Raw genomic sequence first — 72,089 nt, forward strand, 5'->3', positions numbered from 1 at the left:
TACGATTTTCTTGTGGAACTCAGGCAATTCCCTGTGTCAAGTATTTTGGCAAATTTCTTAATTGGTTCTTTTCTAGTTTTAATTTTTGCAGCTGGCAAGTGTTTTTTGCCAATTCCCTGTGGTAAAAACAGCCAGCTGCCCTGGAGATCTCCCCTTCCTAGTGAAGAGCCGTTGCCAGGAGATGGCTGTCCTACCAGAATCTACATGTCTGAGTCTCATTCCTAGCATTTAAGAAGTAAGGTCACGTGTCTGAGTTCTGGTCAGTGAAGTATGGGCAGAGTCGATGATCACTATTTGTAAGTCTGGCCATGTAAAACAAAACTACGTGTACAATCCTCTACTCTTTTCTCATGCCAGATGGATGCTGCCTCCCAGGGTAACCTCTGGAACCATGTGTTGAAGGTTTGATCAGTCTGGAGCCCTCTGTCCTGAATTCCAGCTGTGGATTGGACTTCCTGTGAGCAAAAAAAATTCTCTATTTAAAGTCATTTGTGTCCTGCTTATGATATGGCTGTATCTTTTCTTATATAATCAGGTATCCTTTTGGTTCACAACAGAATCCACTTCTATTTCTTTTCTGTTTTGGGGTGATGGGAGGGAAATCTTCAGCATGTAAGTCTTCTCTCCCCAAGCATTCAACCCAAATCTTAGGGCTCCAAAGAGCTAACACATTGCATCTGTGTCTGTAAATAGCATGTAGTCAATGGTGTGGAACTGGCCTCAGATTCTTTAACAGAGGCAGATTCCTGATAGCCTTTGTAAGACAATCCTAACAAACTTAGCAATCATGTGAGGAGACCCCCTCCCCGCAATTCATCAACAAAGAATAGGGATTCAACTTCAAGAAGATCCTGACTACACAGTAGTTGTTCTCTAAGGGTCATTCACAGAAGGTAGTGGTAGCCATTATACAATTTTAATGAGACTCTAAGACACACAAATAAAGCAAAGAGTTTTTTGGATTTTTAATTTTCTGTTTTGCTTTTTAGGTAACGTATTTTTTCCTCGTAAGCTTTAGAGAAATGATAGAGCAAGGGCAAAATTGGCTTATACTTGTTATCCAAATGTACTGTATTCTGAAAAGATATGAAAAGAAAAGATTTTACTCCAATAAGTATCTACAGCAAAAGGAAAAACTAACAACAAATAATTCTGCCAGCCACGGCCTATTTTCCAATCACAAATCATGAGACATATTTAACAGAAGATATCTAAATGATTAACTTCACAGTGAGTGACAATGTCCAGTCAAATAGAATAAACTTAAACTACGGGACAGAGAGAATGCTCAAATCAAGAAGAAATTGCAAAAGCCACTGCTGTGGATCTATTTTTGCAGGATAATTAAACCGATTTAAGGAAATGATGGGATTAAGAGACAGAAATTGAAAGGTCATCTAATCCACCAGTTTTTCAAAAGCCAATGCTCTGATCTGTGCTGGTCTGAGATTGTGTTTTCACAGTGAATGACCAAATGAAAGAAATTAGGAAAATGAATGAGTTCTTTCATAAACTATTCAGCATTAATTATCGCTCTTTCTCCTACAATTATGTGCTTCCTAATTTTTATGCTAAAATGTCCTTTCTTTAAAGGAATTTTCATCATGATATTTTTATTGATTGTTGGTTTTGTTTCTTAGTGTCTGACCAATAAATAAAGTATCCTTTGTTCCTTCATTAAAAAAAAATTATACTGTTTTCTGAAATTCTAGAAGCCATTCATCAAATTCATTCTCTGCATTCAAGAAGGACTAATTTAAACTTGAAAACATAGAATCCTACATCATATTTTTTCAGAAATGGAGGAAATTTTAAAACGTCCCTGGATAATACATGTCTTTGTTAAAGACATTCCACCATTAGAAATGCTTTTTTTTTTCACCTCTAATATTAATCCCTCAAAGGAGGATTAAATTACAAAAAAAAAAAAAAAATTTTCCTGTCCAATATCATAGAAGTTTAGAGCTGAATAAGACACTTAAAAACATCTACTTGAACTGCTTCCTTTGATGTAGAGATGGAAATGGAGGCACCCAACAGTGAAGACTGAATCTGTATTATATGATCGGGTAATTATGCAAACATGTTCTTTTAAGTCTCATCCACACTCTTTCCCATATAACATATGGGCTCCTTCCTTCAGTAGCAGATTCCACTTGCCAGGCAAAACCTTTTCAAATTTTGGCAAGCTTTGGTTTAATCTGAGTTTTATCTAGACCATGTCTCTATTATAAAAATAATAATGCTTAATAGAAATCGCATGTCATTTGAATATTAAATTAACCGTATACTCTTATACATATCCCATGTAGAGAAAGCCTTCATCTGGGGAAATTCTTGCCAACAGGGGGATGAGGATGCCAGTGGAGGAAGCTATCACTGTGACAGCTGGACTTACTTCAAGTGTAGAGAAAGGAGGAGAGCCAAGATAAAAACATTTTCTTTCTTAAAATAGCTTACACTTTGGAAAACAGTAATTTCTATTTACAACTGATACACAAATTAGAACAAGATATGGAGGAAAACAATTGTATACCATTTTTAAACAAACTGCACTCTTCCACATTTCATATTATGATAAAATTTCAAGATTTTACAGAAAATCGAGTTCTTCTAAAACATGATCCAACTGAGATCTGTGTCACTGGCAGTTCTGAGTCTTTAAAAGATAGATATTTTTTACCAAAGACTCTGGAATCTGATTTCCTTTCAACTGTATATGTAAACACAGAACTGTTATAGGAATATTAACCTAACACAGTTGATGTTTACAAATTAGAGAGGGGACATAAGTGGAAAATATGAAGCAGGAGAGATAAAAGTGGCACAGAAAATAAAATGGGAATTTGCTGTAACACTTTTCTCCTCAGCTGCTCATCTGTGAGGGTGGCGAGGGGGCCTGGGGAGAAGACTAGCTATATACCATGTGGATGCCAACATTGTACTTTGCCTACTTTGAAAATTAGTGCATAAACTTCTGGTAGATCACCAGTTGACACTTCTGACATTTATAAAACTTGCTTCAGTGGAGCATCCTATTAGCATGAAGCAAGTGTTAAAGAAATGAAAACTGGGCTTCCCTGGTGGCGCAGCGGTTGAGAGTCCGCCTGCCGATGCAGGGGACACGGGTTCGTGCCCCGGACCGGGAAGATCCCACATGCCGCGGAGCGGCTGGGCCCGTGAGCCGTGGCCGCTGAGCCTGCGCGTCCGGAGCCTGTGCTCCGCAACGGGAGAGGCCACAACAGTGAGAGGCCCGCGTACCACAAAAAAAAAAAAAAAAAAAGAAATGAAAACTTTTATCATGCTACACTATACACGTACATTGGTATACAAATGTATAAAGAATATGTGTATGTTTGTTCCTGTAGCTCATCTGTAAACCATGTCTTTAACTGAATACACCTTTGCTCTTTTTCACTATTATTATGCACACCCACACAAGTGTGTTAGGGATAATTTGTAACACTGGTCTATCTACTCCTGCCCCACTTATTTCAACTTCCTTGCGACAAAGTCTGAGCTCACCCCATCTCACCTCTTGCCAATGTGCCCCTTCCTCTGGGTACTCACTGCCATCAACAGTGTTTCCTGATGTATGAAACTTAACTCCTTGCTTCCTGCCTGGCCAACCAAGCTCAAAATGTCTAGTTCTGTCTGTAACCCTTACCTTTCCAACTCAATCCCTTATCAGAGTTGAGATTTTTCTCTTTTCCTCAATAACTCTCCCCATTCTTCTGCTCACATCAACTGTTATGTTCTTATGGAGATAAGACTAATCTTTTTGCCTTTTTTTTTTACCTTTTAAAATCTTTATATTAAACAAAAGTATGCAATTTGGACAAATAAGTATGTGTAGGTTATTATTCTGGACAGCATTTTGTTCACATTTGGATATTTAATTAAGAATTTCTCTGTAAAATCTGAACTAAGATTTAGGTAGGAGCTGCATACGAGTACAATTACATGGAAACGAAAATAATGATCCGCAGCCTTGGCACTGTGTGTTTTGTTTGGGAACTGAAAATGTCTGCTCTCGGCTGACTCATTTGCTAAAAGCAAGGTAAAAATATTGAGCGGTTTTTGTTTTGTTTCATTTAGCAGATCGTCTTTTTGTGGACAAATACGTTCTGACTTAATGGAGGGAAGGTTAGAATTGTTTCAGTTCCTAGTTCAATCTCTGCATTCCCTCTGCATGGCCACTAGCAAATGTTTAGTAAATAGCTAATTCTAGGAAGTTTGAAAGGCATGCTTTTTATAGTAACATTCAATATATTTAAGGGCAAAAATACACCAGTTGCCAAAATTAACTTATAAAGAAGTAAATATTATTGAGACCCACAGAGCATCTCTTTACATGTAGACATCAGCATCTGTTATAATGTTTTCCAGTTTCTGTTTAAAATCGACTGCTTGGAAGCCATGATTTCATAGAGTTGACATCACTAGGCTATTCAGTGAATTGCGGCCAGGAATGGTGGTCATGCGTGCGTGTTTTCTGGCATCTGTAACCACATTTTAGAAGTGTGACAGCATGCTTCTTATCAGTCAATGGGCTGAGGGAATTCTCTTGCTGTTCTGAAATGTCTCAGGCAAACGGTGGAGCACACGCATTCATGGTTCGTTGTATTCAAGTTAGCCTGACTTGCGCATGAAGATGGCTGACTACGAGATACAATGAGACAGGCTCCACAAAATCCCTTGACCAATTTCTCCTCTCTTTGCTTCTTACCCTAATGAAAAAGGCACTGACAAGGTACCAGCCTATGGAGTAAGGCAGCAAAACACAGTGGTTAAAGCATGAACTCCAGAGCAGGACTACTGAGTCCAAAGTTCAGCTCCATTACATAGCAGATGTGAGGCTTTGATCATATACCTAATGTCTCTGAGCTTCGATTTCTCATGTCATGAAGAATATAATAGTACTTGATTATTGCTGTGAGATAAATATGTCAATATATACAAGTATTTAGAATAGTGCTATCACATAGTCTGTACCATTGTAGTTATTATTGAATGTTTTTCTGGAGAGAGAAAACCGAGATATCCAGACGAATTCCATTGGTCTAGTCCACTTCAGTTTCTCAATGCTAGAATTAAAGATTCATTTCTTTAAAATAAGTTTTGTATTCAGGATTTGTCATGGAAAGGTCACTGCACTTATTTATATGGCCCAAATCCCTATTAACTGCAAATATCTTTAAGCATGTTATTTTTTTTCCAGGTGTATGATATGAATTACTTCATTTAATCATCAAATAATGCTCTGAACTATGTATCATTATTAGTTCAATGTCCAGATGAGGAAACTGTTAAGAAGTTAGAGATATTATATATCTTATCCAAAGCTGCAAAAAAGTAAATTGGCCAAGGTGACTCCAAATCTTATTAACCAGCCATTCTTACTCCAAAATTTATAGCCCTAATTCTATGAACTTATGTCTCATGACCTGGCATAGTTTTTTCCTTTTGTAAATGTATTTATGTAATAAAAATGTCACCTTTATATATATATGTGTGTGTGTGTGTATATATATATATATATACACACACACACACACACAATTGCTTTTATTTAAAGGAATAACATTAAATGTAACACAGGTAATACAACCCATGCTGGAAAATCTGGTCTGTGATAGATACCTAGGTACCCAATAAATATTTATTGAAGAAGTGAGTGATACCATCATCTTTATCATCATCACCACTGACATTTCTGAAATGTTTATTATGTGTCATGTACTGTTCTAAACTCTGCATTTTCTTTTTTAATTCTCAGAACAAGCCTTCTGTTTTATATAACAGATGTGGAAATTGAGGCACAAAGAAATTTAGTAACTTTCCCAAGTTCATAAAATTAGTAAGTGATGGAGCTGGGGCAAAAAGCCAGGTAGCTCTGCAAACATTGCTTTTAACCAGTATAAAAGAAGAGCTTATGTCACGACTCTTTTGGTGAGGAAATATCCCTAAGCATTGATTTCAGCACCATTAAGCACAATTTGACATTTGTTTTTGCTTCATTATTTAGGTTTGCTATTTCAGCACCTCCACCCCCCTGCCATCTTAGCTGCTGTTCCAAAAATGGGAGCAAGATGTAAGAATTCCATCTTACTTTCTGGCTTTCCTCAATCATGAACATTTTACTCTTCTTGAAAAATTTTTAGTGAAAACAGAACTATTTAGAAAAATAGATCAAGTAAACATATAACAAGGGTTTTTAAAGGCAATTTGGAAAGCCTTTCAAAGACAAAATAAATACAATTTAATTTTGTGCTTTTCCCAGTAGCACTCTCCATTTCCTTTACTAGTTTACCCTAAATCCCTCCCAGCATGAAGTTCAACTCAATGAAAGATTTTCTCTCAGTAACTGGGTTCTCTGCATTTTAGAAAATTTTAGAAAAAATTCACCTATATCTTTTGAGCTGACCTTTCTAGTTATAACATTCTGAGAAAGCCTATTTTCTTCTTCAAAGAGATTTTGATTCTTTGAGGGTAAGAGAGTCGTCTTATTTCTCTTTATATTCCCTGCATCTCTTACCCTCAAACGTATACAAAATAGATAACCAATAAGGACCTACTGCATAGCACAAGGAACTATATTCAGTATTTTTAAATAACCTATGAAGGTAAAGAATCTGAAATACTATATATATATATATATATCTGAATCACTTTGCTGTACACCTGAAACTAACACAACCTTGGAAATCAACTATACTTCAATTAAAAAAAAGTTTTAAAAAACCAAACTGTTCAACAAATCCCTGCTTAAGGAATGAATGAAGAAAGTCCCTAATAGGGTTATCACAAGCATTGACAAATGTTAAGCTAAAATTAAAAAAGTTAGAAAGCTACATATAATATTGTACCTTCATTTTCCTACTCCACTACAATTAGTTTTTACTAACGACAACTCTTCAACTTTCTTCTTTTTAGCTTCTCCCCTCTACTCTTAATATCTTTTAAACTTGGCAAGATGACAAAATGTTAGCATTTAGCATTGAACCCATCCTTTCTTCTCCAATTATCTCTTTCTATCGGTTTTCCATGGTCAAATATTTCTTTGAAATCATTTTCTCAAAGAGTCACTGTTCCTAACCAAAACAAAATATTCTAAATAAAACTGAAACATAGCTGTTGAACAGATGTTTAGTTCAATGTCATGATATCTAGAACAAATTGAAGGAAAGCAGCACCTTGATGAGAAAGCTTAAGCATGACGTAACTTCCAGTAATCACAATTCCAGAAACAAGAATTTTTGGCGAGTGAAAATGCAGATGTGTCTATCGTGATGTCTGTGGATGTAAAAAAAAAAAAAAAATATATATATATATATTAATAGGTAGCATAAAAAGAATTAATACCTTGCTTAAAATAAAATATTATTAGCACTAAATGAAAAACCAAAACAGATTTGGGTTCTGAAAGCTCCATATTCTTTATAGAGAAAAATAAAATATTTTACAGGTTGTTTGCTAATTTATTGACACAAGACTTGTCCAAAATTTGGACTCTCCCAGGAGTCCCGTAACACATGTGACTTAGAGATGGGAAGTATTTTAAATGGACCCCTCCATGTTCTCCGAAACAATTTTGACTCAGCTCTGCATTTTCTTATTAAACTCATGTCAGTTTTGTGGGTGCCCAGACAAGAAAGGAGCAAATTCCTGAAAAGGTTGTGGTACAGGTCTACTAGCTGGTACAGGTCTACTAGTGAACCTCAAAAGTAGGGTCACAGACCTGAGAGAGAGTCTTAACTTTATGTAGGTTAGAAAAAAAAGTAGGGAACGCAAGGTGGAACGTAGGGACATGGTAAAATCTGGAATAATAGGCTCAAAGGTGTAGAGCAGGATGGAAACCAGTGTCTCGCTGACCTCTTAAATAGAAAAGGGAAAAGCAATAAGCAACAGAAGACTCTTAATGATGGGAATAGGGCCACAGACGCCTGAGGCTGGGCCTATTTCAGGCCAGTGATGAGCTTTTGGGCTTGTGGAGTCATTTACTTGACACAGCAGCCTGGAGCCCAGGAGCGCTGTTCATTAGGAAGCAGGAACTTTACCTCAGGGTTGTTTGTGTTGGTCTTTCTTGCCGGAATGAATTGTTCATTAGCATCTGAGAGAAAACCACCCTCTCTCTATATATAGATAAATGGTTTCAAATAACACTTTTTGATTGGGGTTGGGGTGGGCAAAAGGAAAAGGTTGCTAAACCCCTTGGATGACAGTTGAGGGACAAATAAATCTGTGCAGCATACATCAATTCCAATCAGTAGGAGTAACCTGATTTTATCATTAAAATGGCAAATTAACTTGGCCCTATGTTTGGTCCAGCTCTTTGGTTTGACTTAAGGATATAATTGGATAAACCAAGTGGTCATCCACTTGCTAATGCAACCTATGGACTATTAGTCCTGTTGTATAATCATGGCACCTAACCACCACCATCAACCACCCCAAGGATTTTCTTGCATTGTGGAAACACCAAGGGCTGAATAAGCGGATGGATGGTTCTAGAATTTGGAATTCCAAAGGCTTGGTGGATATTTGAGCTGTGTAGGGCCTTCTATTTTGTCCCATGTGGTGTTATAGTAAAGAGAACTCTTGCTTTTTAGGGAAGCATTTGGATTTAATAGCATTTTAGGAGTGATAGTTTTCTTTCTTTCTGGAAACTTTGTTTGTAATGGCGTGAAAATGTTAACATGTTTCTTCGTTTCTTCTTTTACTGAAATTCCTCAGAAAGTAATTCAGAGCGTTGAAAATATATGTTGCCTAGACACTATAAGAAGATAATTTTAAAAAATAAAATGAGGGGCTTCCCTGGTGGCTCAGTGGTTGAGAGTCCGCCTGCCGATGCAGGGGACACGGGTTCGTGCCCCGGTCCGGGAAGATCCCACATGCTGCAGGGCGGCTAGGCCCATGAGCCATGGCCACTAAGCCTGGGTGTCCGGAGCCTGTGCTCCACAACGGGAGAGGCCACAACAGTGAGAGGCCCATGTACCGCAAAAAAAAAAAAATATATATATATAAATAAAATGAAATGAAATAAAATAACCAAAAATAAACTTTCTTTCCAGATGGAGATTTTCATAGCTTGGAATGAAGTACACAGAAAGGTTTATATAACTGTTTAGTGACAGGAAGTCTCAGAAACAAATCTCGAGCTACATGAAGTTTGCTGCCAGTGACATGGGCAATTCAAATTTGACTAACACTCTCACAAAGCGTAGAAGCAAGTGACTGTTGAAAATCAGAAAATCAGCTTTGTCCTGGAGGTTCCTTTTGACTGAGGCTAACTGCTATGTTGCCTTAATTACTGTTTCCCTAGTACTCCGAGCAAATATTCCACTAGCCCTGACTTTGTCAATATCCATTGAAATATTGTAAAATTACCAATGGCTGAAAGAGGGAGTAACACATTAAGAGAGCCCCTTAAAGATTGGATTCGTTCTTGTGAGGGCCCACTGCTAATGATTTCTCAGAAAATTGCACTGAGTGATTTGAGCAGAACATTTCTTTTTCCCAATATATTTGGACATGGAGATATACAGATGCTTTCACAACCTAACATGGCAAATTAATAACTGTTTAGAGGTGTCCTTTTTTTCTCACCTCCTGATGAGTTTATTGTTCCTTCCTTTTTTTATTAAAAAAACTCTCTCACCACCAAATCTGCCAGGACCAAGAATCTCAAACCTTTAAACTATTTCTAATCCTAACAGTATTTGGAACTACTAAGCAATCAGGAATGCCAACGTGAATATTCATTGATTGTACCCACCAGCTGCATGAACATATTTTTCGGGAGCATCTTTTGCTCCTGGTTTTGACATTAATGTATTTCCAGTGCCTTGCTTCAAGCGAAAATCCCTTATTTCTCTCTGCCCTAGGTCCATATGAATATATTCCAATGAACAATATAACTATTATAACTCTTGGAAAGTATGATATTTTGTGAACATACATATTTTGTGAATTGATGTAAATTATTTTTCGTCAATTTAGCTCTCCTCAGTCTGTTTTACTTGGCTTAAAAGAAACTAAACTACCAGTGCCAAGCTTAGCAATTGGACCAGACCACCTACAGAATCAAATTAAAGAAATGAGAAAATGATAGGCATTTTCTCCAAAGCAAATGTTTACCATTTGCCCACAACAGAGAATAAAGTTATGAATCATCAAAATTTATTATTTAACCTTGTAACTATTTCCAAGGACATATTTCCTCGGCCGTGCCACACCTTTCTGATATTGGTAATTTATGAATTTCATTTGGGACTTTTATTATGAAAAACAATATTTAGATCATTTGAAGGAATTACAGAATGAAGATTCAAATTGATTTCTTTTCACCAGGGGCATTTTCTTGGAACACTAATTTCTCGACTACTTCATGTAGTCTCTGGATAATTGCCATTTATTGATTTCATACCATGTTTTCAAAACCTTAAAGTTTAGTTGTGAATTAATAAGGAATCTCCATAAGAAATTGAACAAGTATGAGTATCTAGGAATAAGTATTGAATTGAGCACTGCTTTTTCTATGATTGTTGAAATGGTGGTGTTTTCTACTTTTAAGTCTTTTAATGTATGAATTGCACTAATATAATGCCATGTAATGTCATTTATCTATTTTTTGAGTAGTTCCTATGTGATCATAACACATTATGCTTTTACAAATTGTTGAATTTGGTTTCCTAATTTATTATTTAGATTTTTACATCTATGTTTACAATGATATTAGTTTATATTTTTATGCTTGTACAATCTGCACCAGATTTAGGTATCAAAGATTAAACTAGAATCATGCTTTGGAAAGGATGGATATCCCTCTTTATTTCTTCTTTGAGCCATTTCAAATAAGACAGAAATCATGTGTTGCTTGAAAGTTCAGTGAAACTTGCCAGTAAAAAAGTCTGAAACTGGTGTTTATTTGTAGTGTGTGTGTGTGTAGAAAAGGTATGTATAATGTGGGTGGTGACAATTTACTATAAGTTCAATTCTCTGTTATCATTTGTCTAATCAATTTATATATATATTACATAATAAAATATAACTAATAATTTTATAGGTAAATCTGTACATTTACCTATGTTTGCAAATTTATTGACATTAGTTTTTTCATAGAATTATCTTTGGAATTAAATCTCTACTGTATTTGAAATTATGGCACTTTTATAATATTAATATTGCATCTCTGTGTCATCTCTTTTCTCTTTTACATTATTTCTCCTAGAGCTTTGTATATATTTTATTTATTTATTTTTTATTTTTAAAACATCTTTATTGGAGTATAATTGCTTTACAATGGGGTGTTAGTTTCTGCTTGATAAGAAAGTGAATCAGTTATACATATACATATGTCCCCATATCTCTTCCCTCTTGCATCTCCCTCCCTCCCACCCTCCCTATCCCACCTATCTAGGTGGTCACCAAGCACCAAGCTGATCTCCCTGTGCTATGTGGCTGCTTCCCACTAGCTATCTATTTTACATTTGGTAGTGTATACATGTCCATGCCACTCTCTCACTTTGTCCCAGCTTACCTTCCCCCTCCCCATATCCTCAAGTCCATTCTCTAGGAGGTCTGTGTTTTTGTTCCCATCTTGCCCCTAGGTTCTTCATGACCATTTTTTTTTTAGATTCCATATATATGTGTTAGCATACCATATTTGTTTTTCTCTTTCTGACTTACTTCACTCTGTATGACAGACTTTAGGTCCATCCACCTCATACAAATAACTCAATTTCATTTCTTATTTTGGCTGAGTAATATTCCATTGTATATATGTGCCACATCTTCTTTATCCATTCATCTGTTGATGGACACTTTGGTTGCTTCCATGTCCTGGCTACTGTAAATAGAGCTGCAAAGAACATTTTGGTACATGACTCTTTTTAAATTATGGTTTTCTCAGGGTATACGCCCAGTAGTGCGATTGCTGTGTTGTATGGTAGCTCTATTTTTAGTTTTTTAAGGAACCTCCATACTGTTCTCCATAGTGACTGTATCAATTTACATTCCCACCAAGAGTGCAAGAGGGTTTCCTTTTCTCCACACCCTCTCCAGCATTTATTGTTTGTAGATTTTTTGATGATGGGCATTCTGACCAGTGGGAGATGATATCTCATTGTAGATTTGAATCGCATTTCTCTAATGCTTAATGATGTTGAGCATTCTTTCATGTGTTTGTTGGCAATCTGTATATCTTCTTTGGAGAAATGTCTGTTTAGGTCTTCTGCCCATTTTTGGATGGGGTTGTTTTTTTTTTTTTGATATTGAGCTGCATGATCTGTTTGTAAATTTTGGAGATTAATCCTTTGTCAGTTGCTTCATTTGCAAATATTTTCTCCCATTCTGAGGGTTGTCTTTTCATCTTGTTTATGGTCTCCTTTGCTGTGCAAAAGCTTTTAAGTTTCATTAGGTCACATTTGTTTATTTTTGTTTTTATTTCCATTTCTCTAGGAGGTGGGTCAAAAAGGATCTTGCTGCGATTTATGTCATAGAGTGTTCTGCCTGTGTTTTCCTCTAAGAGTTTTACAGTGTCTGGCCTTACATTTAGGTCAATAATCCATTTTGAGTTTATTTTTGTGTATGGTGTTAGGGAATGTTCTAATTTCATTCTTCTACATGTAGCTGTCCAGTTTTTCCAGAACCACTTATTGAAGAGGCTGCCTTTTCTCCACTGCATATTCTTGCCTCCTTTATCAAAGATAAGGTGTCCATATGTGCTTGGGTTTATCACTGGGCTTTCTATCTTGTTCTATTGATCTATATTTCTGTTTTTGTGCCAGTACCATACTGTCTTGATTATTGTTGCTTTGTAGTATAGTCGGAAGTCAGGGAGTCTGACTCCTCCAGCTCCATTTTTCTTTTTCAAGATTGCTTTGGCTATTCAGGGTCTTTTGTGTTTCCATAAAAATTGTGAAAATTTTTTGTTCTAGTTCTGTAAAAAATGTCATTGGTAGTTTGATAAAGATTGCATTGAATATGTAGATTGCTTTGGGTAGTAGAGTCATTTTCACAATGTTGATTCTTCCAATCCAAGAGCATGGTATATCTCTCCATCTATTTGTATCATTCTTAATTTCTTTCATCAGTGTCTTATAACTTTCTGCATACAGGTCTTTTGTCTCCTTAGGTAGGTTTATTCCTAGATATTTTATTCTTTTTGTTGTGATGGTAAATGGGAGTGTTTTCTTAATTTCACAATCAGATTTTTGATCATTAGTGCATTAGTGCATCATCTGTGCATTAATTTTGTATCCAGCTACTTCACCAAATTCATTAATTAGCTCTAGTAGTTTTCTGGTAGCATCTTTAGGATTCTCTATGTATAGTATCATGTTATCTGCAAACAGTGACAGCTTTACTTCTTCTTTTCCGATTTGGATTCCTTTTATTTCTTTTTCTTCTCTGATTGCTATGGCTAAAACTTCCAAAACTATGTTGAATAATAGTGGTGAGAGTGGGCAACCTTGTCTTGTTCCTGATCTTAGCGAAAAGGGTTTCAGTTTTTCACCATTGAGGACGATGTTGGCTGTGGGTTTGTCATATATGGTCTTTATTATGTTGTGGAAAGTTCCCTCTTTGCCTACTTTCTGTAGGGTTTTTATCATAAATCGGTGTTGAATTTTGTCAAAAGCTTTCTCTGCATCTATTGAAATGATCATATGACTTTTCTCCTTCAATTTGTTAATTTGGTGTATCACATTGATTGCTTTGCGTATATTGAAGAATCCTGGCAATCCTGGCAATCCCCACTTGATCGTGGTGTATGATCCTTTTAATGTGCTGTTGGGATTCTGTTTGCTTATATTTTTTTGAGGATTTTTGCAACTATGTTCATCAGTGATATTGGCCTGTAGTTTTGTTTCTTTGTGACATCTTTGTCTTGTTTTGGTATGAGAGTTATGGTGGCCTCGTAGAATGAATTTGGGAATGTTCCTCCCTCTGCTATATTTTGGAAGAGTTTGAGAAGGGTAGGTGTTAGCTCTTCTCTAAATGTTTGATAGAATTCGCCTGTGAAGTGATCTGGTCTTGGGCTTTTGTTTGTTGGAAGATTTTTAATCACAGTCTCAATTTCAGTGCTTGTGATTGGTTTGCTCATATTTTCTATTTCTTCCTGGTTTGGACTCAGATGGTTGTGCATTTCTAAGAATTTGTCCATTTCTTCCAGGTTGTCCATTTTATTGACATAGAGTTGCTTGTAGTAATCTCTCATGATCATTTGTATTTCTGCAGTGTTAGTTGTTACTTCTCCTCTTTCATTTCTAATTCTATTGATTTGAGTCTTCTCCCTTTTTTTCCTGATGAGTCTGGCTAATGGTTTATCAATTTTGTTTATCTTCTCAAAGAACCAGCTTTTAGTTTTATAGATCTTTGCTATCGTATCCTTAATTTCTTTTTTGTTTATTTCTGATCTGATCTTTATGATTTCTTTCCTTCTGCTAACTTTGGGGTATTTTTTTTCTTCTTTCTCTAATTGCTTTAGGTGTAAGGTTAGGTTGTCTATTTGAGATGTTCCTTGTTTCTTAAGGTAGGCTTGTATTGCTATAAACTTCGCTCTTAGAACCGTTTTTGCTGCATCCCATAGGTTTTTGGTCATCGTGTTTTCATTATAATTTGTTTCTAGGTATTTTTTGATTTCCTCTTTGATTTCTTCAGTGATCTCTTGGTTATTAAGTAGTGTATTGTTTAGCCTCCATGTTTTTGTATTTACAGATTTTTTCCTGTAATTGATACCTAGTCTCATAGCATTGTGGTTGGAAAAGATATTTGATACGATTTCGATTTTCTTAAATTTACCAAGGCTTGATTTGTGACCCAAGATATGATCTATCCTGGAGAATGTTCCATGAACACTTGAGAAGAATGTGTATTCTGCTTTTTTTTAATGGAATGTCCTATAAATATCATTTAAGTCCATCTTGTTTAATGTATCATTTAAAGCTTGTGTTTCCTTATTTACTTTCATTTGGATGATCTGTCCATTGGTGAAAGTGGGGCGTTAAAGTCCCCTACTATGATTGTGTTACTGTTGATTTCCCGTTTTATGGCTGTTAGTATCTGCCTTATGTTTTGAGGTGCTCCTATGTTGGGTGCATATTTACAATTGTTATATCTTCTTTTTGGATTGATCCCTTGATCATTATGTAGTGTCTTTCTTTGTCTGCTGTAATACTCTTTGTTTTAAAGTCTATTTTGTCTGATATGAGAATTGCTACTCCAGCTTTCTTTTGATTTCCATTTGCATGGAATATCTTTTTCCATCCCCTCACTTTGAGTCTGTATGTGTCTCTAGTTCTGAAGTGGGTCTCTTGTAGACAGCATATATAAGGGTCTTGTTTTTGTATCCATTCAGCCAATCTGTGTCTTTTGGTGGGAGCATTTAGTCCATTTACATTTAAGGTAATTATCGATATGTATGTTCCTATTTCCATTTTATATATTGTTTTGGGTTCACTACTATAGGTCATTTCCTTCTCTTGTGTTTCGTGTCTAGAGAAGTTCCTTTAGCATTTGTTGTAAAGCTGGTTTGGTGGTGCTGAACTCTCTCAGCTTTTGCTTGTCTGTAAAGGTTTTAATTTCTCCATCAAATCTGAATGAGATCCTTGCTGGGTAGAGTAATCTTGGTTGTAGGTTTTTCTCCTTCATCATTTTAAATATATCCTGCCACTCTCTTCTGGCTTGCAGAGTTTCTGCTGAAAGATCAGCTGTTAACCTTATGGGGATTCCCTTGTATGTTATTCGTTGTTTTTCCCTTGTTGCTTTTAATATGTTTTCTTTGTATTTAATTTTTTATAGTTTGATTAATATGTGTCTTGGCATGTTTCTCCTTGGATTTACCCTGTATGGGACTCTCTGTGCTTCCTGGACTTGAGTAATTCTTTCCTTTCCCGTATTAGGGAAGTTTTCAACTATAATTTCTTCAAATATTTTCTCAGTCCCTTTCTTTTTCTCTTCTTCTTCTGGGACCCCTATAATTCGAATGTTGGTGTGTTTAATGTTGTCTCAGAGGTCTCTGAGACTGTCCTTAATTCTTTTCATTCTTTTTTCTTTATTCTGCTCTGCAGTACTTATTTCCAATATTTTATCTTCCAGGTCACTTATCCATTCTTCTGCCTCAGTTATTCTGCTATTGATCCCTTCTAGAGAATTTTTAATTTCATTTATTGTGTTGTTCATCACTGTTTGTTTGCTCTTTAGTTCTTCTAGGTCCTTGTTAAAATTTTCTTGTATTTTCTCCATTCTATTTCCAAGATTTTGGATCATCTTTACTATCATTATTCTGAATTCTTTTTCAGGTAGACTGCCTATTTCCCCTTCATTTGTTAGGTCTGGTGGGTTTTTGCCTTGCTCCTTCATCTGCTGTGTGTTTCTGTGTCTTCTCATTTTGCTTAGCTTACTGTGTTTGGGGTCTCCTTTTTGCAGGCTGCAGGTTTGTAGTTCCCTTTGTTTTTGGTGTCTGTCTCCAGTGGCTAAGGTTGGTTCAGTGGGTTGTGTAGGCTTCCTAGTGGAGGTGACTAGTGCCTGTGTTCTGGTGGATGAGGCTGGATGTTGTCTTTCTGGTGGGCAGGTCCATGTCTGGTGGTGTGTTTTGGGGTGTCTGTGTCCTTAGTATGGATTTAAGCAGCCTCTATGCTCATGGATGGGGATGTGTTCCTGTCTTGCTAGTTGTTTGTCATAGGGTGTCCAGTGCTGGAGCTTGTTGGTCGTTGAGTGGAGCTGGGTCTTGGCGTTGAGATGGAGATCTCTGGGAGATTTTCGCCGTTTGATATTCTGTGGAGCTGGATGGTCTCTGGTGGACCAGTGTCCTGAACTTGGCTCTCCCACCTCAGAGGCATAGCCCTGACACCTGGCTGGAGCACCAAGAGCCTGTCATCCACATGGCTCAGAAGAAAAGGGAGAAAAAAAAGAAAGAAAGAAAGAAGAAGATAAAATAAAGTAAAATAAAATAAAGTTATCAAAATAAAAACAAATTATTTAAAAAAATTTTAATAAAAAAACAAAAAAAGGAAAGAAAGAAGAAAGCAACCAAAAAACAAATCCACCAATGATAACAAGTGCTAAAATCTATACTTAAAAAAAAAAAACCGGACAGATAGAACCCTAGGACAAATGGTAAAAGCAAAGCTATACAGACAAAAATCACACACAGAAGCATACACATACACAGTCACAAAAAGAGAAAAAGGGGGGAAAAATATCGTTGTTCCCGAAGTCCACCTCCTCAATTTGGGATGATTCGTTGTCTAGTCATGTATTCCACAGATGCAGGTACATCAAGTTGATTGTGGAGATTTAATCGACTGCTTCTGAGGCTGCTGAGAGAGATCTCCCTTTCTCTTCTTTGTTCTCACAGCTTCTGGGGTTCAGCTTTGGATTTGGCCCCGCCTCTGCATGTAGGTCGCCTGAGGGCATCTGTTCTTCGCTCAGACAGGACGGGGTTAAAGGAGCCGCTGATTCGGGGGCTCTGGCTCACTCAGGCTGGGGGGAGGGAGAGGCACGGAGTGTGGGGTGAGCCTGCAGTGGCAGAGGCCAGCATGACATTGCACCAGCCTGAGGTGCGCCGAGCCTTCTCCCGGGGGAGTTGTTCCTGGATCCCAGGACCCTGGCAGTGGTGGGCTGCACAGCCTCCCCGGAAGAGGGGTGTGGATAGTGACCTGTGCTCGCACACAGGCTTCTTGGTGGCGGCAGCAGCAGCCTTAGCGTCTCATACCCGTCTCTGGGGTGCGCGCTTTTAGCCGCGGCTCGCGCCTGTCTCTGGAGCTCCTTTAAGCGGCGCTCTGAATCCCCTCTCCTCACGGCACCAGGAAACAAAGAGGGAATAAAAAGTCTCTTGCCTCTTCGGCAGGTCCAGGCTTTTTCCCGGACTCCCTCTCGGCTAGCCGTGGCGCACTAACCCCATTCAAACTGTGTTCACACCTCCAACCCCAGTCCTTTCCCTGCGCTCCGACCTGAAGCCGAAGCCTGAAGCCAGAGCCTCAACTCCCAGCCCCGCCCGCCCCAGCGGGTGAGCAGACAAGCCTCTTGGGCTGGTGAGTGCCAGTCGGCAGCGATCCTCTGTGCGGGAATCTCTCCGCTTTGCCCTCCACACCCCTGTTGCTGTGCTCTCCTCCGCGGCTCCGAAGCTTTCCCGTTCCGCCACCCGCAGTCTCCGCCCGCGAAGGGGCTCCTAGTGTGTGGAAACATTTCCTCCTTCACAGCTCCCTCCCACTGGTGCAGGTCCCGTCCCTATTCTTTTGTCTCTGTTTTTTCTTTTTCTTTTGCCCTACCCAGGTACGTGGGGAGTTTCTTGCCTTTTGGGAGGTCTGAGGTCTTCTGCCAGTATTCAGTAGGTGTTCTGTAGGAGTTGTTCCACCTGTAGATGTATTTCTGATGTATTTGTGGGGAGGAAGGTGATCTCCACCTCTTACTCGTTCACCATCTTGAAGCCCCCTCCTCAAACTCTATATATAAAGCATAATTTTTTGCTTTGCTTTTTAAGAATCATTTTGATTTCTCTGATGGCCATTAATTTTTTTGTGTGTGATTTGTACTATCTATATTATTTCCTTTTCTCTACTAGAGCTATAAATTGTTCTGCTACTATCATTATTTTGGTACATAAATTACTTCAGATTTGGCAAGTGAGATCCTCTTCAGGCTAGTTCCCATGTCTTTTTTGACATGTCCCCATCATTCTTTTGGCATATCTTTGTTTTATGGAATGAGATATTTCTCCAAGGATCCTTAGCTCTATTAATGGACAATGGTATTTAGAAGCCAAAAATCAGAGTTCCCAGAGAACTCATTACTATTGGAGTGTTGCTGCTGTGGGGCAGAGCTATAACAAATACATATATAGAGAGATAGATGTTTATATGTATATATATATGATATATTGTGTACATATTTGTTGCATAAATATATATATTGCACACACATTTATATATGCAAATATAAACATCTATATTTATTTCTATAAATTGAAAACCACATGTTCAAAATAATACTTCTAATTCCAGACCAGTAGCACAAAGCTCATTCTAGTTTTCTTCTTTTCTGTGCTTGTAACTCCTTTCTCCAAAAGTGAGAAACCTACCTCCTACTCTTCTTAATATATTTATTTATTGAATCAGTCCCCTTGTTTATAACCAGTCTCACATAACTGCTCCTGTACTGTCCACTGAGCAGAAACTCTCCTCACTCTTCTCAGGCTCTGATGTCCTGTGCCAAGCCACTCCCACTGCTACTATTTCAGTGCACTCTCTTCACTCTGATGAGGCTCCAACCCCCAATGATGGATACCCCACTGGGAAAAGACCCTTCTCATCCTGCCCATGCTCTGAAACCCCACTTGGAACCACCCCTTTGTATGGACAGTCTTTTCAGCCTCATGACCCCATCCTGAATGTTCCTTCTATGTAGAGGTCATCCACACTTGCTTGGGTTCAGCACTCAATGCTAGGCTGCTCACACAGGCAGACACCCTCTCAATCACTTGTACTGCACGCCTCAGACTGAACAGTCCCCCCTGCACTGGCATTCTCCTCACTACACTTGAGCTCTGACACTTGCTCAGGTTTCAACACCCACTGCCACATCACTCTCACTCCCCCAGCCCCATGTGGACAACCTCCTAAGTCTGCTCAACACCTCACACCAGGCCACCTCCTGCATGGACATCCCTCCTCATCCTACCCTTGCCAGGCAGCCATCATCCATGTATGTCCTCATCACTTTCTTTGGGTTCCAAATTTCATTCTAGGTCACTGTGGCTGCCTTGACTCCAGCATAGACATTTATCTTTCTCCGTTCCATCTCACTGCTTTAGGCTTTTATTGTTCACCAAAAGAAGGGAAGAGAACCAAAAAAGAGGACATTTTTAGTTAAACTTCAATTTAAACCCTTAAATTTTTAATGTACATATTTAAGAAACTCTAAAGTTAACTTATATCATTATACTTCTTTCAAACAAATCAAGAACCATAGAAATTTTTTCTCCAAATACCCCTTTCCTCCTTCATTTACTTTGGCTTATATTTTAGTTCCACCTTATTATTAAATCTCATGACAACCATTGTTTTGTCATTATTATTATTATAATGATTTTTACAATCAATATTTATTGAGTTTACATGGTAATCCATTTCTTCAGTCACACTTATTTATTACACCCTCTTTCTTTCTTCTGAATTCTAAAATTCTCACTGAGTTTTAGTTCTTTTAATAAGGATTGTCTATGTGTAAGAAAATTTGTCAGCCTTAGTAGATTTCTTATATCCCATTCCTTTCTTCTGGGTTTAATTTTTTTTCTTCCTGACATTTATATTTTAGTTTATCTTATTGTGCCAGTCTATCAATAGTAGATTTTGTTAACCTTTGTGGATCTCAAAATCTTTTTATTGTCTCTTACCTTGAATGATACTTTATCTGCACATAGATTTCCAGGTTGGCACTTATAATGCCCCAGCATATTAAAGATACCATCCTTACCATGTGTCTGTGCTCTTGTTTTTGATGCATTTTTCTGTTAATTATAAATGACATATAAATGCTGATGAATGACATGTGAGAACCATCCTTAGCATTTCTGGCTTACACTTTCATAATTATTTTCTTTTTCAGTGGAAACTTTGTTTCCCCTTGTGTTCAAGAGTCCCTTCCCTCTTCCCTTTCAAAATATGAGAGGTCATGGCAGGCTTCCATGATCTTGTTTATGGTTATGGTAGATGAATGATGGGGCTTAAAGCAATGATTTTTCCCTAAGGATATTTACAGTTTAGATGAAACAAAGGAAGTCAGGATAGAAGGATGAATCTGAGTGGTAAAATTTCCAACCCAGCAATGTAATAGGGCATTTGTGGGCTCAGGCCTATCTTGACAACTTCCCTAAAATCATGTTATACAGATGATTAATTCTGACCAAAGGCAGCTCTGCTACTATAAGAAACAAACAGTGCATGTGTCTTGGAAACATGTTATTAGTTCAGCTTGAGAATCTCATTAAATATCATTAAAATGTACAATAAGTATATTTAAATAATTATTTTAGAATTTCTCAAATTTATATTCATTTCATTTGCTTTAATTGATAAGCTTCTTTAGCATAACCTTAAAATATAGCAAAAATGTGACTAGGGTTTATTATAGCTTCATTGTACATCTTCTAAGTAATCAAGTATGTAATAAGGATATATAAATACTGAATTCTATGATGAGATTATATACCAGAGATTCTACCAGAGATTCTTAAATGTTGTTGAGTTTCTTTGATAAGAAATTGGTAAGATATTTCAATAATTTTCCCGGAAAAAAATGCATAAAATTTGGAGGTTACGCTAACCCTAAGTCCCAAATCACAACTCAGGTCATAACCTCTGATTTTAGAACATCCAGTTGTTTGTAGCTTACAGGTAAAACTGATCCTGAATCATCCCAGAAATAAGACTGTTAAGTTTCCTTTTAAGGTGACAGTATCTTGTGTTTTCCAATCTTTCCATGTTTTCTGAAATCAAGCATGTAAAGTCAGTGATATCAATTTAAATTCTCGGCCCCTAGGCAAAACAAACAAATAGAAACAGCAGATGCCTTCCTTATGCCAAACACAAAACTGCTGATTTATAGTGGAGAGACACTCTTTTCTTCCCAGGTTTCCTCACCCTCATCTACATTCTTTTGCTACCCACTTGGGACAGATGATGTTTTTCCCAAGGGTTAGATCCAGTATTCTATAAGATTTTTTCTAAATCCCTTTTGCTCTACTAGATTCATGCAATTTTAGCATGAAATAGACCTCAGGGACATAAAGTCCTCTGTGAAATGAAATTTAAATCTATTTCTGGTTACTATGTTGTGACCCTCAACTTAAGCATCCCTATTTCCTTCACTTCCTAACACACACACACACACACACACACACACACACACACAGCCCTATTTGGCATATTCTTATTTTTCAAAGTTAATAAGGTGAGTGTATGACTTGAGTTTTTGTTTGTTTTATTTTGTTTTGTTTTAAAGAGTATTTGGGAAGAGTTTCTTGGAAGATTTTAAGATAATTAAGATAGCTCACGGATGCTGAGAATCACTATTTTTCATATGTATATATTCTTATTGAACCAACTCCTCTGGAACGTTGCTTATTGTGAATTAATGTCATTTTGCACTCTTCTAATGCTTTCAGAATGGTATGGCATTTTACAAAATCAGAATAACTCATCTCGATGTAGTAGATAATGTATTTTATCAATTAAAAAGTGTCTATTAGGTTAAAAGAGATGCTCACTATAATGTAAACAAATCATTTGAATTTTTATAGATGACATTTATTAAAACCTATATCAGAAATGAAAAAGCAAAATTTGAAGTTTCCAAACAAATCTTTATTTTACTTAACAAATACTGGAACATTAACATCATTATTCATGAGACTTCTTGAAGGCAATTATCATTAAATGCTATACTAAACTTCATGAGTTTCAGTTTAGGAGGGAAAAAGCTCTAATTTTCATATAAATATCTTGATATTCATTAGGAATAATCATTGAAATGATTTTCTAAATTGAAGGATTGTGTTATATAGTTAATGAAGCTTATATTCAGCAGTGCATCATTAAAGGTAAATTTTCCCACATAAAATTTCCTAGGTTGTTAAAAGATGTAGCATTTGGTTGTACTGCTGTGGATGTCTGCTAAAAAGTGGACCCTGGCTCCACCTAAGGCCATTGTGTAATGTGTAGGATTTATATCGAATGATGTTAGTGCAGGTTCTAGAAGATGGTGGAAAGTTCCTTTTGGGGGATCTCAGTAAACTGAGACTGAGCTCAACTTTTGAGTTAGGAAAAATAAGCAGCCTATAGTCCTTTCTTTCATATATGTAAAATATGTCTAATTGTGCCACAGAGCACCCTAGTTTTTCCATTTTCTATGAAATGTGTGTATTTGTGTGCCTGTGTGTGTCATCTCTTTTATGATCAGTTGTGCACTCATGATTGATCTTCTCTTCTGAAGTATGGAAGGCGTTGTCTCTGCTGCAGTGAAGCTCACAGGCTCACTGTAATTGAACTCCAGGGTCCTGACAGCAGTTCTGCTGCTTACTACCTGTGTGATCTTGGACAAATTTCCTAAATTCTCTAAGTCTCAGTTTCCTCCTACTTTGTTGGTAGGGTGACCAAAAGTCCCAGTTTTCCTGGGACTGAGGGGGGTGCCCTAGATGCAGATCTTTCAATACTAAAACTAGGAAAGTCCCAGACAAACTGAGATGAATTTGCCACCCTAACAAAGAGGGAATTAAAAGTACCTTCCAGTTGTATCATTTTTTTTAGCTATCGTATTATATTTGCCTTTCTCTGTCTGACTTCACTTAGTATGATAACCTCTAAGTCCATCCATGTTGCTGCAAATAGCATTATTTCATTCTTTTTATGGCTGAGTAATATTCCATTGTATATATGTACCACGTCTTCTTTATCCATTCCTCTGTCAATGGATATTTAGGTTGCTTCCATGTCTTGGCTATTGTAAATAGTGCTGCAATGAACTTATTTACAAAACAGAAACAAACTCACAGACTTTGAAAACAAATCCAAAGGGAAAACGTTGGGGATGAGGATAAATTAGGAGTTTGGGATTAACAAATATACACTATATATAAAATAGATAATCAACAAGGACCTACTGTATAGCACAGGGAGCTCTACTCAATATTCTCTAATAACCTTTATGGGAAAAGAATCTGTAAAAGAATGGATATATGTATAAATGAATCACTTTGCTGTACACCTGAAAATAACACATTATAAATCAACTATACTCTAATATAAAATAAAATTTTAAAAAAAGTACCTTCCACCTGTGGTGTGCTGGAATCAGCTTCTACTTGTGATGAGAGCTAATTGTTATAGTTAGGAATTTTGTGGGCCAACTGTTATATATTCAGAAATTTTGTGAGCTGTTGACGGCTTGAAATCATTCATGCTGGGACTGTTTCCATCATGGCAATCAGCAAGTGCTACAAATCAGGGCATGTTTTTTTTCTTCCTAGAGAGCCAGTTAACTAACATACCACTACCTACCAAACAACAAAGTTGATGAAATTACTAATTGAAATAATCCATGTAAAATGCTTAGTGGAATGCATGATACAAAGTAAGTGCTAATTCAGCATTGCTGATCAGTCATTTATTATTATCTTTATTAATTTTGCATTGACAGTCAATAAATATGTTAAACTGAACTGAACTCTGCCTGAAGGCACTCCTTATAAATTATTTCAATAGATTTTTTTTTGTTTGTTAAAGTACATCCAGAACATAGACTAAGTATATGTTGTAGGTCTCCAAACTGGTAGTTTTTGCTTTCTCCCTTTCTTATGAACTCCCTCTCTGTGAACCTAGAAAGATCTATCTTTTCCCCGCTGCACTATGGCCAGTCCTCAGACACTGCATGTCAGGCTTTGGGCATTGACTGTAGCTCCAGGAGTGCACGAAGAATTATGCATTGGTGCTGTGCATGGAGCATGGTAAATTGGATTATGCTAATTAGGTCTATCCTGCGAGGTGGCCCCCTGTGTCGTGACTGAGACCACCACTACATGGCTTGCCTTGCTCACTGTCCAAATTTTCCCTGTATTTCTCTGGTCTCCAATACTGCTAGAAATTCCTGTCTATAATCTTTGAGTTATAGTTTGACACCTCTTTTTTTTTTAATTTATTTAATTTATTTTTATTTTAATTTTTTTGGCTGCATTGGGTCTTTGTTGCTGTGCACAGGCTTTCTCTAGTTGTGGTGAGTGTGGGCTACTCTTCGTTGTGGTGCTTAGGCTTCTCAAGCAAATCCATTACTTGGGAAAGATAACATATTAGGTCATCAACAGAGTACAAATTATTTTATCAAGTTAGCTTTAGCAAATATCCTTGCTTTAAGGAAACTGACCCAGGAAGGTGATGAGAGGAAAGTTCTGAAGTTTGGGAGATTATAGGAGAGGGCAGGTGTGAGTGAGGAAAGGGATGTTGACAACCAGTAGGCAACACTGGGGAGTGTTGGTTCCTTGGATGGAGGAGCGTAAAGGAAGGAGGGGAGACCTTGTGCAAGAATGCAGACGAGAGGAAATAAAACGCAAATACACGTCTCTCTTGATTCTTGAGAACTAAGAAACCTCCTGAATTTTCAGATTGTAGAAAGACGTTGAAGTCAAAAGAGTTAAAATGCTACCAAACCTCTAACAGTTTTGTTGGGGGCCAGCCTAGATCTTCAAACATAAAACTGTATGCTTAAGAGTAAATATGTCTAAATAATTCTATCTCTGGTTCATTAAGAAATCTAAGGTACACAATTTGAAAACACTCTGCCTGGACTAATGGAAGATGAAAGCATCCTAATTCCACCGTATTAGATCATCATTTGAGGGTTTTGTCCTCACTCAAGCTCTGTCCAGCTGAAGCCAGCAGGCATTCCCTCCTCAAGAAAAACAGATCAATCTCTTAGGATTGGCATGTTAATTCATGCTGAAGAGCCCTACTGGTCACCCAGCAAGACATTTCAAGGAGCAGTGTATGAGCCCCTCAGTTCCTGCTCAGTGTTGGGGGATTTCCAGCTGATGTCTTTGATTGCTCTCATATTGATAATGTAACATCATAAAAAGGGAGTTTCTGTAGCAGCTTACTTGCCAGGAAAGGCTGCCTGTGGCTTCCCAGCATTCCCTGATGTGAATGCTGGTTTGAGAGTTCTATGCAGTTTGAGAGAGAAACGGAAGGGAGGACTGAGGGGCGGGGGGGATATACAGACTTAGGTCTTCGAAAATGCTGGACTAGAAAGAGGGAGCAACTGGAAACAGCATTCTCAATACACAGACATTCATTAGATGACCCACCCCTTGTGTTTTTGTTTTTAAGATTCAGTCTCTATATTGAACCAGATGTTCTTTCTTGTATCCGTTCTCTCTCTCTCTCTCTCTCTCTCTTCAATGGTCCCTTGGCTTTTAAAACTATTGACTGAAAGCTTTTTCCTTCCTCAGGTCAATTCACTTCAGAAAGTATCTACTCGTGTGTACCCAGTAGCATACCCATCCACACCATGGACCAAAGAGAAAGAGACACCAAACTCAGTCTATGTGCTTCAGGAACTTACATTAGAAGCAAGTATTCATGGTACATTAAAAAAAAAAAAGTGAATTGTTAAGTAATGTTATAAAGTCTTACATGACTTCACAAAAGAAAGAGCTCATAGGGGGTAAAGAATTGAGGCAGATGTTCTGACCCTTTGTGGAAATGGTACTAATCATAAGATAAAAGATAATGAAAGTAGAACAAAATTTTAGGCAAGGCAAACCAGTCCATCGAAAGCACAGAGTTTGGAATAAACAGCATGTTGTGTTTGTCTGGTGTTTGCTCTTTTACACAATAAATATTTACCGAGTCCCTACCAGGGACCGAGCCCTTTTTCAGGGAGCTGGGGATTCATCCTTGAAAATAAATCATTGTTCTCCTAGGAGTCGATATTCTAGTGGAGCCAATAAGCAAGTGAATGATTAAAATAGCTTCAATTAAAGATTAGTAGAATTAAGAAAATATTTAAGGAGAAAGTGCTCATGGAGTAAGGATGGACAGGGAAGGCCTCTCTGAGAAGGTTACAATTTTGCTGTGACCTGCAGAATAAAAAAGAACAAGACATGTGAAACAGGGAAGAGACCTTTCCAGGCAGAGAGACCAAGTAAATGCCTAATAACAGGAAACATCTTGGCAGATTAAAGTCAACCCTGATTGTACATTAGAATTACCGGGGGAGCTTCATAAAAAAATGCATATAATTGGGCCTCACCTCCAGAGAACTTGGTTTAATAGGTTTGGGGTGGTGCCCAGACATGAATATCTTTAAAAAACCTCCTCAGGTTATTCAGATGTCAGCCAAGGCTGAGAACAGGTGGATTGGAGAGCAGTGGGTATCAAAGTTTAGCATGCAACGGAATCACTTGGGAAGCTTGTTAAATCCAGATGGCTGAGCCCCACCTGCAGAGTTTGGGATTCAGTTTGTCTGTGACAGGACACAAGAATTTGCATTTCCAGCAAGTTTCCAGCAGAGGCTACTGCTGCCGCTCTGGGATCCAAACTTGAGAAGCACTGGGTTCAAGAACAAAAATGGAAGCTGGTATTGAATGAGGAAGAGAGTGATATGAAGGAAGCTAGGAGAGTGGAGTTGGAACTTCTGTCCTGGAAAGGAAGAAACGCAGAGCCACAGACACAGAAATGATGAGGGCAAATGTGAAACTGGGAGGATCATTCTGGATGTCCAAGAAGAGATGTAGAGCAGGAGTCCAGTCAGAGATGGTAGGGCAGTTGAGGTTCCTGGAGAGCTGTTTTGGAGAAGCAGAGATGATGACCATTCTGGATGAGCAGAGTTTGGACAAAGAATGTCACCTGCTGTGTCAGTAGTAAACAATGGATGTCGTGGGTGTCAGTCACTGCAGCTGCCCTGATTGTGCACAATGAGGGGATTTCGGATGGAAGAAAAACACAGGATACTGGCCCTAGATAGCCATAGCTAAGATGCATATCAAAAGAATGATTTCAATGGGCCCAGACTCTTGCATCTTTCCATATATAGAAAAGTGCTAAATTCATTAACTTGAGATGTCTGGTTTTTGTTTAATTAATGGTAATCTTTTGAGATTCTGACTACCTGGTTTTTGTTGCAAAAATTCCTACATATCCTGGCTCCTCCCTTACTTCTTCGGAGTGGTCCTTTAGAGCTCTCTGAGAGGCTGTCTCCCGGGCTTAGGTCCTCAGTTTGTATGCTGAATAAAACATAATCCTCAACTTTTAGGTTGTGCATTTTTTTTTTTTTCAGTTGGTAAGAGTAAGACTTGGTTGAGGAACAGATGTACAGAGAAGAGGAACAGACACAAAAATGGCCAAGTAAAGAGGAACAACTCGGAGGGCTAGTCTGGAGTTTGAGAGAGTGGCCAGTTTTACAGTCATCAGTTTATAGATGATGTTTCAGCCACAGGAGTGGATGAGATCTTGGAGGGAAAATTTAGGTAAAGTGAAGCTAGAAGCAAAGCTTCCTTGTGTTGGGAATAATGAGAGGAAAGCTGAATAGGTAGAGGGAAATCAGAAGAAAGCCCTTGAATCCGCTATCAGTTTGCTTAATTTAGGGAGCAGGAAGGTGATGAAAATCAGTTAAGAGTTGGGTGTGAGGACCAGAGACAAGCAAGCTCTGTCTAAATAGGTGGTAAAGACTAGACTCCAGGTGCTTGCACCCAATCAGAATTATACATTGTCTTTCTGCCCTACTGTAGATGCCAATGTATGTCATCCCTGGAGATGGGCTTCAACTCATTTTTAAACATGTGTACACTAAATCTATTGTGTTTGTGGGCTACTTTGTAACCCTAGGACTAATTATCTGTGATGCCTTGCATCTCTAAATCTTCATCGTGTGAGTAAAGGAGTGGAGAGGTGTCCCCTGGGAGTGCCAATGTTAAAAAATGGAGAAAGAGGATTAGAACTGACACAAATGAGCTGACTTATGTAAGCATAATGGTAATCCACAGTAGTTGCTACCAGGCTGCCTTAACGAAAGTATACAACTGTTCTTGGTATGAGAAATGTAAAAGCTCAGATCACACTTACGGGACTCCACTCAGATTGGGACATTTAATATCAAAAATGATAAGGATACATTCGAGGGCATTCGGAGAAAAATGATCCGGAAGGTGAGGTTCTTCTTTTGCCCAGGTCTAAAGAGGAATGATTGAAAGAATTGGGGATAATTTGCTTGAGAGAGTGACTGCTCAATCCAAAATTTAAAGAATGTCATTAGGAAGAGAAATATAATTTATTCCATCTAGCAATGGGTGGAAGCTTTGTGATAGAATTTTCACCGAATTTAATAAACACCTTTCCATAGTCAAAACCATCCAAGATGGGGTGGACAGACCTCAGGTGGTAGTGAGCATCCCATTTTCAGAGGTGACCTTGCACAAAATGTATGACCACTGGGTTGAAAGTGTATTGAAGGTATTCAAACAAGCAAAGGATTTTTGGTAAGATGATCATTTATAGCCTGGAAGTATATATTTTATTATTTTATGTTTTCTTGCAAAAGAACAAACACTTGGAGAACTTCTGTGAAGTAAAACAAATTACGTGCATCAAGGGACCTGTGGGTCCAATCTGTAACCATCAGTTCCCTGGAAAACTCAGTAAACACAAGGCATGAGTGACTGCAATTTTGGGTCATGTTCAATCTAAACACAGTCCCAGATTCTATAACACATCTGCAACATCAAAGGATAGGACATGGGAGAGGTAATCAAACGTAATGCCTGAATAACCTAGTTCAAATCCTCTTACTATTTACTACTTATTATAAGCATGAATTAAGCCCCTACCAGCTACTAATTTCTATATTAAAACTTTCCTCTTTTATTTTGTCCTTTTAACAATATTATGGGATTGCTACACTTTCAACACCTACTTAGCAAGGAACGTTAAGACCCCAAGTCAGAGCCAGAAAATGAACTTTGAATAAGTCATTTAGTTCCTGTGAAATTTGATTTTGTATTTATAAAACAAAGGTACTGTTTTTAGCTTGGAAGTTTGTTGTGAGGCTTATTAAATGAGCCTCTCCATGTGAACTTCTTGGTAAATTGTTAAATGCAGATATCACTATAAAAACTTGGGTGAATCCGTGAAATAGACCCTCACTATATTTCTCTATAGTTACCTATAGAGATAACTATAGAGAGGTAGAGAGGTAGAAGAAGGTATATTGCGATTATGGACTTTTTGAGTTGAGAGTGATTTAAAATCCTTTATAGTTCTATACTATGCACTGGAAATAATGAAAAGGAAGATTAAAAGGACAAACAGCTATGCAGGCAGATTTCAATATTTAAAAATCAAGCCTATAATGGGGTAAGCAATTGTCTCTATATGAGACCTCACAATTTAAATGCTAAAAGTGTAAAAGCAGAGAATAATATTTACATTTCAAAGCATCAGTCAACAAAAGGGTCCTCAATCTTTAAAACACCTGAGAAACCTGATTTTTAAAATATAAAAACACAAATATACTTCATATCTCATTTCTTCTAACAAGAGTGGTTATGCACTAGTGTTAACACACAAATTCACCTTAATTAAAATTGAGCAACTATTCACCAGGTCTTTACTGAGTCTGTGTTTCATTGAAATAAAGTCATACTTTCTTTTCTAGATACATGCATCCTTTCACCAAGCTCCCTAGAAAATGAGCTCCTATTTTATTGTATTTACATATAAACCAGAACAGTTACTCAAAGAAGTATTTGAATATTTAGCTGACGATGGTAAATAAAATCGGTGGCGTTTTCCTAATGTTCTTATTATGTTTTGAAAGATAACTTAGCGATTAGAAACGGTTCATTTATAGGTTAGTAACATATCTTAGGATACTCCTGATGTATTTAGCAAACACTTTCTTATGAGATATGCTGCTTGTTATGTTTGCCGCACCATTATATATATTATTTCTTTCCATCTTCAGCTCTCCTGTCTAGCATATTCATGGGTTAATTCCAGCCATATTACTTCCATGAAGCCTGCATCAAATACTGGAGTTTGATTCCTTTCCTATTTTTATAATGATTAGTATCTACATTATCTACTGAAACACTTACTGTAAAAGAGTGGAACTCAACTGTGTTTTCCTCCTGCAGTTAGTGAAAAAGAAGCTTCAAATGAACGCCTAATGTGTAAAGTAGGGAAGAGTTTAACAGTCTTTCTGTTAGAATTCATTAGGCCTGACTTATGAACCCCCGTGACCTGATGGGCTTAGACGCTCATCAGAACTCCTAAGATTCCACAAAACATAATTTGAGAACCACTAGGGAAGAAGTTGAAAACTCCAATTTCTACAGGGGTGGGACAGGTAATATCAAAGAGGGAAATGGACTGGTGGGGACTGGGCTGTGCAGAGGTATATGCTTAGGAAAAAGGGCTGCTATATCTCACCCCAGTCTACTGATCTCAGGTGGATCTAAAGGCTTAGTCTTTCCAGATCTACAATATAATCCTCAAGAGAAGCCGGACTGCCAGACTGCCTTTAACATAAAACTCTCAACCTTTGAATATTGGCAATGAATTTATGCATTCATAAAACAATGTTCAGACCAATTAAAGCACATATACTGCCCAAATCTGGCCTGCAAACTGCCAGAAAATGACCTCTGCATCCTCAAGTGTGAACCCCAGGAAGAAAGAGGTTATGGTGGTTTATATTTATTATTTTATCTTCAGTGTCAAGCACAATACCTAGTATAGAGCAGGTATCAAAATTTGTTTAATGAAAGAATAAATGATGAATCAATAGATGAAATAGACCAGTATCATAATGTCTGTAGAAGTTTCATTGTTTCCTGAATTAAATAAAGGCAACGTGGTACAATAAAAAGAGAACCTGTCTAGGAGGAAGGGGATGTGGGTCATGGCTTTAAATCTGCCTACTACCCTGTATGCAGCCTCAGACAATTCACTTTACTTTCTTGACTTAGTTTCCACATCTATGAAAGGCTGAGATTGGATTATAGTGTTGGTGTTTCAAATGATGCTTCAAGGAGCCTTTTGAATGTTGGAGGGAGATGATTCAAGTGGATTTGGAAGCGATGAGATGGGTGCCTAGTACAGAGGAGGTCTTCGGGACTTAGAGATTCAAAATAAGATTATATTGACTTTTTGGTAAATCATGGCAGAGTAGACATAATTATTTGTCTGATCTTTTCCAGAAATTTAAAATGACAAGAAAAGGATTTTTTAAGGCACAAAAATATGCAGACCAACAGAATAAAGAACAATACAGGGCTTCCCTGGTGGCGCGGTGGTTGAGAGTCTGCCTGCTAATGCAGGGGACACGGGTTCGAGCCCTGGTCTGGGAGGATCCCACATGCCGCGGAGCAACTAAGCCCGTGCGCCACAACTACTGAGCCTGCGCGTCTGGAGCCTGTGCTCCGCAACAAGAGAGGCCGCGATAGTGAGAGGCCTGCGCACCGCGATGAAGAGTGGCCCCCGCTTGCCACAACTAGAGAAGGCCCACGCACAGAAACGAAGACGCAACACAGCAAAAACAAACAAATTAATTAATAAACTCCTATCCCCAACATCTAAAAAAAAAAAAAAGAACAATACAATAGCGAAAAGAAATTAGACACTAAAGATTTAGCGGACTCAAGAAGACTTAATTCTAAAGTCAGCTTGCCATTTTTACACTAAGCCTTATAGGACTATTTGAACCTTTAGACTATGTCCATGTACAGCTTTTAGAATATATTTTTAAAGGATACATTTGAAGAAAAGGTTCTAATGTTAAAAAGTATTGTAAACCCCTTGACTAGAAGAAAGCCCTTCCTGTGTTACTGTTCTATGATTATCCTCTGTAGAGCAGGCTGTATTGTACAGAGTTGTGGGTATTGTACATCCCCCCAAGTCCTAACACAGTGTGCTAAATGGGTACACAGCAAAAATCCACAAATGCTTCCTGTCAAGACCACATTTTTCTGGATTCTTTACTCACAAAAATTAGGCGTAGAGTCTGGGGAAAGAAACCAATACCCTCTCTGGTAATGAGTACCATGAAATTTCATGTTCATCAAGTCCACTGTCAAATCTTCCATTTATGAAATGTCTGTAAGAATCGGAGGCCCAAGTCATTTGTTATACTAATTTATTAATTGGCGTTTCAGAGCCAAGACAACGAGTATGGCCAAAGAATCATTTCTGATGAGATCAGCAATAGCAAAACTGAAACCATCTCATTTCAGCAAATATCTAAATAGGTCTCACTCATCAGTGTTTCAGATTCTTTCACAGCTTCAAATCTAACGGGCAGAGGCTGGGTTTCCTTGAGACAGCATTTCACTGAAACACTTTTTAATTCATTTTACACAGCTCTTATTAGATTTGTAAGGAGATACACACTGTATAAGCACTCTGTGGTCACTTGAGAGGAGAGTAGTTATGTGACTCATTTAGCAGGCAATTACCTGTTTGAAAAAGAGACAAATATCCTGTGTCTGTCAGAGGCTATGTCTGTATGACATGAACCATATGTTGAGACTGTTAAAAAAAATCCTACACTGAGGTCGATTCTGAGCTCTTCTACAAAATTCACTGATCTTAGACTAGTTAAAAATAGATGCTTGATAGAACCATTCTGTATCTTGACATCTTGACTGTGATGATGGTTTCACAAATCTACACGTGAGAAAAATGTATAAAAATACACACACACACACTCATAAGTGCATGAAAAAGTGGGGAAATCTGAATAAAGTTGGTGGATTGCATCATTGTTGATATCCTGGCTGGGATATTATACTATAGATTTTAAAGATGTTACCATTGGGGAAACTGGGTGAAGGGTATACAGTACCTTTCTGTATTATTTCTTACAGCTGCATGTGAATCTACAATTATCTCAAAATAAAAAGTGAAAAAATAAAAAGTGAATAAATAAATTAAAAGAAATAAATAAAAATAAAAAGTGAAAAAAAAAGTAGCTGCATGTATTGATTTGAGTAATATCACCAGCTCAGCCTGATGGCTTACTGTCATCATTCCAATTATATATACTATGAGATAAGTATAGGCAGGTGAGCTTCACTTAGAAGAGCACCTTCCAAAAGTTGGTGTATTTCAAGACTGTTGTTGCTGGTGGCAGAATTTGGGTTAAGATATAATTCTCTTTTCCTCCATCTCTTATGCATGGCTTGGAATTAGAAATCAAAAAATTTGGAATGGCACCTAGCATTTCATTCCTAGGAGTATACCATGGTGTAATATGTTGGTGGTTTTGTTCAGCTCTGGATCAGGTTGATGGAGAGATTGGACAGATGGGCCATTTACTCTTTTCCTGAGAGCATCCTGGCAGTAGATTTTATTAATGGTCTTTATCCATGCACTTTGCCAGGTAATTCTGTAGACTACCTTATGTGAATGCAGCTTTGTTCCTACTCTTTGACTCTAGGTTTGGCCCTGTGGCTTGCTTTGGGCAAGGGGTTGTTACAGACACAAGCAAGGAGAGGCTTGAAAAGCACTTGTGTGCTTGAGCTTGCTCTCTTGTGCTTAGGCCATTATGAAGCCAAGGCCATGCCCAGACTAGTCCACTGATCCTGGGAGGAGAATGAGAGAAACGTGGAGCAGAGCTGCCCAGTTAAAATGCTCTAGCCAAACCCATCCTGAAGTGGAGTCCCTGGCTGACTTACAGACCCATGACTAGACCCAACCCAAAGCAGCTGTACCAGGATGCGTGTGTTCTAATAATGATTGTTGTTTGAAACCATGATTTCTGAGGTGGTTTTACATGCAACAATAGTTGGTAACCACTAGAATTGTGATGGATGATCTATTTGATTTCAGATAGGTGGCTGGTATCTGGAAGATTGGGATGGGGAGGCAGTAGGAGGGGGAGAAGTGAATATTCCAGACTTGTTAGAATTAGAATACAGAGTAGCAACTTGGTTAAAGAAAATGGACAGAAATCAATTATTAAAGTTGAAGGAACAAGGTCTGCTAAAGTCATGTTTGAGGTCATGTTTGAGGGCCTATTTGAGGTCATGAAGATAATCTGATGCTAATACACTTAAGTTTTTCAACGAAATTCATTTGACTGAAGACCAGGTGACGCTGAGCCAGAGGGAAGGGGTTAAGTGACCTTAGTCATAAACTCTATGGAGACAGGAGTCGAGAAGGTAGTATTCCTTCTTTCTAAATCAGGAAGTGGCATTTTTTTTTTTCTGTAAAGGGCCATATAGCGAATATTTTAGGCTTTATGGCCCATGCAATCTCTGTCACAATTATTCAGTATATTGGCTGCAGCACAAAACAGCCATAGGCAACATGTAAACAAATGAGCATGACTGTGTTCCAATAAAACTTTATTTACAAGAACAGGTAGTGGCAAAAATTGGCGCTCTAGCTATAGTTGGCTTCCTTCTGATCTGGTAATTGGATTATATTATTGAATAAAACATTTAAAATTAATTCTTTCTGAAAAATTTAAGAGAAAGATGGAAAATATATGACATGTATACCTGAAGTTTCCCCTTAAGCCAAAAATAGACATTTAATAATCAGTCCTGGAATGTTTTCCCCCAGTTTGGGAATGTCCTCTGAATTCTTCACACCACAGCAATACAGGCAGCCATTATCAATGTATCATTGCTTGTAAGCTACTTATAAGGAACATAGTAAGAAATATACTCTAACATTAATTCAAAGGTTTCTGTTTCAGCACCCATGGAAAAAATATTACAAATTTAAAAAGCGATTGTGAATTTAAGAGCAACTCTTCTGACAATAAATTGGAGGTCACTGTAGTAATATTAATTTGTAAGAATTGTTTCAAGTTAGATTATGTCAAAGCATTTGCTTTCAGAATGAACATATTTGCCTTTGAAATTATGAGACTTGGATTGAGGAGACAGTAGGGGACATGAAGACCCACACTAGGGTGCATCTGGCTAAGGTAACACCTGGAGTCCAGGACTATAAAATGGAGAGGTGATGGGGAGGGAGGGGATTGTTTGTAAAATCAGGTAGGTTCCATGTGGGATACCCCATGCATTTAGCTATACCATGTGCCTGTGGACAAGGAGACAGGATGATGAGACAAACTGGATATGAATCCTCAGAACTCAGTCTCCAAGCTCAACAGAGGTGAATATCATCTTCGCGACAGAGTTGTGATGGCTGCAGGTGGAAGAAGGTTTAAGGGAAAACTGCGGCCGTGGGAAGCTACTTTGAGAAAGTCTTTCAAAATGGAAAAGTATATTCTCTTTATGGTTCAACAAATCCAATGTGTATTATTGATCACGGTTTTTGGTAGTTTCACTAGCACATGGAGCCTGAATTATCAGGCATGTTCTGGCTCCTGAGCCAAATGCTTTAATTTCACTATCAATTCCAAGGTACCAGAGCTTCTAGCCAAGGTCTCTTGCAAACGGGGCCTGAATGAGCTGCATCTGGCGTAACCAATAAGATGTGACACTGGCCTTCTGGACTAACAATGGGATTTCTTCATAGCAGCCATTCTTTATAGCACCGTCATCCCTTTGTCATGGCTTGTGAACAACTTGATCCCTGCAGGCATTTCTCTAGCAACCTCTCCCTCCACGGTGCAAAGAAAGCCAGCCTGGAAAGTTGCAATTAGTCCCATGATTTGATCAGTCTGCAGCCTAGGCTGGGGAATTCTGATACTGCCCTTTGAGAACAGGTGGTAGTGCTGGGTATAATCTTCTGGCAGGTGGTTCAGGCATCAGCAGTTCAGAGTGATTTAATGGCACAAAATCTGAGCAAAGCCTGAACAAAAGTTTGGGGGACTGTATGTGAAGTGAAATAATTAAATGCGCAGGGTTATTCTTGGGAAAGAGTTCCCCCAAAAGGCTTGAAAGAAGTAAAAAGTGTAGAGGTATGACTTTTGAATGAGTCCATGGAAATTTCTCAGTAACAGAAAGGGTTTTAAAACATCAAGTTGGCCGAGGTTCCTTTTGTAGGAAGGAGTTATTGTGACACCTTAGAATCACATGGGGCTTGGCGGCTAGGGCAGCTGTGACTTGAATTGTGTCTCCCCAACTCATGGCTAAGTGAAAGATTGAGATTTGGGAAGCAATTGCCGCTAATTGCCTTGAACAAGGATTAATTGGCATTCCATTTACTTCCAGTCTTTGATACTCCTCTCCCATTGCCACCTTGCACACCACGACTCCCTTGATGCATAGCTTTGAGCATGAGGATAGGAAAAGGAGAAAGGACCCCTCCTCTCTTATCTTGTCTTCTGTTCCAAACCCTGATCACCGTGTCCAAAATGGCAGGTCAGACCAGTCACAAGTGAAGTTGAATCTACCAGGGACAGGTGTCTATAAATTACTCTGTTGTCCACTAAATCTTAAAAGATTTTAAGCAGAAAAGTCCATGTTTGGTATTACCATATACACACTACTATATACAAAATTAATAATCAACAAGGACCTACTGTATAGCACAGGGAACTCTACTCAATATTCTGTAATAACCTAAATGGGAAAAGAATCTGAAAAAGAATAGATATATGTATATGTATAACTGAATCACTTTTCTGTACACCTGAATCCAACACAACATTGTAAATCAATTATACTCCAATATAAAATTTTTTTTAAAGTACATATCTCCCCGGTATATTAGAACCTGAAGTTTCTAGACAGAACTTGGAGGGGTCTACAGGGTCTACACTCTGTTCATTCAGTCTCTCAGTTCCTTTACTTCTAATATTCTTCTCCCTATTCTGAACCCCCTAAGAGAGAAACAAAGCAGAGAGGACAGTACAGGGATATGGGACCAAGAGTTAGGAGAAGAATAAAAAAAGGCTGAAGACCACGCATATGAAAGGCTTCTGGAGGAGTCTTTGCAGGTGAGAGCTGGATTTTATTTATCATTAAAGGCTTTCAGTAATTATATTTCTCATATGACTCAGGCATTTGTAGTCTGGCCAGCTAACAGAACATCTGTTTACAGAAAAATGGTGAAATATGCAAAGCACTTCTGTTAATTGGGTTTCTACTCAACACTTTCCATCTTCTTTCCAGACTGGAAGCTCAGGAACCTTCCTGGTTCTTTAATTAAGAAGAAAATGACCAGCAGGGGAAAGATGTGATATTCACTGAGTCTGAATGAAATGCAAGAAATGATTATTGTGAAATAGTCTACCTAATTGATAATATTGCTAAATTGAATTTCAGTGTCTAGTTGACTATTGACTCAATATAACCTAAATACAAAACAATAAAGCTTGTCTAGGGAAACTCATGTTAAAGTTTATTAATGCTATTTTCCTCAGCCTGTATGCCTGCTGGTAAATCATTTAGTTTTACTGATAGAGCCAGCATAGACTGAATATCCTACATTATGGTCCTTCTGTGTTATTGCAGGAGTGGGACACAGTATATCTCCATCTGGCTATATGTGGTTTGACTGGCTAGATAGGACAACCGTTTTCTTTATAATGACATTTACTGTATAGAAATTTACAGGGAAAGTATTCTGTAAACTTTAAAATGCCAAGTATTTACATACTTACTAATGATCATATGGTCTTTCTCTCTCTCAAATCCCATGATTGTATATTTTAACATAGTTGTAAACACAGTGTGTACATATGGTTTTGTGTTTTGCCTTCCTCACTTAACATTGAATGTGTATTTCCATAATAGAATACAGAATACAATTTTAAAGCCCACAGATGGTTCAACGTATTGATGTATTTAGTGAATATTTTAATATGTCTCACTGCTCTGAAGCTAATATCCCAACATCTGCCAATTGAACGTAATTTTTAACTGAATTAAATATGTACATACTTGTTTCCCAGGACGTACAAGCCTGAAAGATGCAAAATACGGTGTTTATACTTCCCACTAGGAAGTGTCATAGGCTCCGGGTGCCACCACTATAATTCTGGACCCCAAACCCCAAGTCCCTCCCTCGTGATGGCAGAGTCCCTTTGATGGTTCACATGTATTGTTGGAAAGTCATTATAGTTTCCCTCTTTGCCCCCACATGGCTCTCTGTCTACTACACACTGAGCACGCTTAGTAAGTTTCTGCAGTGCCTTCACTGTCCTTGCAACTTTCTGGATGTAGTATTTTTTCCTTGCTGTGGTCCTAGCTGCATTACCACGTGGGAAATTATTGTCCTAAAGATGGGGAAGGAATCTCTTTCCATCGTTGATAAAATTATTTTGTTGGTCCACAGCACAGGACAGACTTTTATCCACTCACTCATTTATTCAAATGGTAATAAGCATTCCTGATGGTGTTGGTCCCATGCAAGGCACTGGGGATGCAATGGTGGCCATGTAGACATAGTCTCTCCCTCATGGGCCTTATGGTCTTGCAATTGTCATCTATTAAGTCACAGTAGTAGGGTTGTTCTTTTCATCTGACTTATTTTTTTTCACTTTAGTATGACCCCACCAACCCGCCTTCCCCAAACACAGTGAACTTCTCTGAGAATGATTGTACCCACACCCAGGATATTCAGTCAATATCCCCTGGGCAACATAGTACACTTACTCTCCTATCAAATGAAATCTTTCCTCATCTAACATTTCCATTGAGAGTTTAAGGATGTCTTCAGCACTGCCTCTGAGCCTCATGTTTGAAAGGATCAATGCAGTGTGTCCATTTCCTGTCTTGCCCATAGATGAACAGTGAATGCCTATGGACATGCACAGAATTCAGACCTTTTTCTGGAAACTCATTACCCATATATAAATCTTTGCGCCTAAAACAGTATGTAAGGTACCTCAACTGGAATATAAGTAATGTAGAGCCATGTGTTTCCTAAGTTAATATGTATGCAATATGCAAAAATGGCTAAAAAGAAGTGCTATAGAAATAAAATAGCTGTTCATATTCAGGACTTCTGAGGCTGGTGACAGTATCCCAGCAACCACCACCTATTACTTGAATCATCTAAGTTGTATGTTGATTACTCAGTGAGGAGGTAGACGGAGGTGTAGAAGAAGACGACATGGTAAATCAACCATTGAAAACCCTCAGGAGGAAAGCCTTCCCATAAAAGTCAGGGGGGTAAAACAGGAGAGGACTTGGTGAAGTTCTTTCCCTCTATTAGTCTCCCTCAACATTTTATATAATCTCCTGAGGACAAAGAGGAAAGCTCAGATTCCTGTCCTCCTTCAAAGAGCTCTTCATTCCTTTGTGTTTACTCAATATATACTCAATATACCCAGTGTACTAGCTACTGCGGGAATATGACGATTTTCTGGAGTAAGTCAGATGGGGCTTGATTTCTGGCTTTGTCCTGGGCAGATGATTAATTTCAGTTTCTTCCACAGTGAAGAGTAGCAGAATATGTTACCCCAAAATATGACTGTAGGAGTTCAGGACTTGCCATACCATAATGGGCCATTTTGGTATATTGATTATTTTGAGCTATAGGCACGTGGAATACAGGAAATGCAGGGAGAGGTTGTCTCTGAATTTTCCTTACCTTTCTAAAGACAGATCCTCCCAAAGAAATTCAACTGTCATAAATCCCCTCCCCAGGAGTTTCATCAACCAAGGTAGATTGACCCTTGTCAGGGAGAAGAGTCTAGAAGTCAATACCACATCCAGACAAACTTTGTCACCAACTATCATACTTCCCATCTAATCTTCTAAGGACCCATTTATCTTTCCTAAAAACCATTCACTCTCGGCTAAGAAGCATAAATCCCACTTCTCTTTCCCTATGAAAATGGTAATTAAGTCTAAATTTTAAGCCACATTGAGAAGCTCCTCATTTTTCCCTGGGTATCTCCCATGCATACATGAGGTATACATGTGAATAAACTTCTGTTTGTTTTTCTCCTCTTAATCTATCTTTTATTACAGGGGGGCTTCAGCTAAGAACTCAGAAGAGCAAAAGGAAAATTATTTTTCGTCCTCTCTGACAGTTACAAGAGATAAAATTATGACCTTTCAGGTTATTGAGAACATATTTAAGTGTCCTGAACATTGTCTTAGCATATGGATAACCAGCAAATATAAGTTGATTCCTTCCTTCTTGGTTCTCTGACTCATTCCCTCTTTCTCTCCTTCTTTCCCTACAAGCCTTTATTTCTTCCTTTCTTTATTAAGGAGCTGATAATCTATTCCCTGACATCAAAACTAATTTTAATGATAAACAGATTTTCTATCTCAACATCAAATTAAAAAATATATATTTACTTATGATTTCATAAAACAACCTAACTTTTCAGAATCTGATAGAGAAATAAGGGTGATATTTATGATAAAAACAACACAATGATTATGATAGTAACAATAAAAAGACAATATTGATAGGGGTTTACATATATATATCACCTCCTCTGATCTTTAGTTTTATTGTCACCTCCACAGAGACAGAAAATTTAAGAAAGTTGCTACCATAAAGCAGCTAGGAAGCGGTAAAGTAGGATTTGAACCTAATACTTCTGATTCTAAATCCTAGATTTATTCCTGTATACTAGGCGGTCCATGTTTGCAAATAATTGTGTAAACAGCAAGCTTTCCCTTATAGAAGTTTATGCCAAAGCTTATGGGAGAAAAACCATAATATATTTCTTTATAAAGTCCTGTGACATTCCTATTCTAGTCTAGCAGGCTTTTCTAAAATGATGGCTTCTGAAAGAATAAACTAGATTTTTATAGGGAATTAAATCTTCATGTTGAAGAAATGATTTAATCATGAAAACTGTTTATTTAATAGTTATTGAATAGCCATGTTTGGAATTTTATGACATTAGCCACATACATTAATTCCTTTCAGCTTATTTCACAAACCTTTACAAATGATGCCGCTTGTTTTGTTCCATCTCAAACTGCCTTCAGGTAGGAAGGGGCCTCCAAGTGGAGTTGGGTGTCTAGAGATGACACTGCAGAGTCTTCACGACCAAGACTAACATTACTATGAGCCATACATGTTACATTCCCAGAAAGATTAAACCTTAAATAGTTAGATTGTAGTGGGCAAAATTAGGTTGGGTATTTGACCAGCTACACAAACATGTGCAAATCCAGAGTGATAAGAAGATAAGAACTAAAAACAAGGTTTTATTTTAGATTTACTCTGTAGGTCCAAAGGCAGCTATCTTGAACTGTGATACAAGTAAAAACTAACCCACATATTAAAGAATATTCTTCAGAGATCGTGAAAATGAGTTAAGTTTATATGAAATGATAGAAAATGAAACCATCCAAACATCAGTACTCTCATTCTTCTCTGAAGCATAAAATACCACAGTTTAATAGGAAAGTTACAAATGAGATACAAGGGAAAAAAGAAGAAAATCTTTTCACACAGAGCAAGCTTTTTCTTTATTGTTACCCTGATAAAATTATAATCTATCAAGAAAAATTACCATCATCACAAATTCTGATCATCTGTATTACAACCAGTGATGAGAAAGTAACAGCTAAGGACAAAGTTAAAAGATTTGCCTCAAATTATTAACACAACAACTGTATTTTAATATACAAATATGAAATGACAATTACTTGGCAATTATTTGTAAGTTCTAAATTTTACCAAATAGTACATGTTCTCAAATACACTGAAGAAACAGGAAAAAAATTCTATTAGTAAGTGCCTCTATCTACATGCCAGCCAATATCTCTTCTTTTTTTTGTTTTTTTGCGGTACGCGGTCCTCTCAGTGTTGTGGCCTCTCCCGTTGCGGAGCACAGGCTCTGGACGCGCAGGCTCAGCGGCCATGGCTCACGGGCCCAGCCGCTCCGTGGCATGTGGGATCCTCCCGGACCAGGGCACGAACCCGCGTCCCCTGCATCGGCAGGCAGACTCTCAACCACTGTGCCACCAGGGAAGACCCCAATATCTCTTTTTGTCCATCATGTTATAATGTATCTAGAAAATTTCCATTGTAACTGCTAGACACGTATCTCTCTATGTGATTGAGTATTTTTCATTCCTCACATATTTATTTTATTTTATACATGGACTTGCCTTGTCAGATAACTGCATTTATGTGAAAATTATATTTGCATATACATACACATGTGTACATACACATACACACCCAAATTTTCAAAGGGTTTCAAATAATTTAGGAAACATGGATGCAGTTAGCACAGGTCAGTTAAAGTAATGAGATTGAAAGTATTCGATGAGGAACAATAATTGTACCAGGAAGATAGGATAAGATAGTTTAAATATTCTGATAGTCCAGCAGCCTGAGCAGAAAGGATGATGTTTTGCATCATTCTGTAGTTCTCACTGATAAAAAAGAAGTAACATACTCCAATAAAGATGCTAAGAAAAAAAAAAGGTAAAAGACAAATGTGTCCTGACCCTTAGTTGACACAGGTATTCATTGAGTTGTATCTTATAGAAAGACAGAGTCCTACCATCCTGAGGAGAAGATCTAAGTACAGAGTATATAGAAACATATATCTATTTCATGTATAGTCTCTGGTAAAAGTCAAAGCACTGAGCTGGCAACATGCACGGGCTGAATACCTTCATGAGGGTAACATGAAACTTCCCTGAGAGGTCAAACAAGGAGGACCCAGTTACTTAGTGAACTAGGGAAGCACCTTCTGTTTCCATTTGCCTTCATGTGTTTTTACTCTCCTGACACCCAGTCAAATTCTCTTCCTTTCTACACGTTGAAACCTATTCCCAGGGGACATTTGACAATTACCTGAGTCTGTATTTCTGGATTCTGTGGTACTTGCATTTTAAGGTTTGCCTCCAATATGAAAAGAGAGGATTTTGCCTTTGTTGTTCAGTCTTGGAGGAAGAGGAAGTGATTCCTCTGGGGTCAGGGTGAGAAGCCTTCCCGATGGCTGCCTGTTTCTCAATTTGTCTTTCCATCTCAAGGTAACAACCTTAGTGATGTCAGTTGGGAAGAATGTGAACCAGTGGTGTGAAGACAAGCAAGCATGACAGGTGCCCCTTCCCCACTGATTATGTACCTTTCTCAGAAATGTTTTAAAAATTATATTTAGTAAAATGGCTGAGTACAGTTTCTATAATATGGTTTTGGGATGTTGCACAAATGTTCAAAGACAGAGTGGAATCAAAATCATGAACCATTTCTAGTAGGTTTTCTTAGCTGAAGATATTTGACTTAATGTCTGTAGATACCGTAAGAAACAGTTTAACTGGGTCAACAATTATTTTGGTGCTGGCAGATGGACCACAGCGTGCTTACAAAAATGGGCATTGGAACAGGTGGCCCTGAGGTTCATGTCCATTTGGTGTCAATCACCATCTCTATGACCATAGGCAAGTAAACCTTAGCCTCGGTTTCCTAATCTGTAAGCTGCAGTGAAGCTTTCCCTTCTTTATGAGACTGCTGTGATAGACTTTAGATAATGTAATTGACGTGATTATTGCTATGCTTTGAGCATATTAGCTGCTCCAAGAAAATATTAATTACCACCACCACCCTACTATGACTACAACTGTTATTATTTCATACACTTCCTCAAAAGTACAGTAGAAATGTAGGCATGCGAACTTTCTGACGTGCAGCAGAAGAGGTAAAAATTAGCATAAATATTTCCATTTTCATGAGCTTTGCGTAGCGATCGTCTGCTAATGAGTGTAGAAAAATTTTTTAAAAATGAGTTAAAAGTTAGATGCAGAATTGGGATTATTTTCATGTTCTCTGACAGTTAGAAACAATAAGAGCATTAAAAAATTTTTTTAATCTTGGAGAACTCCGTTAAATCAAAAGGCTTTGAAATATTTTGTTTTTTAAAAATGCTAATTTGGAGATCTTAAAAAAGAACAAGATCTAAAAGCTATCAGATGGCAGACCAAAAGAAAACTGGGCATAGTCTTCAGAAAAATATTTTATACCTCATCCTTCATTTTCCTCTATTTTTGGTTAAGTTTCCATGGAGTTCTATCCTTGTGGGGTAATTGGACTATGCCGATGTCTGAGAAGCAAGAAAGTAGTCTAGGAAACTAAAGCTGAAATCGACCGAAATTGTCTTTCCTGAAGCATTCAAGAAAGGTTGGGCTTCTCAAATTGGTATTCAAGGATTGTCTGAATAATCGCCTGGGACACTTGTTAAAATGCAGATTTCTAAATCCTAAGGAGGCCCCACTAAATCAGAATAGTGTCCCAATAATGTGCATTTTAATAGTCTTATATTGTTTAAAAACCATTGTGGTAAATGTTGGATAAATAAATGCCTTCTTTGGATATTTTAGAGGAAGGCTCTCACTTCTTTTACTAGTATTATTTTTAGAAGAAATAAGATGATGGCCACGTTGTTTTATCATTGTCATTCATTTTTGGCTTTTACCATATTCTTGAATATGGTCCTGATACCTGATAACACCCAAGCGATAAAAGCGAGTCATCACAGCTTTAAATGTTGAGTGCAATGAACTGTAAACTCACGTAGAAGCAGGTTTCTTGTGCAGGTTCTGTGTGGTTGTTCGTCTGTTCATTCGTGTGTCGGTTTACAGCTCCTGGACATATCTAGTTAACTGAAATCTATTTAACTCAACCTCTAGAATACATGAAATCAGGACTGGGGGCATGTGGGAATCTCAGATAACAGGAGGATTGAGACGGGGAGAACATTAACTCTCTCTTTGCACAATATTTAATGAATTATTAAATGATACGTTAAAACTAGCCTTCAAAGAGAGAAATCTTTTTCATACTCCCTATAGGCTGTATCTCTTTTGCAATAGACGTATTCATGCAAGTCGGAAAACATATTCTATGAAATCTGTGAGTAGCCTTTACAAATGTGGTGTTAGAAGAATCATTGAAAGAAGAGAGAGACTGGATTTCAGAAAATAAAGAAAAATACACAGTAAAAGTGGCCTAATAAATTTTAAATTTCTAAAATATGATTTCACACACTTTCGTCTGGGTCGAATTTTAATAGATCGCCACCGAGGTGTAGTTGGGATTTCTGCCAAACTGCTCTAATTTCTTTGCAACGGAAATCATACAAGCTGAGAAGAGAGGGAGGGAGGGAGGGAGTGTGTGTGTGTGTGTGTGTGTGCCTGCACGTGCAAAACAGTCAAATGTTGTAAACTCTCCTTTGAAGTAACTTAATTCTACTTGAAATTCTCTAATATGATAATGAAAAATCAGACCTGAAAGATGGCTTGAAAATGGAAAAGCATGGCTGGGAAGTGAGATAAGTTTATGCCTATCAATATTTTTGAGCCCTGCCATTAAAAAAAAAAAAGAAGTATTCAGAACACCATGTTTTAAATCAATAACATAGCCAAACAAAACAAAACAAAACCCTGCACACACACACACACACACACACACACACACACACACACACACACATACACATCCCTTTCTACTAAAGTGTATCTATCTTCCAAGAAAAAAAAAGACAAGAGTTTCAGGAGACTGGAGACAGCTTTCTCTTACTCAAATCTCACAGTATCCTTCTCCATTAAAGTGCCGGAAGTTTCTTTGCCTAGTATTCCTTGATTTCTCTCCTTCGTAGTATTGCTTTCTGGCCTTTGGACAGGCATTTGAGTGGAAGCCAGTCAACACGTTATAATTAAGGAAGTTTGAAAATGACTGGAAATCACAATTACTCCTTGTCACTAGAACAGTGGGAACACTTGTGATTGGGTCTGCATTGCCATCACTGTCTACCCAAAGCTTGATTATTAAGGAATATTTTCTCTAGGTCTCAAAACTGGATTTGTGGTTTGCCTAATTAATCCAAAGCCATGAGACCAACACTTTAATTGTGATAAATAATGTTTTGTTTTATACACAGCAACACAGATATTAGCGATCAATGATTATTATTTTCTGATTTCTATCCCCCAATATTTTGGCATGTTAGATTAATGTCTATTTTGGTTAGGTTCCATTGTGAAACACTGACATTGAGAATGGACTTCTTTCTTAATCCATCACGGCTTTCTGGTAAAGAGTAAACTCCTCTAAAATTTCTGAGATGGGGCCTTTCATCAGTCCAATGCATCACCTAATTTTATCCCAGCGACATTTCTGGACCTTCTGATCCTCTCTGTACCACTACTTTTTAGAAGATTCCATCTTCAGTTCAATATTAGATCTTTCTAATTTTCTTTCTAGATCTCAGTACCCCTTGGCAACCAACCTCAAGATCCTTTCCATTATCTTGGAGATATGGAGGTCTGGCTGATATTTCATCCTCAATGTTCAAATGGGGACCTCATTTCTGCTAAGTTCTACCCTTGCCTGAATATTACATTGTCCCATCCATTGCAAATCACCAAACGTCTCCTAGACTTGGAACCATTAAGCTAACCCATTCTTCTCTTCTCACTGCTTGTGCTGAGGGGTTAGCTTGTCTGAGTCTTCTCTCTTGTACAATATCTCCAGTATCTTCAGGTTCCCATCAAGCACCACAGTCAAGCCTTCAGAAGTCCACACCCACCTCCAAATCCTTCCTACCCTCCCACAGTGTCACCTTCAAATCCCATCTGCATCATCTGAACTGATTTGAATACAGGTAAGACTCTACCACAAAGCTTCTCTAGGATGTCATGGATGTATAAGAATGTGAGAGAATCCATAGAGAGGTAGATTACTTCTTAACACAAACAAAAACCAAACACAACAATTTTTAGGTGGTGAGTATAGATAATGGTTTCTCATTAGCAAAGAGTTAATGTTCTCTTGGACACACTGGGTTTCCTATTACTACCACCACCACCATCATAGTGTAGCTTTATATTTGGGTAGTGTTTTCTTACATTCGAAAATTTTCTCACCCCTTTTGTTCATTTAACCTCACAACCACTCATTAGCTTTGACATTTACTAGAGTGCAGTCATTCCTTAAATGGGATTGCATGTATAATCAGCACTCACGCAAAAATTGTGGAGAGTCAAAATTGCCCTTAAAAAATACCTTTAAAAGTTCATGAAAATAGCATAAATTATTTAGTGTTTATTTCAACTTCTTCATGACGCCAATCCAACCAGTTTTTCCTACTACATTGAAAAAGGTCACTATTTCTTTGGTTGAATACCAGATGATGTAATTTATAATCATTTGAGATTTTCTTGTAGAAAAACTATTATTATTGGGTTGACCAAAAAGTTTGTTTGGGGAAGAACCCAATATTACTGTTCTTCTTATTTGCTGAATATATACAGTTGAATTTGCACAAGTTGAATTTACACATATGACATAATGCCACTGAGGTATTTCCATTTGAAGACAAGAAACATAGGTCAAGTGAGATTAAGCAATTTGCCTAAAGTCACAGCTAGATACTGAAAGAAATGAGTTTACAACTCAGGTCTCCTCCTACTATATCAGGTTCTTTTTCTATTAGATGGAAGTTGGCTAATTACTTCCTCCTATGGGAACTGATTGACTGCCAAAATTTGCCTGGTTACATGTAGCAAGTAGAATTCTGAAGCTGAGTCTAGGCTTAACAAGAAAGACCATAATAATCATAGGTCTGCCATGGGCAAGCGTAGACAGAAATAACATGCTTGTTTCATATTAAGAATCAGGAATAGTTCTTTCCTTTCTCAACCTATCAGTACAATCACATGAAGATTTTAAATCTGAGAATTAATCATATGTTTCCCATATGGTCTCAGTTAGATTAGAAGGCTGAAAAAAGCAGGAGGAAACATTAACAGAAGAGGTAATTGGTTGACTAACTTTTAAGTGTATTTTTACAATGGACACATTCTTAAAGTACTCATTAACTAATGGAATTATGGCAGTGTGTGATGGCTGTCTCTACAGAATAGGTTAAAAAGTACACGGTCATAATAGCCTCTTGTCGTTCAAAGAGCTGGGAGGCGGCCCCAGCCCACTTGCCTCCACTGAGAAGGATCAAGGGTCTTCTTGATATTCATCGTTCTGTTCACCTAAGCTTCAATAAGCTGCTTCACTTATGAGCTGCCCTAGAGGATGAGGGGAAGAGAGAGAAGAAAATGCTGCCACTGCATGCGGAAAGCAGCCATTTAGACAGTGTAGAGTTAGGTTCATGATTCCTGAGGGACTTATCTTGACAAAATTCTTTCACCCATCTTCCTTCAAGGCTGCCAAAGACCAAGACCTGTCAGCTCCCCAAGCTTTTCTGGTGTGTGCCCTGAATGGTGGCCTCTGGGGAGGCAATGTGAGGGGACAGCATGAGGATAACCTTGGATGCTGCCTCCTAGGAGTCTCCTTCAGAGAACTAGCAGCACCGCACTCCCCATTCACTCTGATGTAAGAGGTCATTTTTGCTCCAGTCTGATGGAAAAGGAGGGCATGTGTGTCTGTAATACAGAATAACAAACCTGACTCCATACTGGGTCTATTCCCTTAGCTTTAACCCTTGTGCTCTGCTGCCTCTGCTTAGTCATGCCAGCTCTGCACCTTTCGTGAAAGAAATTTGCCTATAGCCTGAAATGTACATGATGGCCCATTCTCAAGGCTCTGACCTTTAAAGGTGTAACACTTTTCCATTTCATATAGAGATAAAAAGTTACAAAACAGAAAGTATTATTTGTCTTGCTGGAGGTTTACAAGAACATCGTGACCAGACCTGCCTGGACAGCTGCAAGAACAAAGGATTCCGGCACCAAGAAGTCTGCAACGACCAGCCACACGCCCTCCCCTTTTAATATAAAAGAAGCCTGAATTCTAACTCCGATTAAGGTGGTTCTTTAGGACACTAGTCCACCATCTTCTTGTTCTGCTGGCTTTCCAAATAAAGTTACTATTCCTTGCCCCAACAACTTATCCCTCAATTTATTGGCCTGTCATGCATTGAGGGCGAGCGTACAAGCTTGGACTGGGTAACATGTTTACTCTGGAATAGACCACAGAGCAGCCTGATCTTCTGCCGCTACCAAGGTCCCTGATTTTCACTCAGCTCTGGGACATTATTTTCCTCAACATTTTTACCCTACTCAAGTATGCTACCCATTCTCCTTCACACTGGAGGGAAAATTCTAACTTTCTAAGGTGCATGACTAATTCTACTAAAGGTTTGGGTGTCACCAATGGTGGCAGGGTGCAGCCAGGAAACTTTCTGGTTCTTCAGAATTGGAGACCTCTTAGTCTTGAATAATAGATGTTAACTCTCCTAAAATGTTCCTTGGTTATTCTGGTCACCTGGATTTTCTCTCTGCCCATTTTCCCCCTTAGTGGCCACTGCCTCCTTCATGGCCCTCTCTTCTTAGCCTCAGACATGTCACACACAGCCCTTAAAATAATACATTGTAAGTGAACACTTACTTTATTTACATGTAAAGTCTGTCTGGAAATAAAATATTAAAAATATATAAGAAGTGTGAGTTTTTGATACTGTGGGTAAACCTGCCATGGGCCATCCCAGTAGCTATGCACCTGCGTGGGGGAATTTTTCCCTGTTTGGTAAAGGGATACACTTTTCTTCACAGATGTGGCTGGATGAAGACTTAGCCTGGCAGAGACTGTCTAAAACCCAGTCTGTTCTCCCATCCACTGATGTACCACCTCCCAATTTCTTCATATTAATGGCTCCAACAGTCTCCCAATCATCAAATGTTCACTTCATCTTTAAGGATTCCTTCCACTTCACCTAACATAACATATTGAGTAGCGTGCCAGAGACTGCTTGAATAAAAACATATAAGGTTAACATTCATAACACTTCCATCAGAATATACGCTTAAGCTTCCATGCTTTCCTCCCCTATGGGCACTAACCTAGTCTAGGCTGAACAATGGTGATCATCACTCATCTTACAGCCCACCCCGTCTCCGTTCTTCTTACCCATATAATCATGCCATTCTGAACTGGTTACTCTCCTGATTAGAAGTCTAAATTATTCCCCACTTTCTACCCCCAGAAAACTTAAATCTCGACATCGTTACTAAGGCTCCCCATAATGTACTTCTTATCATCTTCTCTGGATTTTTTACAATTTGAAATTTACATGAAATTCTTAAAACTTCCACATAGTATGGGATACTCCTGCATAGTAGCAAAGACTCAGCCTAAGCAAAATTAAACACTGCAGATGTAAGAAGAACAATTCCTCTCTACATCCTTTGTTTCTTTTCATGCAAGGGGTATGGGTATTTGATTGGCAAAATACACTTGGGATGATAGAGTGGTTAGTGGGTCAGAAAATCTGGGAATGTTGAGTTCAGTTTGTCTGCCCTTCCTCTTGGGCCTGATAGCAGAAAGTGCAAGTTTGCTTCTGCATCTCTGTGCTACTGTTACCTTTGACAAGGTGGTTGAATTTGCCTAATTCTAGAATCCGTTTAGTGTTTCCAAGCTACATTCTTCAGTTTAGTCTTCACTGATAATTCAGTGTTTTGCTATATAAATGGAATCACACAGTATGTAAACTTTGTGTATGGCTTTTTTTTAGCATAAATCCTTTGAAATCTGTGGTAGACAGAATAATGTTCCTTCCACCTTGAAAGATGTCCGTGTCCTAATCTTTTGAACCTATCAATGTGTACCTCACATAACAAAAGGGACTTCATTGATGTGATTAGATTAAGGATCTTTAGATGAGAAGATTATCCTGGATAACCCAAATGGGCTCAATCTAATCACAAGGGCCCTTAAAAGTGAGAGGTGAGAAGGTCAAAGAGAAGTAGTATATGTGACAATGGAAGCAAGTGATTGGAGTAAAACAAGGAAGGGGTCATGAGCCAACAAATGCAGGCGGTTTCTGGAAGCTGCAAAAGACAAGATAATGGGTTCTCCCTGAAGCCTCCAGAAGGAATGTGGCCTAGCTAACATCTTGGTTTTAGACTTCAGATTACCAGAACCATAAGAGAATAAATTTGTGTTGTTTTAAGCCACTAAGTATGTGGTAATTTGTTATAGAAGCAATAGGTAATTAATACAAGATCCATCTTTATTGTGCATGTATCAATAGTTTGTTCCTTTTTATTGATGAGTAGTATTCCAAGGTGTGAGGTGCCACACAGATTTTTAATCGTTTACCTGTTGAAGGACATCTGGGTCATTTCCAGTTTTTTTTTTTTTTTTTTGCGGTATGCGGGCCTCTCACTGTTGTGGCCTCTCCCTTTGCGGAGCACAGGCTCCGGACGCGCAGGCTCAGCGGTCATGGCTCACGGACCCAGCCGCTCCGCGGCATGTGGGATCTTCCCGGACCGGGGCACGAACCTGTGTCCCCTGCATCGGCAGGCGGACTCTCAACCACTGCACCACCAGGGAAGCCCCTATTTCCAGTTTTTAGTGATTATGAATAAACATTTGTAAACAGGATTTTGAGTGAACATACGTTTTCATTTCTCAGGAATAAAGACTCAAGTGTGTAATTGTTAGGTCATATGATAAGTACATGTTTAGCTTTGTAAAATGCTGCCAAATATTACCTCTACTAATTTTTTTGAGGTAACCAAATTAAAAGATACTGCAAAGCTGGACTAAAAATGCCTTTGACTATTTGAACTTGAACGTAAACCTTGAACCTCAAAGTTGCATAAGCAAGAAGCAGGATCCAATCTCTATATAGTCCTACTAATTACACACTTGCTAAGCATTTCAGATACAGTATAGAAGATGATGGACAAAAAGGAATCTCTAATAGGGCTAAGGACAAGGTGGATCCTTCTAAAGAACAGAACTGGGTTCTAAACGAGGAACTACTCCACTGTAGGGCAGAGGGACCTCATAATACCTGCCTAGTGTGATTTGATCATTGCTTTGAAGAAGTGACTGGTATGTGCCTCTATTTTCCCTTTTCTGAATGCACTCGTTCACTGCAGTTATTCTATCCTATTGCATTCCTCCATGGCAACACTGGAGGTGGAAGTGGAAGGGAGCATATGCGTTGTCTTTTTAATTCACAAATCACTGCATGACAAAGAGCCACATCCAGACCTAAAGCAGAGGAATGCATGTCTCCTGGAATCCCGACTCTGAACACTGAATTTTCCACGAGATAGGGCTTTGGTTTCTTTCTCCTGGGGGAAAGATAAGTATGTGTGGTGTGTGAGAACAATGGAATAGTTTGTTTTCTTTTTAATTTATTTATTTTGGCCAGGCCACGCAGCAAGCGGGATCTTAGTTCCCTGACCATGTATTGAACCCGTGCCACCTGTGGTGGAAGTGCAGAGTTTTAACCACTGGACCGCCAGGGACTTCCTTGGCATAGATTTTTGGTCGCTACTAAAGGAAGACCCTTGGCAACTGATAGATGTTGTGAAAATACATTTTCCCCCGCCCCTGGTATTTTCTTCCAGATAGTGTAACTTTCCCAACCTCTTTTAGTTAGGTGTGGCAATGCGATCTATCAGCCAAAGTAGTGTGGGCATACAGCACTTCCAGGAACTTCCATAGAAACTTCCCGCATGTGATCTTCCATTCTCCTCCTACTTCTGCAGCGGAAAATGCCAAAGACCTAAAGGATGACAGAGTCTCAAAACGGAAAGAACCTCAACATGGAAAAAGCTCTTAATGGTCAAATAGAGATCCACTCAATCCCGCACAACTCCATTGATCTGTGATATATTTGAGGAATAAACTTTCACTATGTTAAAATTCTGATAATCTGGGATTTATCTGTTAACAGCTGTGAGTATTGCCCGGCCTGATACACTTATCCATAAATAATTCTAATATTTCCTCAATATTCTCTTTTCTAGAGTTTGCATAGAAGCTACTCTTCTTCAGGTTAAGGAAATTTCTTTCTATTTCTGGTTTTCTAAGAGTTCTTAACATAAATGTGTGTGGAATTTTTTCAAAATGCAGAAGACATTTTTTTCTGTAGCAATTAATATAATTATATTTTTCCTTCTATCCTACACTACAGTGAATTGTATTCACAAATTATCCGTTGCTAAGCTACCCTCATATCCTTAAATAAAGCTTATTTGTTTTATATCCATTGCTGGATTTGGTTTTTATTTGTGATTTTTGTGTCTATATTCATAATTTCTCTAGATGCTTTCAATGCGATTAGTCCGCATGGATGTCAAGTCAGATGTAGGCTTATGGAGAAACTCATCCATAAGTAACACCCTCTTCTGCATTCCTTGCTCTCTTGTCCCTGGGCTCTTCCAAGTCTTGGCTTATTTCTTGCTTTGATGAACCTATTTTGTTCCAACTTACCAAGCTTACTCTGCTCAGTTTTATGCTCAATGGCATGTGTTCAACACTCTCTTGGCTCCAAATAAGACATAGCCTTACATCTAGACTCTATCTTGTAAAGTCCACAAACTTGAGACAAACGGAGGGACTAATGTTGTCATCAAACAAGACTACTCGATGTTTGCCTAATCCTCTTTCCTTATCACTGTCTTTTGTACTTTGCATGTATTGTTCCCTCTACCTAGAATAAGCTTCTTTCTCATTTCTGCATTTCTAAATTCTATTGCTTCTCAAGATTTCTCACTCCAATGCTATCTCCTCCATGAAACATTTCCTCATAACCTCCACAACATTTTGAATTTTTCTTGGTAGAGTTTGTGCTTATCCTTTAGTCATCTATTGCTACAAAACATTATCTCAAAACTTACTGATTTAAAATGACACAAAACATTTATCATCTCACAGTTTCTATGCGTCAAGAATTCAGGAATGGCTTAGGGTTTTTTTTCCTGGGGTTTCTCATGGAGTTGCCATCAAGAAGTGGGCTTGACTGTACTTGGAGGATTGGTTTCCACACTGGCTCCTTCATATGGCTGTCAGGTTCGTGCTGACTATTGGCAGGAGCCTCAGTTTTTCTCCACAAGATCTTTATATAGGGCTGCTTGAATGTCTTCACAACATGCAACTGGCTTCCTCCAGAGCAAGTGGTCCAAGAGCAAGGCAGAGCTGCAGTGCCCTTTATGACTAAGCCTCAGAAGTCACTTGCTGTTACTTCCCCCGTATCTCACTGGTAACACATACAGCCACTATTCAGTATGGGACAGCACTAGAGAAGGGTGTGAAAACCAGAAGGTAGAGAATATTGGAGGCCATCTTGAAAGTGACAACAATACTGTTTTGTGTTATGAATTTTTTTTTTTTTTTTTTTTGCGGTACGCAGGCCTCTCACTGCTGTGGCCTCTCCCTTTGCAGAGCACAGGCTCCGGACGCGCAGGCTCAGCGGCCATGGCTCACGGGCCCAGCCGCTCCACGGCACGTGGGATCTTCCTGGACCAGGGCACGATCCCGTGTCCCCTGCAACGGCAGGGGGACTCTCAACCACTGTGCCACCAGGGAAGCCCTGTTATGAATATTTTTGTTTATATTCTATCAGCCCTAGGGGGAAATTTATATTTGAGCTCTGTTTTTCATCTTTTACATACAGTAGATACAAAATTCATGTTGAATGAGAGAACAAATAAATAAAAAAATGATGGTAGGAAACTTAGGAGGACATCATAGAGATTATGGGTACTCCCATTGAATAGTATCATCCAGACAGACATACCTTAGTCATAGTTCTTGGAACAGGAGCAGAAGTGCCTGTCTGAAAATGACTGTAACTGCAAAAACAAAGTAACCGATCTTTGGTATTTCACTTCTCCTTAATGAGTTTCATATGTACGGTTCAAAAAATATGTGTAATAGGGGAGGGCGCTCAGTCCTTGAAATATATCATGTTTAGACATGTTTCTGTCATATAGAGGTATCTACCATCATAAAGTAAAATACTTTCCTTTATAGAAAAGATTGATGTCAATTTAGTTTAATATGTCACATTTTTATTTTGCACCAATTTTATTCTAGTTTTTATGCTTGGTGCTAAAATTTTAAAAAACCCTAAAACTAAAGCATTAAGTCATTCTTTCTGTAAAGGAATTCACTATACATTGCAGTACCTATAAAATGAAAATGATGCAGAATTTATAGAGTTAAGACATAGAAGAAAAGTACTGAAGTTTTAACATATTCAATTATCCAGAAAAGCAAATCCAGTTTGGTTTTGTTAATAGCACTGAAATTTGCATGGCACTCTTTTAATTAAAACAGTTGAGAACACATGTTGTTCACTTCATGTCTATATATTTCCTCTGAGAACAAGTCAAGCTTTATGATAAAGCATAATGAAAGTAATTTATATGTAAAACAATAAATCCAATTCTCTAACCTAGAATTTTTCAAATGAGGTATTTTCAGATCTCTCTGGGAAAGAGAGTGGTACTGGTTAAATTGTTAATTACTAGGACTCACTTCAAACCTAAAAATGAATTTCCTAGAGGGAGGCCAGAACATTTTTCATAAACTACTCAGGTAATGTTTATACACACTAACTTTGGAAACCAGTTCTCCAACAGTAGAAGTCAGTGTACAATAAGTGATGAGGGCAAATTTCTAGATTTATGTACAGAATCCACAGGTTAGGAAAACTTTTCTCTGTGACCTTCCAAGTACCTGGAGAGTGTGAAAACTTTCAATACACTTCCCTCTAGACATTGTCATATGAATCCTCTCCTCATCTAGAAGTCATGCGTGAAAAGATGATAATAATGCCTACAGCCACAAAATGAGTCAGAACATTTCTACCTAGTCCGGGACAAGAAAAGGGGGAGTTTTGAGGGTTTCATTTTTCCTCTCTGTAGCTTTACAAAACTGCTGTCACAACAGGTGTGTGTTTGGAGCTGAGTCCAGTGGTTTCCTCTATTGAAGAAATCGTATCTCTCCTTTTCATTTTCTTTAGACAGCTAGAAAGGAGACAGGGTAGTGAAAGATAAGAAGGAGAAAAAGAAAAGGAAAAGACAAGGCAAGCAATGCTGTGGAGCAATTTGCACACACTCCCTCACAAACATAATGTTGAAGCTGACCAAATTCCTGCAGGTCTCGTTTCCATACCACATACATTCTATTCCATTCTGGGAGCCATTCTGGGAAGTAGTAGAGGAGAATCGAAGAGACCACAGCCATCCACTCTCTCACCCAGTAAGTCTCCCTTATAAGAAGAGGTACATTCATAAAAGAGTTTTCAAACATGCTTTCTCCTAAAAAGGAAAAGAATGCTCTAGATTGTCACAGTATCACCTTGTTCCATTTCACTGAGCCATTGATGTATGTGAACACAGGTTATAAAGATGCTAGAAACAAACTTAAGAGAGGAAAAAAAACCACTTTACTTGTTTTTCAATTAATTTATATTGAATTTTCTACCATCTTCCTCTTAGCTTCATTTCCATGACTACAAAAGTGCTTATACCATGGTCAGGATAATCCATGGAAAAAAATACACCCTCAAATCTCAGTGATGTAACAAAGGTTTGATTTTCTTGTATCACAGGCCACACAGGGGTACAAGTCTACTGTGATTCTATTTCCATGTTAGAAATAGAAGATCAAGACAGGAAAAGAGAACAAGAAGAAACAGGTACTGTTTCTTCGAGTGTCCAGCCAGAAGTGAAATGTATTTCATTGGCCAAAGGGTCACCTGACTTCAAGAGCGTGGGTGGTACAATACAACTATGTTCCAGAAGGAAGAAAGTGAAGGTGGTTGGTAACTAATGACTACAGCAGCCTGCCCCAATCAAACTTAATATACTCCTTTACCAAGAAACTGGATTCCCACCATGAAGCACTTTTATTTTCCTTTTTCCTATTTTTAATTTTCCTTACATAATGAGCTACTGATAGGCATTTATTCAATTTTATTTAATATATTTACTCAGACATCCTATTATTCTTTTTGTATGTGATTCACCATTCATATGGGAATGCATATCAATAGCTCCTATTACCGCTGTGGTTTTGTTAAATATTCCTTACATTTCTTTAAAATGTTTGTGTGAAATATATATATTTCATAGTTATTATAGTCTTTTTTAATGGTCTGTGCCCTCATAGGTAGAGCAGGAGTTAGTCATGTGAAGACAGAAGACAGGTGGGTAGAGTAAAGGGGTGAATCCTAGACGTAGGAAAAATCGGCATTCATGCAGATTGACTACAAACATGGGGCTTGTACCAAGAATTACAAGCGATAGCTCTTTGCTGGATGGGTGATAGTATTGGACAAAGAATGGTGAGAAACCAGACTAGAGGTTTAGGTAGGAGCTGGGTCATAGTGTACCTTTCATGTCTTTCTTATCCCTGAGATGATTATGATGCTGAAGAAGAAAATTAAATGTAATAACCCTCAACAAAAATGTTGGGAAAATGACATGATCATTAAAGTCATCTTGAATTGAAAGAAAGCAAAGAACATGTTCAACCAAAATGACTTTCATCTCAGTTATGGAGCCACTGATATTACAGAAATTACTATTGGCATGCGGTTATGTTACCCTAGAAGCACTAAATAGCATGATCTGGGGGCAAGACTGGGCACATAAAAATTCATGCCCTATTCCTGCTTTTGGTCATTAAGTAGTTCTATAGCTTCAAATAGCTCAGATAACCTTTGTGTCTCAGTTTCTCCATAAATAAGATTGATATTTTTATAGTGTTCTTATTGAATGCATAAGGTTATGACATAATGGGTGTGTAAAGGTCCCATGAAGAATAAAATTAAAATTAGCATAAATAATCAAGGTATTCTTGATCTCCATGATAAACAATTCATAAGGACATGCCATCAATATTCAAACTAATAAAACTCTGACATTTAGTTCAGGCCATCAGTACTGATGAAATATTCTGTTAGATTTTTTTTACAATAAACTCCATCAAGACTATAATCACTTCCTTAATAAAAAAATGTAATATTTGAAGATCAAGCCTCTCAAAAATTAAACTAATGTAAGCTGGACCAAATTTTAGATAGTTCTTTTAGATATACATATGTACATATGATTTATATAAAAGTGTCTCATCATAACTGGTTGTTAGGCTTTTATTTAAAACCTCATCAAAATAAGTAGGATGATCGCTTTTGATTCTGGAATATGCCATTTTATAAACTATAGTAATTTTCTATTAATTATAACTGTCGACCCCTTGACAATTCAGAACATTTTCTATCAGTTTAATTATTCCTCAAGAATCCCATTTACTTTGTCAATAATCAAGATAAATGCCATCAGTGATGAAGTTTTATGTGCCATTTAATGAAGGTTGTGTTAATTTGAAAGTTAAACCACTTCTACATGTCCGTTTGGAATTTTGTCCTCGTGATGCTTAGTGGTATGTCTAGAGCGAAAAGAATCTTGGGAACCAAAAGTACCAAGAAGTGTGGGTCATCTAAATAAACCCTAAAGGGGTGGAATCATCAGATCTCTCGACAAAATCCAATGCACGGGTAAGGATAAGGCTTTGCTTTCCTTTTTAAACAAAATACACTCAACATGTATGTATTGAGTACTTAATATATACCCAGTACTGTAACTACTCTAGGAATTTCAGAGGAAACGTAAGGTAGCCAATATCTCTGACCACAAGATGTGTATAGTTTTTCTTTTAAACTAAGGTAAAATTTACATATAGTAAAATGTCCAGAATATTGCATGAATATTGACAAATGTGTTCACCAGTATAAACAAGAACCCAGTCAGTGTACAAATCATTTCTACCATCACACAAAGTTTCTGCATGTCTCCTTCCAATCAATCCACCATCCCTCACGGGCAACCACTGTCCTAATTTTGAGTAACATAGATTAGATTGGGCTGTCTTAGAACTTCATAGAGGTGGACTCCTATAATTCTTTTCAGTCTGGTATCTTTTGTTTTCATTTAGTGTAATGCTGTCAAGATTCATCAATATAATTTTGTGTATCAGGAGTCCATGGTTTTTCATTACTCAGATGATACTCCATTGTGTGAATATGTCACATTCGTGGTCTTTGCTTTTGAACATTTGAGTTATTTTCTGTTTTAGCTATCATTAATAATGCTACTGTAAACATTCTATAGAGGACTTTCTGTGGATGTATATGTATATTTCCCTTGGGTAAATATCTAGGAGAGAATGGCTGGATTGTACGGTGGGAGTATTTTTAACTTTAAAGGAAATTTCTAAATAGTTTTCCAGGGTGGTTGTAGCATTTTACATTTCAACCAGAAACGTTTCATTTTTCTAGTAGCTCCATACCCTCACAACATTTGTGCTGTAAGTGAAGTGGCATCTCCTTGTGTTGTGGTTTTAACTTACATTTTCCTTTTCCTGTGCTTGTTAGCCATTTCTATATCTTCTTTTGTGACACTTTGGTTCAAGGTTTATTTATGACTTTTAAAATTGGTTTGTTGTTTTAATACCGAGTTTTAGGAGTTTATAAAATATATTCTGAATGTAAGTCCTTTGTTAGATATGTGTATTGCAAATAGTTCTCTCAGTATGGGGATTGTCTTTTACATTTTCTTAATACTGCTGTTATTTCTTTGATGAGGATAATTATTTAATTTTGGCAAAGACCGGTTTATAATCTTTCATTTTTATTTTTTTTTTGCGGTACACGGGTCTCTCACTGTTGTGGCCTCTTCCGTTGTGGAGCACAGGTTCCGGACTCGCAGGCTCAGCGGCCATGGCTCACGGGCCCAGCCACTCCACGGCATGTGGGATCTTCCCGGACCGGGGCATAAACCCGTGTCCCCTGCATCGGCAGGTGGCCTCTCAACCGCTGCGCCACCAGGGAAGCCCTCTTTAATTTTTTATAGTTAGTAATTTTCCTGTCTTCCTCTAAAATTATTTTCTTAATATAAGATTGTAAAGACAGATATTAACTTTTACATTTAAGTCTGTGATACACCTTGAAAAAAATTTGTTTGCTGTGAGGTAGAGATCGGTGTTCACACTTGTCCATTCATTTATCTAGTCATTCCACTATTATTTGATGAAAAAATATTTTGCACGTTAAACTGCCCTGAAACCTTGCTGGAAATCAGTTGACTTTGTATTTATGAATTTATTTCTGGACTCTATTCTCCATTGATCTATTGGTCTATCCACATGCCAAAACCAACTGTCATTGTAACTTTATGGTAAACCTTGAAATAGGGTAGTATAAGTCTTCCATTTTCCCCCCTTCTTTTCCCAGACTATTTTGACTTTTCTACATCCATTGTATTTCCATATAAGTTTAATAATTTACTTGCCAAATTCAATAAAAATTCCTGCTGGGGTTTTGATTGAGATTGAGTTAAATCTACAGATCAATTTGATGAGAACTGGTATCTTAACTCAACAATACTGAGTCTCCTAATCCAAGTACACATTTGTTGGGCCAGACCTTCACTGTCTTCCAGTCCTACACACACTTTTGCATCTCTGTTAAAGCTCTCGGTCCTACAGTAAACATTCTCTATTTGGCCTTGTGGATTTATTCCCTATCTATGTAGGCACAGCCCACCTCTCAGCCAAGAACCCACTGGGAACTCCCATGCAGACCCTGGGTCATACCGTTTCCTTAACTCTTTCCCCTTTGGCACCATGCTCCACCATTTCCATCCCCTTCAACAACACTGTACCACAGTCCCAGCTGTCTCAGCTCTGCTGGAGTCCACCTCTGTGTGCAGCAGTTTGCAATGTATTTCCAGAAAGAAAGCCGGGGCAAACAAATATGGTACTAACCTTGTGGGTGTTTTTCTTTTTCTGAAAGATCACAATCTTATGTTGCCTGTTGTCTAATACATGGAAACAGCTGCCTCAGAATTTGTCCAATTTTATGATTGTTTTTGGTGAGAAGGCTAGTCTGGTGTCAGTTACATCATCATGGCAAGTAGCAGAATTATAGCAATTTATAGTTTTAGTCAGACAAACATTGAACATGAAATTTCTGAATTTCAGAAGGAAATACTGTACATCTTGTAGCAGGCAGTTAAGGGGTAAATCTCCATAGTTTAGAGGTTCAAAAAAGGCTTCCTGTAGCAATTGATTTTAAGTACAGACCTGAAAATTGAAGTGGAGTCAGACAATAAAAAGAGTGGGAGAGAGTTAAAGTGCTCTGTTTTTTAACTATGAAGCGTGAAGTCTATGATCAAATGCTATTGCCAAGGAATCAGTGGGCAAGGCTCAAGAATGTATGAAAACACCATTATATTCCTTGAATATTCTTCTCTCTAGGGGACCATCACTTGCTTCTGGAAGGAGACATGCTTCAGACTGCTAGGACTCCCAGTAACTGAAATTTAAATAGGATTTCTATTTATGGATACTTTCTATCTCAAAATGTTTTGTGCCAAATTATCTAGATAATTCAGTATCCTTTTTTATGAAGTTATATTTTTTCCAGATAATGGAATAAAAAATGTAATTTTAGGGCCTCCCTGGTGGCACAGTGGTTGAGAGTCCGCCTGCTGATGAAGGAGACACGGGTTTGTGCCCTGGTCCGGGAAGATCCCACATGCCGCAGAGCGGCTGGGCCCGTGAGCCATGGCCACTGAGCCTGTGCGTCCGGAGCCTGTGCTCCGCAGCAGGAGAGGCCACAACAGTGAGAGGCCCGCGTACAGCAAAAAAAAAAAAAAAAAAAAGTAATTTTAAAATAGAATTAACTGAGAGGACATTCTATGTTCAAAATTTCTCAGAGGACTTCCATATTTAATTTGTTTGAGGAACACAGAAATCTCATGTTAATTTTCACCTATACTCAAAGAGAAAATTTTAAAATATATTCATAAGTTAAACTGCACTCATCCACCTATTTCACGAAAGAAAATACAGTATCCTATTTTATAAATGACAAATGAACTGGTTTATAATCTCTGTCTTAGTTTGTCCACTGGAGGCTGGCCCAAGAGGAGCAGGGGAAATCCCTTCTCCATCATGTGGATTTCAGTTATGTATTGCTGTAGCTCCCTAAGAATATAAAAAACTTGTACATGGTATACTTGGGATTTACTTTGTTCTTATGTTTAGTAACACAAAAGATTAGTACAATTTTTCTGATATACTCACTCCTCTATTGAGAATTTAAATCACATTAGGAATTCCTTGTATTCAATTAAATTTCATTCCCTATGCCCTTCAAACACCAGGAGAGACAGTATCAGACAAAAGGAAAAGTTATTAGCCAAGAATGTAATCTCAATTTGTCTCATTATTCCATAGTTTTTAGTGTCTTTCCCATCTTTTGCGCCTTAGAGACTGTAGTCAAGCTACATTCATAGTTTCAATCTTATGGTCTATTTTAGATTTGTAGTTAGACCAGGTGTATAAAATACTGTGTTCACTGTGCAGTCATATATATTTATAGTAGTCTGAAGGCTAACTCTTACTGGAGACATTAAACCCATAGACTCAGGTCATACTCCAGACCATGTTGTCTGAGGTTCAGAATATACAAAAATATCTGGTCATTTTGTTTTTTTTTTTGAACATATACTCAACTCACTGGTTGAAATCTCAGCAAACCTGATATCAAGTCAAAAGATAAAAAATGGAATTGATTCTCTCCCTATGTAAGTCCATATACCCATTCATGAGAAATTTTAATGAAACTGCCAGGGTTGGAAATTTGACAAAAAGCAAGTTTAGTTATTTAGATAATTTTAATGTAATTTTCAAAACTAAAGTCCTTTTTAATTTTTTAAATAAAAACTTTAAGTCCGCATCTTTATTCCTGTCCTGCCCCTAGGTTCTTCATAACCTTTTTTTCTTTTTCTTTTTTTAGATTCCATATATATGTGTTAGCATACAGTATTTGTTTTTCTCTTTCTGACTTACTTCACTCTGTCTGACAAACTTGAGGACATGGGGAGGGGGAAGGGTAAGCTGGGATGAAGTGAGAGAGTGGCATAGACTTATATATACTACCAAATGTAAAACAGATAGCTAGTGGGAAGCAGCCACATAGCACAGGGAGATCAGCTGGGTGCTTTGTGTCCACCTAGAGGAGTGGGATAGGGAGGGTGGGAGAGAGATGCAAGAGGGAGGAGAATGGGGATATATGTACATATATAGCTGATTCACTTTGTTATAAAGCAGAAACTAATACACCATTGTAAAGCAATTATACTCCCATAAAGATGTTAAAAGAAAAGAAAACAAACAAAATTTTATTTTAGAATAGATTTAGATTTACAGAAAAGTTGCAAAAATTGTAGAGTTCATATATCTCATACCCAGTTTCCCCTATTGTTAACATATTGCATCAGTATGGTAAGTTTGTCACAGTGAACCAATATGTATACATCATTATTAATTAGAGTTTGTACTTTATGTAGACTTCCTTAGATTTTACCTAATGTCCTTTTTCTGTTCCAGGATCCCACAGAGGACACCATATTCCTTTAGCCATCATGTTTTCTTAGGCTTTTCTTGGCAGTGACAGTTTCTCAGATTTCCCTTGTTTTAGGTGACCTTGGCAGTTTTGATGGGTACTTATCAGATATTTTGAAGACCCCCTCAGTTGCTTTTGTCTGATGCTTTTCTCATGGTTAGGCTGTTCTTATGGGTTTTTGGAAGGAAGACCACAGAGCTTAAGTGTCGTTCTCATCACATCAGATCAAGGGTATGTACTAGACTACCAAAATGAGTTATCACTACTGATGTAGATCTTGATCACCTGGCTCAGGTATGTCAGGTTTCTCCCTTTAAAGTCGCTTTCTTTCCCTTTCTTTCCACACTGTCCTCTTTAGTAGGATGTCACTATGTCCAGCCCATGGGCAGAGTGCCTACATAATTTGAAATTCTTCTCCATTGAAGATTTGTCTAGTCTTTCCCAGTTGTATATTCAGTAATTTATATCAGTACAGACTCACGAATACTTACTTATACTTGGGTTATAATCAAATACTACTTTATTTCATTGCTCAAATTGTGCTAGCTTTGTCCACTGGGAGCTCTTTAAGTGGGCTCCTGTGTACCCTTGACACATCCCAGTCATTGAGATGTTGTTGTTTTTCATTTTTGTTGTTGTTGTTGAAATGCAACAGAGCAAAGAAATGTTAGGAAAAAAATTCAAGTTCATAAAGATTTTGGAAGAACATATGTATGGGTGAATATTTTTTCTGGATATGGGAGTTTCATTATGAAACCAACAGTAGATTGCCCCTGCAATAGGTCCAACAATAGGAAAAATGTTGATGACATTTCTAGGAAGTGCAGGTTTTATACAATATTGGTAAGTGATGGAGTCAGGAACGACCCCTGGTTTCTGACCTTAGAGCTGACCCTCTGAACCTCTTCACTTTATAGTCACATGTGCAGTGTGTGTTGATAAGATGTTCATTAAGCTGATCTCTATGAGATTTGATATAATAAAGGACTTTATATGCAAAGTGTTATGCGAGCTCTGAGAGGAGGTGATATTGTTACATCTTGAAGGTAGTTTCAAACTTCAGCTGTATGTAAACAGCACTTGCTTGGGAATAGAGGCACAAGACTGCCTGGGGTGTTTAACCAATACCAGGAATTTGTTTACAGAATGCAGAAGGGCTCTTTCCAGTGAAGGTTAGCTTTTTTTTTTTTTTTTTTATCAGCACCAACAGCTTTAGAAGAGGATGTCATCTTCATGATCCTTAGTACCCTGCACTGTGAAAAGTGCCTCTACTCTTCTCTAAGCATATTGAAATGCATAGGTTTCCACCCTAATGGAGGAGAGGAGCAACAAGGATTATTTAAAACAGTGACTAATTCCATTTCCCTCTCCAATTAGTCTGAGTTTAAGGAAGTGGAGAGAGAGAAATGTGATGACTCCCAAAGAATTGGCACTGTTTCAAGTGCTTTGAGAGATAGGAAAGGAATACGAAATATGTTCCAGGTATGAAATTAACTGTTTGCCAGTTGGAAGGGCAAGATTAATACAATTGAAATGAGAATTAACAACTAAATTGTGTGGCACTGCCCACCTGCCCACTGTCATAGCTAATTCATCATGGATTTCTTTTTGAATATGCTTTTGACTCAGAATAGGAAAGTGATAACAATTTGAAAAGAACACAAACTACTTTCTTTGCTTGAGAATAAGAGGCTGACTTCTGAATCATTGTTTGCATTTTCCCCTCAGCATGGTCATTATAGACATGAACTGTACACAGTGTGGGGTAGCTCTAGACATGTTTACTAAACAAAGGCTTCAAACCAGTTGATAGTCTTGAATATATGTGATAGATATATATACACACACACACATATATATATATATATATATATATACATATACACACAATGGAATACTACTCAGCCATATAAAAAAGAAGTATGAAATAATGCCATTTGCAGCAACATGGATGGACTAGAGATTATCGTACTAAGTGAAGTCAGACAGAGACACACAAATATTATATGATGCCACTTGTATGTGAAATCTGAAATATGATACAAATGAACTTATTTACAGAACTGAAACAGACTCACAGACATAGAAGACAAACTTATGGTTACCAAAGGGGAAAGGTGGGGCAGGGATAAATTAGAAGTTTAGGACTAGCCGATACAAACTACTATATAAAACAGATAAACAATAAGGTCCTACTGTATAGCACAAGGAACTATATTCAATATCTTATAATAAACCATTATGGAAAAGAATCTGAAAAAGAATACATATCTACCCATACATATATATTAATATATATATGTATATGTATAACTGAATCACTTTGCTGTACACCAGAAACTAACACAACATTGTAAATCAATTAAAAAAATGATAATTGTTATGAAAATATGGCACCTGATACAATGTAGCCATTTGGTAGCAGCTCAATAAATATACATTGCATTGCATGCCTTCCAGGTATGATGAAAGATCAACTGGTTCCCTTAAAATCACAGAAGTAGAAGAGCAATGGTGAGTCAGCAGAGCTTGCTACCCCAGCTGCTAAGAATGTGCCTCCTTGAAGACCTAGTATCCTGGGCTTCTCTGCACCCCTTTCACTGGTTCCTGGCAAGGCACTTTTCTCCATTTCTCAGAATAAGCATGACAACCTTCTCAAGTCTCACTAGTTCCCTTTGGTTCCACCCACCAGCCAACTCTCCATAGAAGAGAGAAACTAGAGCTGCCTGTTCCAACACCGTCACATTTCCACCTCTAACTATAAAGGTTCTTGCAGTCCTACTCACCATTTCCTTCTCTGAACATTTTCTCAATGGAAAGTTCACCTGCCCTCCATCCAAAGTTAGTGTCTCTGCTGGTGTCCCTGTACCCTTGTAATGAGTAATGAGTAATGAGTAATCCCACTCCATAGAATTCCCTTTCCTCATGGTCCATGTAGTGAACTCAGGTCAAGTCTTGCCTCTTCTATGAAGTGTGCCTCCACATACCCCTCAAAGGAATGCAGACCCGTGACTGCCTTTTCATTTCCCCATAATGTGACGTTGGTTTCCTCATTGGACTGTTAGGTCCTCAAATGAGGAAACATATCCCGTTTGTTAGATGAATGTTTCTCTGAAACTTTTATATTCATTTTAATACTTTTTAATGATTGTAATAAACTTTACTGTTTAGATAACAGAAACACAAATAAAGAAGAACATACAAACAACTATCAATACTCCACTTAACAGTAGTGATGGCTCTTCTATTTTATAAATTTCCTTGTGGTCATTTTCCTTTACCAAATGTATAGAAATAACATCCCATTTTCACATTAGTAAAATATATATAATTTTATATTCTCCTCTCTTGGACTGACTTTATATCATAATCGGTTCTTTATAGCATTAAAAAACCTTCAAATATATAATATTTCTTTCTATAACTGAACATTTCTAGAATTTTTACATACATATAAAGATATGGTAAACATCCTTATATATAAATATTGTCCACATCTTTTAGGATGTATTCCCTATAGTAGCAATACTGGCTCAAAGATACATGCCTCAGAGTATACTGCTATATATTTATGATTCTTAACTATATTTTGACACACAGATTTCTAGGAGTTAGCACCAATTCATACTTTCACTCTATCATAGGAAAATATCAATGTCAGTGGCTACTTGTTAGTATTAATCACTATTTTTGAAATCTTTGCTAATATGATTGGAAAAAATTAGTATCTGACTTTTAAGTTAATAATAAGCTGCAAGTTTGTCATATACTTTTTAGTTATTTATATATCTGCCTCTGAATTATCTATGCTAGGTTTTTTGTTTTTTGTTTTTGATTATTTGTCTATCAGGATCTTGATAATGGACTCTTTCTAAATTAAAGACGTAAACATTTATTTTTTGCATTTTTTAAAGTTTATGACATTTTTTATGTAATTAAATTTTTTCTCTTTTGGTTTACAGAAATTCATTTTACTTCTTTTATATTTATCAAATACTTCTTTATCTCAGTGAAGTAAATACATAATTATATGTGAGATTTGTATGGTTTAATTATTTGCATTTATCTAGAACTTTCTTTAGAGAATGGTGTTAGAATTCTAAACAGAATTTTTATTTTCATATAGCTTAATGCTCATAACATCTATTAAGTAGATCATTTTTAAAGAATGTTTGGTATTTTGCTATTATATATTTACCATAAAACTTATTTGTATCTTTAAAAAAATATTTGTATCGATATGCACACCTCTATAAATTATAACTATAAATATCACTATACATATGAAATGCATATTTAATGTATAGGTATTATATAATAATATGTGCTTGCTGTACATTTACATATTCACAGCTGTGTGTGAGTGTGTGTGTGTGTGTGTTTTCTGAGTTATCCATTCAATTTCATTGATCTGTTGATCAAGTTTTCCCATAGCAAACAGATTGCTTTAATTACTGTAGTTTTTAAATATCCAGTTAAAAAAAAAGGCCTCTATTCTTCTTTCCCAATTTTATAGCAATTGCCTATCTTTTTGTATAAACTTTGAGCCTAGTTTTATTATGTTACCTCTGCTACCCTCTTACTATCTACCATCAGTCTCCTTTAAATTCACTTGAAATTTTATTTATTTTATACATTATTTGAAAAGAATTATATTGTTCATAATATCCACTTTTTGTCTTTGAGGGTATGACAAATTCTTCAATTCTTCATATCTTCTTTAAAATATATTTAAAAAATTTTATAGCTTATACAGGTCTAGTCTAATGTGAGGCTAATAATGGATTTTCCCTATTTTATTTTCTAATTGGTTATTTATGACATACAGAAATTATTTATACATTTATCTTATTGGCAATCTGACTTTTGGATTTTGTATTAATTGAAAGCTTTTGCAGATGATTTTTGTTTATTATGAAAAATTGCAAACAGGAAATTTTATGTAATTTATATAATAAATACCCTCTTTAAGGACAGAAGTTATAGATTTCCATTTTATTAATTATCTCTTAAAAGTGCTATGTAACATTATTTATTATGTATTGGAGTATGTTTAATACTCTTAAAAATATAGACGGATCAACTGTGATTTTGAGAATAGCTAAACACAAACTTTGGTGTATATAATAAAAGAGTTAAGAAAATATTTAAACTTTTAAATGAATCATTATTGCTGTATAAATTAGTAAGATCTTGGAAAGACATCTCAGGGTGAGAAGATAGGTTTTATCTCTTATCAGCTGCACGTGACTTTTAGTAGCTGCTTGAAGCACTTTCTTGAGAAAGATACTGAGTCAAACTAGACTCAGTGAAAACTAAATAGTGCAATTGATAGACTAATGTCTGCCATGGATACAAGATGAGGAAATAATGGCATCTATGTCATTATTTGACGTCATATTTGACGTCTGTGAGCCAAATGCTTACTTGATGAAATGAAGCTCTTGTGACATTCAAGCAGAGTCAGCTTTCTTACACCAGTGATTTCCAAATTTTTCCCTTTGGGGGATTTTTTTAATAATAGGAAGTGTTGTGGACTTCACAGCAGTGTTATAGCATTAGATATTTTCTCAGCACGGTGGGGTGGTGGTGGTGGGATGAACTGGGAGATTGGGACTGACATATATACACTAATATGTATAAAATGGATAACTAATAAGAACCTGCTGTATAAATAAATAAATAATTAAAAAAAAGATATTTTCTCAGCAATGGATGTTAAAAGTATAATTATTAGATACTCATCTAACATGTTTAATTGATTTTTATTTTATTGATTAAAACTGCATCTGTATGCACTTGAAAAAACTATTTATATTTATTAAATATATAATTTAATTTTTTCAGTGTATTGATAACACCAAAGTGCACAAAGAATCTCAAATCCCCTTGCAGTAAAATGCTAAAATGACCAAAACCACCATAATACTTAATTATTCACTAGCCAAAACAAATAAAAACAAGGAAAAGAAACTGTTTTAGTAAAACAATAAAAATAAAAAATTACTTATTTGTAGGGTTTTCTTTTATTGTTTGCTGTCTAGCACTAGCTAAAGTTTTTATATTTATCATTTCATTTGGTTATCATGACCATGCTATGAGTACATATTATGATTCTTATCTTACTCTGAGTCTGAGACACATACTATATAGAGAGTTACACACAGCAAGATACATTGTGTGTTTAGGTTCTAGGGCTAGTTCTGTTTGGCTCTAATCCCTATGCTATTACCACCCATTTCTTGTCCTTCTAAATGTTATGTTAGTCTAAGGAGCTCTGCTCTGGGTTTTGAATGCACTATATAAGTGTACTTTGCATTTCAGGTTTATATTCTAATTATGGTTCTCAAGCTGGGGACCACTTGACGTAACCCAGAAAAAAGTAGGTGGTAGGAAAATTCCAGATAGAAATTAAATCATTGCTATGGGTAACTGGAAACTAGGATGTTTTACGTGCAAGAACTGACACATTGTTCTAAGCATAGATTTTGGTTCAGTCTTACATAAAGGGAGATGATAAGAAGCAATCAAGCTCAAGGTTTAAATTTTATAAATTGTAGGAATAAGGTTAGACAACATAGAAGTAGAGAAAAAAATTAGGTGCCTTAAGATAAAAGAAGAGGGTAATTGTTGATTTTACTTTTACACTGTGAAGTTACTCTAACCTCTTGTCTATGTCATATATTTATTTAAATATATACATGTGTGTATAGTTTTTATAATGTTTGAACACAATTTGAAACTGTTAAGTTTCAGTTTTTCTTAACAGCAGCCATATTTCCTGTCCTCCTGGATAATATTTTATTCCTTATGAGAATTGTAGTTTCTTCTATTTTTTTTTTAATTTGGCTCAAGTCCACCTGTTCTATTGGCCTTTGTAACCATAAAAGGGATATTTTTCATAAACACTTTTCATTGCCAGTATTGTAGGAAATGCAAATGTACCACATGGCATCTGCTTTGTAATTAATTGGTGATAAAAAGAAGCAACAGCGTTATTATTATTTCTCCACTACTATTTCCTAAGAAAAGACATGCTTCTTTACTTTCCATTCTGAGAATAATTCTCCATTGAACACCCTGACACTAGAAGAATTAAGAAAGCCAACATTTAAATTCCCCCTCTCTGCCCGTTAAAGGAAAACAGAATCCATTATATCAACAGAGTCTATCATTTCTCTAGCCTATGAATCAGGTCTCAAGGTGAAATATTATAGGATGACATCTGAAATTATTATGACACAGCATGAATCCTTACAAAGATATATTTAAATATGTAGCCATTATTGTTATAAAAAAAGTTTAAATACAAACTAACTGTTAAGCCACCTTCCCTGTTTGGGTTGACTTGGATTAATACACATTAAGAATGATTCAGATTTAACTTTGAGATTGCTTTAGCTGCCTTCAATTGGTGAAAACTGAGAAAAGTCAAATCAAAAGATTTACTTTTTGCGTTGGTCCATCAAGATGGTCTTATATCATATGATCCTTCTATGTGGTGAAAGGAAATCGCTTGTTGGACTAAAAGTATGCTATGTGGGATAAATGAAAATGAGGGGAGGCAAAATCCTCTAGACTCTTAGCACTTTGTAAACACAAAAGTGCATTCACGCAAAAATGTTTGCTGTTTACTGAGCAAAGACTACCTCTTGGCCAATAAATTATGTACCATAGCTTTATTTCCTTTTGTGTAAAATCAGCTAAGAGTTTATGGAATATACATGACTTTACCTAAAATATTATGTTTACTATTACAATGAAGACAATTAAAATATAATTGTCTTCATTGTTTCATTGTTTCCAATTTCTTGTTTCTTATATTTTTCAGTTGGTCAACTCTCTAGTCTTACTCCTTAATATGATGCTTTTTGTCATCTCATCATATTCAATAACTTTACATTGACTTGACAAAAGAATTTTTAAGAGCTTTCTACAAGTTATTAATGGGAAGAGAATGTCAAAACCACTAACAGAAGAACATGTTTTAAATGTTTTATTCCAATCTGTTACACCCCTACTTTTTCACAAGTTTCTATTTTGTGTTAAAAAAATTACACCATGGTCTGAAACTTGACATTCAGGTTACCAGGCTGTAAGAATTTTTGAGACAACAGTTTAAATAGTCTGTTAGGTAATATGAGTTTTATTCTTTAGTCAAATGTCATTGGTATATTTAGAATGATTTATTTCCCTTTAGCACTAGAGAAGTTGAAAATAATATGCTCTGGCAGCCACATTCTGTGATAAATCCGAGTAAATTTACATAACATTTCCTAATTTCCTACTGGGGGAAGGGAGTTTACAAAAGAATTAAAGGTCCTTAGAAAGAAGGTGCTACGTAGAACAAATGATCGTATAAATTAGGTTTTTGTAATAATCATGTTTGAAGAAGATTTAATTGAACTTTGGGGGAGGGAGTCAGTGCAGAATGATGGAGGGACTGTGGAATTTAGCACTTCATTTGTACTCAGCTCAGAAGCAAAATTTAAAACTGCAACAAAAACCATGAC

The sequence above is a fragment of the Phocoena phocoena genome, chromosome 7, assembly GCF_963924675.1.
Source record: "Phocoena phocoena chromosome 7, mPhoPho1.1, whole genome shotgun sequence".
NCBI lineage: Eukaryota > Metazoa > Chordata > Mammalia > Artiodactyla > Phocoenidae > Phocoena > Phocoena phocoena.